At 35.5% G+C, this 72,089-nt stretch overlaps 5 protein-coding genes across 9 annotated transcripts; all 5 read left to right on the top strand.

The window, feature by feature from the left end:
* Positions 1-41,081: 41,081 nt before the first annotated feature.
* LOC141677867 (uncharacterized) lies at positions 41,082-43,944 on the top strand. Of its 4 annotated transcripts, none has more exons than XM_074483961.1 (5): positions 41,082-41,223; positions 41,951-42,204; positions 42,292-42,503; positions 42,851-43,118; positions 43,391-43,944. In XM_074483961.1, exons 1-5 carry the CDS (start codon positions 41,190-41,192, stop codon positions 43,709-43,711), a joined length of 1,089 nt encoding a protein of 362 aa, XP_074340062.1. In that variant the 5' UTR covers positions 41,082-41,189; the 3' UTR covers positions 43,712-43,944. The 4 variants fall into 4 exon arrangements, with proteins under 4 accessions (XP_074340062.1, XP_074340063.1, XP_074340064.1 ...); XM_074483962.1 differs by having other exon boundaries at positions 41,083-41,223; positions 43,394-43,944; XM_074483963.1 differs by lacking the exon at positions 41,082-41,223 and adding an exon at positions 41,230-41,365.
* Positions 43,945-45,039: 1,095 nt separating this feature from the next.
* On the top strand, positions 45,040-47,582 carry LOC141677868 (uncharacterized). 2 transcript variants are annotated; one of them, XM_074483966.1, is made up of 5 exons: positions 45,040-45,139; positions 45,831-46,084; positions 46,180-46,391; positions 46,757-47,024; positions 47,099-47,582. In XM_074483966.1, the coding sequence occupies exons 2-5, from the start codon at positions 45,833-45,835 to the stop codon at positions 47,411-47,413; spliced, it is 1,047 nt and encodes a 348-aa protein (XP_074340067.1). In that variant the 5' UTR covers positions 45,040-45,139; positions 45,831-45,832; the 3' UTR covers positions 47,414-47,582. The 2 variants fall into 2 exon arrangements, with proteins under 2 accessions (XP_074340067.1, XP_074340066.1); XM_074483965.1 differs by having other exon boundaries at positions 47,096-47,582.
* Positions 47,583-49,107: 1,525 nt separating this feature from the next.
* LOC141679426 (protein SOSEKI 5-like) lies at positions 49,108-50,657 on the top strand. The gene is made up of 3 exons (XM_074485927.1): positions 49,108-49,393; positions 49,696-49,765; positions 49,846-50,657. The coding sequence occupies exons 1-3, from the start codon at positions 49,108-49,110 to the stop codon at positions 50,363-50,365; spliced, it is 876 nt and encodes a 291-aa protein (XP_074342028.1). The 3' UTR covers positions 50,366-50,657.
* A 1,054-nt stretch (positions 50,658-51,711) lies between these two features.
* On the top strand, positions 51,712-52,434 carry LOC141678834 (putative ripening-related protein 1). Its single transcript, XM_074485241.1, has one exon. The coding sequence runs from the start codon at positions 51,769-51,771 to the stop codon at positions 52,333-52,335; it is 567 nt and encodes a 188-aa protein (XP_074341342.1). The 5' UTR covers positions 51,712-51,768; the 3' UTR covers positions 52,336-52,434.
* An 11,314-nt stretch (positions 52,435-63,748) lies between these two features.
* Positions 63,749-64,372, top strand: LOC141677977 (uncharacterized). The gene is made up of 2 exons (XM_074484139.1): positions 63,749-63,980; positions 64,061-64,372. The coding sequence occupies exons 1-2, from the start codon at positions 63,888-63,890 to the stop codon at positions 64,142-64,144; spliced, it is 177 nt and encodes a 58-aa protein (XP_074340240.1). The 5' UTR covers positions 63,749-63,887; the 3' UTR covers positions 64,145-64,372.
* The last annotated feature ends 7,717 nt before the right edge of the window (positions 64,373-72,089 follow it).

The raw sequence follows: 72,089 nt of genomic DNA, 5'->3' as shown, positions 1-72,089 counted from the left end.
TCAATTTTGGCAAACTACTTTTACCCATTCTTTTGAGACATCTCACTACTGCTTTACGTGATCATTCTACAAATCGTAGGGTCTCGTGCTACTATGCTCGTTTTCTCATACTCATAGCAGAACATATTCTCTCACCTGAGCATAAAGCCCTTTTTGCTAACTCCTCAGTAACCGAACCCCCTCCGGTAAGCAAAAAGATTTACACCCGCCAAGACACAACTTTCAAATTCATGCAAGTTCCAGTACTTGTATCTGCTTTCATGGCCCCTTACATTCCTTTACCTATCTTCAATCTTCCCGGTCATGAACAGCAAGCTCAACCTCCAGTGGTTCAAACCACCCAGGCTCAAACATCAGATGCTCTTCCTCTACAGGTAATAATTCCTCAAACTCAACCTATTCCTACTTCTGTTGAAAGACCCTCAGTGGTTGATAGGACTGACCATGAAGTTGTAGAACCACAGCTTCAATCCCAGGTCATAGAGCCAAACACAGAGTCACAACCTATCTCAACCTCTCCCCCACTGTCTAAAATGTTGCCTAGAAGGTTAGTAGGAAGTAGTATGTTAGTGGATGTGAATGAACCCTCAGCTCTGCCTCCACCCAAGAAAAGAAGAACATTTACTGAGGCATCTGAAAGCCCATCCTTGTCCTCCCAACAGGACATGGACTTTGAAATGGCCATTGAACAGTTACTAGAAACATTCTCTCAATAGGATGAATCTATTGAAATTCGCCATAGGGCCATGGCATCCTGTACTGAGTCAAGCACAATTCCATTACTCACAATGGAAGCATACATACCTGTAGATGACACTCAGGACACGGAGCGAGGAGTGCACATTGAGTCGGTTACAGTGTCTGCCATAGTTACGGCAGAAGAGCAGTCACATGCTTCTGAGGGAAAATCTGACTCTCAGCCACCTTTAATAGAGTCATTTTCTCCCCTCCCAGATCCAACACCTCTGGCTCCCTCACGGGATTCTCCACTCGTAGATTTATCTGGAGAAAGTGGAGGGCAACTCGGTCAATCTATCCCTGAAACAATTCAGACATCTATTTCACATGAAAAGATAGGTTTGACTGAGGATCGGGACTCGCGAATTCCCATTGCACCACCACTGACCTCTCTTGAAGAGGCTAGGATGATTTTAAATGCAGGTATAGAAGATCTGCATCAGGAAGACTCCTCACGAGCAATTATATTGAGAGATATACAAGCACGTGAGTTGAGTGAATCAAACAGGAGAGATATTCAGGTGAGCGCACACATAGACACAAACACTAAAAATCTGTTAGCTCAAATTGTTGATCTCAAGGAACAACTTGCAAAAAGTCAGGCTGAAGCTCAATCATTCAAAGCACAAGTGGTTGAACGTTCTTCTTCTTCCACCTCTGTCAATAATCAGTTGGCTCTCATTAGAACTGAAATATCAGATTTGAAGACATCTGTTGTACCTAAGCTTAACTCAATCCAGGCATCTCCAACGTTATCAGCTGACGACATTTCAAACTTCTGCTCTCTACATACAAGAATGACTTCTCTTGAAGACTTGGTTGAAATGAATCATTCACTAGATTCTTCCAGATTTCTGAAGATAGAGACGGGCATGGAACATCTGAATGAAGGGATGAAGCACTTGTACTACATGATCAAAAATTCTCACTGCCCTAATGAAGAACAAAGGACTTTCTTTGAAGGGCCGTCTGGTGGAGGCTCAGGCTCTGGAGATGATGGAGGTCATGGAGGATCTAAGGGAAAGTCTGTAGAGGATTCCTCAACTAAGGGGGAGAAGAAAGGGAGAAGTGAAAAGGGAAAAGAAAAAGATTCATCTGCTGGAGGCACAGGGAAGCCTGATGATATCTACTATAGTGGAGAACAGGATGACTTTGATATTTGTGACGTTCCCACTGAACCAGTCTTGGAAGATAAAGATGGTTTCTTTGAAGCTGAGGAGGAAAGTGATTTTGGAGAATGGGAAGAGGAAGCTCCAGTGGATCCTCTGTTTGAGAAAGAGTTTCAGCAACAGCAGTCAGAATTGAAAAGAAAAGAAGCTGAACTCAAAAAGGTATCCCAGATCATTGACATGAGGAAAGACATCCAAAGAACAGAAGCTCTTCAAAAGCAACGTCTTCATGACATTAAAGCTCAAGAAAGGAGAAGAGATGTCAGACTGAAGATTGGTGAAAAATGGGATGAAGCTAGGAGAGTACTTGATATGCCTCAGCTGGGCACAAACAATGATAGGCAGTTTCTACATCTTCTGGACAAGCTGGAGATCTCTAATCCAAACAATGACATGTACATGAATGCTATAAAGACTGAAGTCTCAAGGATCACAGCTTCCTTTGACAGATCCCTAAATGAGATGAGCATATTTGTATACTGTCAGAGCGAAGGATCTTTCAAGGTGTCATTTCATCTGTTTGAGAATCGTTCTTTGTCAGAGATTTGGGTTCTTCTCAACAAAGTCAAAAGAAGCTCAGAATTGAATGAAGTTCTTCGAGAAAGGCTCAAAGAGTTTGCCAGCAGGGCTAGTCCTCAAGTGGTCAACAATCCTCATCAGGTAAGATTTTTTAAGTCTGATTGTCTTCAAATCTGCCAGCTCGATTCACAATCTCTTAAAGACTACTCAGCTAAGCATCTAGTCTGGATGGTACATCACCTAAGAACTGCTGGATATTCATCCATGTTGAAAACTCAAGCAGCTGATTTGATTCAAGCTTATTGTGAAAAGAATATCAAAAGGTACAATCAGTTAAAGAATAAGCTAAAGTTAGTTGGAGTTCAGCCAGTTAGACCAGACAGCTTCACTTCAGAAAAGGATCGTGTCTTTGACAAGGAGTTGCTTCAAGATTTGGAAGAAGGTGAAGTCGGAAGAGAAGACAACTGAATTCAATTAGCTCAAAACTCAATGTAATATGATTAGAGCTTTATGAATCAAGATAGACTAATGTAGTTATATGTTCAGGCTAGAGGAACATCTATCTTGTATTCACTTGTAAATTTCTTTTGGAATCTGGAAAATGTTAAATATAATCCAGAACTTTTCTGCTATTTACTTTGCATTACTGTTTATATCTTTTTCTTATTTGTTAGTTGAGTTATCCTCTAGGTATTTGTTGTTATTGTCTAACAAACAAATAGGGGGAGATTGAAAGGCATATGTCATAGCCTATTTGTTTATTCGAGGATTTAACTCAACTCAAATAAGGATGTAACAAGTAAATAGTGGTCCTATCGTCCGAGAGATCTCTCAGAGTAACATATGTCAAAGGATTAAGTAACATTGTTCTTCTACAGACTTGATGACTTAATTCACTGGAAGAAGCTCAAGAAATTGATCAAGCCTCAGTGATATAAATCAAGATTGTGGATTTAATTAAGTGACAGAGATCTCGTCAGGGTATCAATTAATTACAAGGATTTAGTCTGAAGAAAATCAAGAGTATCAAGGTCAAGGCATGAAGAAACGTCACGAAAGTTAGTCACTCATGAACCAGACAGTACATCGAGTGTCAACATTGAAGTGGTGGAATTGATTCATATTTGACAGTGATTTACAGAAGATTTTCAGAAGAATGGTTGCTGCTCAAGATTAGTATTAATTCTCTATTAATTAATTAAGTCATATAAATTAATTAAGAGAATAAATTAAATCTGCAAAGATTAATTTATTGATTAATTAAATTAATTGATTAATTAATTCAGAATTATCATTTGATTAAAATCTGTTTTAATCCAGCAAGACTATCTTTTGTATTAGCAAGACAATCGGTATGACAATCAATAGTCATACCGAAAGTCATGCTAGTACACTTAGATTGTCTTGCCGAAAGTCTTACCAGTTAAAAGGACGCTGAGCCAAATGGATTGTCTTGCCGAAAGTCTTACTGATTCAATTGAAGTGATTTGTTTACAAAACCAACAAAATCAGATCATTTTAAAAAGGCAAGCATTGAATATCGAATTCAGCAGAACACAGAACAAAAGAAACCTGCAGAGAACTTATTGCAAATTCACAGATCATTTATTTCTAGTATTTATTGTTAAATCCAATCCACTAGAAATACCTTTCTTGTTCTTGTCTAACTATCTAGCGGATCGAAATCCCTAGAACTTAATCTCAAATCGCTTTTAGCATTTGATCTTTTTATTGCAAAAATAGAAAAAGTTCATGTCGAATTTATTCTAGATTTGTAATAATTGATTTGAGATTAATCCCTTGTAAACGATATCGTTGTTGTAACACCTTTCAAGTTTAATAATAGTTTTATTTAACTTGAATTTTGTTTCACTTTTTTATTCCGCATTTTATTCGATTAAACGGTATTGTTTGTATTCAACCCCCCTTCCACAAACATATTGAGACCTAACACACCCCTGATACCCTTTTCTTTTATCTTTTTTTATTTTGTTTTTCATTTTCTTTTTTTGTTTTCTTTTTGTTTTCTTTTTCACTTTTTCTTTTCTTTTTCTTTTTGTTTTCTTTTTATTTTCTTTCTCTTTTTAATTTTCTTTTTCTTTTCTTTTTTTCTTTTCTTTTAGTCTAAATTGTAACTAAATTAATTTATAAAATTAACTTAAATATAACTTATATAAATAAACTAATTTAGATATATAAAATAAACTTATTTAAAGTTTATAAAATAAATCATTTTAAGTTTATTAAATAAATTATATTAAAGTCCACTAAATAAATTTATTTAGTTTACCAATTAAACTTTGAGCTTCGCCAGTCCCCTGAGCTGTTTAGCTGTATAGCTCGCGCACCTCTTCTCGTACTTTAACAGATAAATTTTCAATCCAAGTACGTTCCTCAACTTAACAATTCTTCTAAAAATAATACTGAGATTCCTTTCACGAGTTGTTGACGCCTAGTGCAACTGGTCTGGTTCACAGACGACTATCCCCGATTCAGGTCTTTGTATTATTAAGCTTGGCTCAACTCTATTGCTTCAGACACTGATTGTCAATAAACAACTGTACTTTCACTGGAATCCTTTATGGTGCTTTAGACAACGTCTTCATTAACCTCTGTCTATACCCTGTCTTCAATTCTTCAGATTCCTATGCTTTGAACACTGTCTATCTTCAATCAATGACAATACACCGAAATCTTCCGGTAGCACTTGTATACTGAATCTTCAACATTTCTAAAACCCTGAAAGTCTTTAACCTTTGTTCTTCACTGAGGCATGATCATATTAATGAACTTCTTTCAGTGACCTGTAGACAGACTTCAGGCCTTCTTCTAATCTTTTGATTCTTTGTATTTTCCTTGTCTTCATTCTTCCTGATTTCTTGTTTAGACGTAGTATTATTAACCTGTCCTGTTCTAGTGTTGTTATCGTGTTGAGTTATCATGTAACTATACATACAGCTACGCAGTCTCACCAATAAGATGTCAAGTTCTCTATAGACCAAATGGAGATCTCGAGGTAAAATCTCAAAGCACAAAATTGCAGATCAGTTCAATATCCAAGATTAACAATCAACAAACAATCCAAACAACTGGATTGATAAGTCTACAAAAAGCAGCTTGAATGATGTGCAAGATCAATGGTGAAGATTAACTGACAAAGAAAGATCAAGATAATCACAGGATGTTAAAGATATGCTAAGCCAGAAATAGAAGATATACTTTTCTGTAAATGAAAATGATAAGTGAATGTTTATAAAAGCTAATAGCATGTCTTATTGTATACTGTGTAATTATAAAGGTAACACTGGTCCTTTAGTTAGTTGTAACAATTTTAGATAAAAAAATCTTGTAACACTCTTGAGAAGCTAAGCTCTTTATCATCAAAGAGTCTAGAAATTTTGTAGCAATACATTCTTAATTTTAATATAAAATTAAGTGAGTTTTGAAGATCTGTGTTCTTTATTTCTGCAAGCTTAATTTCTGCATGAACACATTGTTACTACAAGATTTAATTTACTTTGTTCAACCATAAAAGATTCAAGAAAAGCTCAAAAATAGTAAAACACATTCACCCCCCCCCCTCATGTGTGTTATTCATTTCCTAACAGAATCCCAACCCTCATTAAGTTGGACCTAGTGACTAATGTCTTCAGATTCCATCTGTCCGCAGCGATTTTAAGTATTGAGTCGGCACGCTCTTTAGGCGCGCCCTCGAGTTCGCGCATAGAAGGTTTTTCTTTTATAATAAAAAGAAAGAATATGAGAATATGTAAAAAGGACAAAAGGCAGCGAGAGTAAAGGCACGTCCTTACTTGGTTCCATGTTAAAACGGATTCTGATCCTGGGCACATTATACAGATAAAAGAAATTCTCTTTCCACCCCTTTTCATGGATGACTTTTCCTGAGGAGAAGCCCTTCTTATTGTGTTGTTTGTCCGCAACTAAGTAATAACATCCATGATCAGATTTTCTGAGGCTGAATAAATGACTCACCCCAACCATAGTGGGAGCTGGGAAACCCATGTCCATGTACAAGATGTATAGATCCAGAACAAACTTATAGCTATTAGGAGATAGTTGGAGCGGCGCCAAGTCATACATCTCGATCACATCCATCAGGAAAGGATGGAGAGGCACGCCCACTCCCAGGGATACCATATTCGGGCTTGTAACCATCCTAGGAATTCTGAAATTTCTGCCATAATTAAAGAGGTGGGGGTGCATCATGCTTAGAAGGCGCGCCCATATCCCCTCCATATCATAATATTTCATCAACCATTTTAATTGCTCATCTGAACAATTAGAGGACAGCCCCACACAAAATAACATCCTTTGCTCTTTTCTGAAATGTTTCTTCACGGCCTCTGTGCAGGCCTCATACTTGCTCCAGTCGAAGTCCAGCTCGCTATCAGAAACCTTCCAATGTTCAAAAGGAATGGGGGAAGGCTCAGGGGATTAGAGAACTGGTAGGTATCTTCATCAAAGAAGTTTGCTTCCTCCTTAAGCTCAGGAGATATATCATCAAACGTACCCTCTGAAATAGGGGAAATGGGCGCGCCCTGTGATTGTTGTGGAGAAAGGCTTGGAGAAATAGCCCTGTAAGAAACCTTAGATGGTCCTGCCCCAATATTTACTCCAATTTCAATGCCCCTATACCTATCTGTATTTAAACCTTCCAACCAATCGTCATCATCCAATTCAGCACTAACGGGAACTGGAGATCTTTCCTTCTGAACAAGTTTATGTTTACCCTTCCTTTGAGCTAAAGGCATATGGTTAGAGAATCAGTTGGAGAATCTGCCATGATATCGCCTTCTTTGAACTCTTTAATAAGGCGCGCCTCCTGTTCTAGGAAGTGAGGAGTCCTATGAGCGTCTGGGAAGTCTGGCTCAAAAGAAATAGGTGGAGGGGAAAAGACTCATAGCCTTGTCCAAAAGTCTTTAAAAGGATGAAAAGGAGAGGACGCGCCCTCGTATTCCAGCTATACAAAACAAATGAAAGAATTTGCTTAAGGGCGCGTCCAATTCAGAAAAAAGAGACAAAAACCTGAAAAGCAAGTGGTAGAAGGCATACATTGGGAAGATAGCACGCCTCATTTAAAAATTATAAAAGTAGGCTAACAAGTATCTACCTTATCAATTCACAGGGCGTGCCATGCGATAATAAGGCGTGTCCTGAGAGAATTGTGTTTATTACAGCACAAAAAGAGAGTAACTTAAAAGGGATAAGGCTCGTCTTAAGTCATGTTTTATATCTAAGGTCTAACATCTTTTTGAAGGATAAACAAGATGGCGCGCCCTAAGTTGTTGGCGAGCCCTAAAACAGGTACCGTGATATACGCACTCTGAACCCGAATTAAGCATAAAAAATAATAACGGTTGGAATTCTCAAGATCAGGAATTTGAAATTCGAAATCCTATCATTTTGGATCTAAATTAAAAAAATATGAATATGCACAATATATATATACACAGATACATACACTATTTATTGCCTATCAAGAACAACTGAATGTGAGAAAATGAACAGAATATGGCACATCCAGTAACTATTATGCAACCAAACCATGAAAGAAGAAGGAGTTTGTGTACCTTTCTGATTGTTTAAGAACTTGACCGGAAGAGAACCGAAGGATGTTGAGAAACCGAGTAGTTTTGATTGAAAATCGCAGGGGTACAATTTTGCAAGAGGGAGAGGAGGAAAATAAAAGTAAAAAAGAAAAGAAATGAAAGGATGCTTGTATTTATAGCTAAAAAGTGATAGTTGTCAAATCAAATCAAATCAATCATATTAATCACGATCCCCGAGAAATAAGGGGACCCGTTATAAAAACCGCTTGGGATTCCAAGGACGCGCCCTCATAATAGCGCGCCTTCTCCAAAGTTACAGGGATTTATGATGATAAAAAGGTTATAAGTTTCCAAGGGACGCACCCTATCGGTGGCGCGACTTATTGGATAATTGTGAGAATACCAGTATTTATACAAATTTTAAGTGGAGGTGAGAAATTCCAAATCCATTTTCAATAGTATATGGAATTTGGGGGTAGTTGTTATGCCCAAAAATTGGTATAAACTTTATTCAGGATAAGATCGGGCAAAGTAATTAAAATTAAGATACAAATGTCTAAAGATAAGGGAAGGATAAGGTAAATTTCCTTTATGAAAGGGAAGAAGGCGCGCCCGGTTAGAAAGATAGGACGCGCCCAGAATCATGAATGACTGATGAAAAAGCATATCTGTAGATGTGGAAGGCGCGCCCTCATTATGTGAGGAAGGCGCGTCCTGTTATTAAGAAAAGGATGATGAATTCCCTGTTAATTCCCCACTTATGGTAAATCTTAGGGCGCGCCCTAGGTAAGGAAGATGTCTTGGAAGGAATTTTAACATGGATACTTGGATGAGCTCTTTGGAGGGTTCGAGAAAGATGGAGATTATTATTACTAACCTATTTGATGCAGGTACTCTATTGAAGAACTCCTTCCTATAATGCAACCACAGGAAGGCGATGTCCGTAGTCAGAGACCTCCAGGGGTATGCCTGGACGGAAGGCCTCCTCTTGTAGTCAATGAGTGTCCTCATTGGGGATTTGGGGTGAACTTTGGTGTGTACTTCGGGAGCTCTGTCTCTATAGTCAACGGGTGTCCTCGTTGGGAGACTTTGGAGTATCCTGCAGTTTGCACCCAAAAGCTTGGGATTACTTGTCCTGCAATCTGGTAGGGGCTCCTTATCCGGGGGACAAGGATGCGTCTAACATTTGGGGTGAACCACGGCTATACCTACGTCCACGGACAAGAGAAACAGCTGGTAGCGGAGGGTTATCCTTGGCCAGGGAAATGCCTTATCCGTGAAGACTCGAAGCCATGGACGAGCTTTGGGCCTTTGTGGTTGGGCCTTATCGGCGGACATTCCTAAAGCTAGTAGAAGATGGTTTCCAGTAGGTTTCCTACTGGGCCTCGGGACAAGAGATCTAAACCCATTAGGTTTCTTGTTCCTCAAAAACTATGTTAGCTTGATTCCCTATAAATAGGGATACGTAGTTAAATTGCAGGGAGTCAAAAGTGGGAGCGTAAAGGAGCCACCACCAACCCTAAGCAATCTCAGCCACCAATAATCAACACTACCAAACACTGTTCATACTTCATGATGAACACTGTTCATCAAATCCGACGATTACTATTCACATTTTCCGACAAAGAACCACCGTCACAGATCTTGTTTCCGGCTATGAACTTCAAACTTTGTTGTTCCAAAATTTCTCTGTCAACATGAAGGAAGATGCATTTCTCAATATTAAAGAAAGATTTGAAGATCCTAAATATTTGAGGATGACTTAGGAGTGTGTTGTGGACATTTTTTCTTCCAACTTCCTTAAAATTTAGCTAAAGAGCATGTATATAGAGAGTTTCTTGAAGTTGCTTTTAAACTGTATAAGTAGAATGTGCAAGGACGAAGCCATCAAATGTTCATAAGGAGGGCCAAATTTTTTTATAAACACAATAAAGTCTTCAATGAAATTAATAAAAAAATATTAGTAAAAAATTGCAGTAGATATCTACATTGTGTCAAATCACGAAAGCCATCTATATCAAGTTAGTACTTTTTTAGTGATTTCTCTTTTGATATCGATACGTATACAATGATATAGAAATTTATCATAATAATTATTATTCATAGTTTTTAATTAGCGGGTAACACATAAAATCGAGTTTTTGGATAGAAGTGAGCAACATTTCAGCATTCACTCAAAAACTAAATATTTTACTTATTACGGAGAAAAAATAAGTTATATAAGAATAAGTAAACATATTACCTGGATAATAAGTACGTCCGTATTAATTAATAAAACATGAGAAACTATACAAAAATAAAATGTGAAATATGAGTTTCCAGGACGAGAAGACCGGGAAACTCTTAGTTTAAAAAAGAGACACCTTGACGTTTATTTTGTAAATATGCATATTTTTGTTTATTTTTTTGAATTTGGCCGAATAAATTAATAAAAGAAAATTTATAAGTTAAAACTTTATTTTATATGGTCAAATATTATTTAAGGGCGGATCTTTTTTAGGGGGCAAATTTTATATCTATAAATATTTACATAAAATATAATTTTTTTTAAAAATTAAATAATACAAGTTCTAATATTATGGCAATTGTAAGGGGGCCATGAGTCTCCCCTCTGTAGTCTCGTCCCCGAGAATAATACAAGTACCAATATTATGGCCCATGACCACCTGTCTCCCCTCTGTAGTCTCATCCCCGAGAATAATGTGCATGTACTTTCGTCTCTCGACTTCACCGCACAACTTACGTTCTCCCTCCTTTTACTCGCATCTAATAATTTATGTACTAACATTTTATATATTATTAATTTATAAATATAAAAGTAAAATCTCAATTTAGTAAATATTTAATAAACAAATAATTTTGTCAAATAGAAATTTTTGTTATGTCTTAGCATAATAAAGGTAACATAATTTTACCCTTTTTAAATAAATAATATTGATAAACATATAAAATTTTCGGCCTCAATATAATAAAGAAAACTTATTTTTAACCTCAATATATAACTAATATCCTTAAACAAATAAAAATTTTCATTTATAAATTATAATTTATCAAATACATCACTGAATTATAAATAAAATTATGAAACGCCTAAATAATATATAAGAAATAATTTATATATCACTAATACAACATTTTTTAATTTTAAGTTATAAATTATTTTTTTTAAGAATCTCTAACAAAGTTCTAGTACATTTGACTTAAATATAGTACTTACACTATTTAGTAGCACCGGGTTGTCATTCGAGCCGAGTTTAATCGAGTCGAGTCGAGTCGAGTCGAGTCGACTCATTAAACTAATTGTGTGTAAATCTCTTCCAGAACTCAACTCATTTAATTTCACTAGTCCAGTCGAGTTAGATTGTTTAACTAAACGAGCAGGGTTTTAAAGAGTAGGGGGGCGGCTCTTTAATTTTATACTTAATCATATCGGGGGGCGGCTCTTTAATTTTATACTTAATCATATCGAAGCCTCTGTCCGAACCCACGAGTGCAGTCCGTTTAATTAAAAGAAAACCGGGTGAGTCGGTTTATTAATTTTATATTTAATCGAGTCTAAATCTCTATCTGAACTCGACTCATTTATATTCACGAGTGAAGTTGAGCCACCTCGTTTAATTAAACAATTCGAAAAGCCCCTACTTGTTTCGTTTAACTAAACAAGATTAAACGAACCGAGTTCAGTGCACTTAAACGAGTTCGAGCATGGCGATCTTGCAAGCTGCTCGAGTCAAATTACAGCTACAAGTAAAAGTGAGTATAGTACATTTTACAATTTAGTAAAAATAAATTCTTGGTAATTATCCCAAATATTATGTTTTTTAACTTATTTATGAAAATACTATAATTTTTAAAGTTATTGTCAAAAAATAAATTTTTAGGTTTCATTCTCAAATATACGGTTTGCAACCTCTACAATCTATCATGCAATTTAATTTCTAATTCCTAAAAAATTGATTTCAAATTTGCAACCTTTACGACCTTAAAATCAACTTTGAAATAAATAAGACAAAAATTACATAACATGTTGTAGAGGTGGCAAATCATATTTTTGAAAAAAAAATATAAAGGGTAACATTATTTTCGAAATATTTTTAAAAAATAAGGTATATTTGGAAAAATCCTAAATTCTTTGTATTTATTAATCATATATTAATGATATTATGAATATATTATATTTTTAAAATTTATTTTCTTATTTATTTATTAATAGTAGGTTCGTTATGTATTTGTCTCGTAAACTCCTATTTAATTATTATTACTATTTTTACATATATTTTAATTTTTTTATCATTAATATCGATTTTACACCGAGGAATTTAATTTTGGACAACTAACCCGATAAAATTAGACTCTGATCTTAACTTAATTGCATTAATTAGTCATTCTATAGTAATTAATCGATAATTAATTCCAATCTAATGACAACTTTTAAAACACTAATCATATCAATCGGGCAATCAACCAAGTACCTTGTTGGATATTTTTAAGATTATTTTATTCAATTTTAAAGTATTACTTCAAACCTCATTTTTTGCGTTTCTGTCATGTAGGAATAAATTACCAGATGTACACAGAAGTGCATTGTTGAATGTTTCTTGTGCAATGTTCAGAGTTTTTATACCAAATAATCCATATTTTTTTGTCCATATATGTTATAAGCATCTTAAGATTCTTTCCCCAATTATAATACAATCGTATCTCCTCACTAGTGTTTTTAAAGGACCTCATTTTTGGTATTTTAATTTTTAAGTAGCAAATGTATTAATATTTCCCACGTTAAATAAGAAAATATTTAATATTTAAAAATCTTACCTTGCACAAATACGAAATACCTATGTATACTATACTCAATATTCTAAATATTCTAGATTTAGGCCATTGATCTTCTACAAGCTGCCTGACCAATTTGATTTTTGAAATTTAATTAATCGTTATAACTTTTTTTAAGGTATACATAATAATTTATTATAACTAAAATACTACATTCATTTGGATACATAAAGTTATAGAATTTATGATAATATATATATATATGTGTGTGTTAATAATAACTAATACAATTATAATAATATATACAATAATATTTTAATATTAAAATACATTGATTTTTATTTTGATTAATCATTCAGATTTAATCCCCAATTTTCGATTAATCATAATAGGTTTGATTCCTTGATCCTAATAGGTTTGATTCCATATTTTTACTACACTCACCGTATTTATAAGCGAAATTGGACATAATGGTTAATTTGGTTGATTAGTTAACTCTTTCCATAATATTGTTTTCCAAAGATAAGTAAATTTGAAACTAAAATAAAATTTATTACCATTTTTTTGAAAGAACAAATTTTAAATAATATTTTTTTAAAAAAACATAACGTATAAGCAATGTAAAAGTATCATGTAAATATATACGCAGCTCACTTTTACAACAAACTAGCCGGGTGATTTGTAATATACTTATTTCATCTCATATTAAATGTCATATTTTGACTAATATATGATCAAATTGTTTAAATTTTGACCACAAATTATATTTAATATATAATCATATTTTGACTATCTCATGTTAAAAATATAATTGATAAATATTTTTTCTTAAACATATTTTCGTGGATTATAGTAATAATCGCAACTCTCGACCTATTGTTGAGTTGTTATTCTCAGATTATTGAGATAACAGAAATTGCTTATGTTGTGGATAAGAAAACTATTATTTAATTATGCATAGATTTTGAGAGTTTCGAGTTTTAACTCTACCTTTATAAGATGCATACGTATCTCTAGTGTTTAGAGAGTCAATTCAAAAATATAATTATGAGAACGAAGGGTCATGTCATGTCATTTATATAAACTTTGAGAATCTAGGTTTTATGTTATAATTGGAAGATTTTGTAATCAATTGTCGATCTTTAATTAGTCTTTAAAATCCTACAATGTAACAATCTTATATCTTATGAGTTTTGGTTACTTAAAGGCTACTCTTTAATTGATGTAGCTTGGATATGACTTATATATTATCACTTTTATATTTGGTTAGATAAATACTTACAAATTTAATAATTAATACGGGGCTCATGGCCCTTGACTGGGCATATGGTGTGCATGTGAACTACTCATGTTGGATGCTAGACCAATAGTCTTCGATTTATTTGGACTCAAAAATTAGACTTGACCCGATTTTCAAAAAAGATTCGGGATTTGATTAGGTTGTTACATATGGTATTAAAGTAGGCTCTTAAAAGTTTGATTCTCCATGTTGCCCGAGGCAGAGATTCGGAGGTGGGGACACTGCTATTAACCCATGGTGCCTAAAGCGACACGATCCGGACATATGGGCTCTCTATTCAGCCTGAAAAAGATGTTATAAGTTTATGTGGGGAGTTTATAACAGCTCAGTCCCACATCGTATAGATTTTAGATGCATATTAAGATTTAGGAGTTTATTTGGGTCTGTGATGGGTTGTGAACTACGTAAGTTGGGTGCATTGGGGCATGTACGCTCACGCTTTATTTATCGAGTTTTATTTAATGGACCGTCTTTTAAATATTACATTAAATGTGTTTATAGGTTTATTTTTTGCACATGTTAACTTCAACTTTGCTCAACATGTTTACGGTTAATATATATATATATATATATATATATAATTATTTAAAGTTTAAATATATACACTAGGTACTACTTATTTACTATTTTAACCAATAAAATTATTAAACTGTCAAAAATACAAATTGTAAAATAGCAAATATTGAAAGTGAACCGTGTCGTTCTATTTAAAAAAATAATAAGCAATAGCATGATATTTAATAGTATAATTAATTACTTATCATTTTACCCGAAATATTTTACCTTTTATATTTTTTTTAAAATTGAAACTATTTTATATAAATAAATTGTGTTTTCCAGAATTTTTGAGAGGTGCAAAAAGAAAAACTTATTTTTAACGGTTTCTCAACCTTTTTAACGGTTTCTCAACATTTTTAACGTAACTTCATTAAAGTGTGTAAAACACAACGATTTTTAAACTATTAGGTGCAAAGTGTAAACAATTAAAGTATGAGAACAAAACGAAAAAACACACAAACATGAGGGGCAAAGTGCTAAAAGCTCTAAAAATAATACATAAAATTTTCTTACTTATTGATCAAAATTTGGCCAATTTGACCTCATAATAATACACATAAAATGAGATTAGATAGTAATATTCTAACTATGTCCCAAATTATTTGTACACGCTTTAACTTTATTAGTTGTTGTATTATAAATATCAAGGTGTTGATACACATCACTTTCTAAATTATAAGTGATCATACACATCAGTTACAAAGTAAGTAATAAGACCCATCACTTAATAAGCTAAAAGTAAGCTTCATTTACTAAGCTCAAGTGTTGATACAATCACTTTCTAAGTTATAAGTGATGATACCCGTCACTTACTAAGTTAGTAATGAGCCGCGTCACTTACTAAGTTCAAAGTAATAAGGCACGTCATGATTGGGTACACTTTAGTGTAATGTGCTGATCTAGAAGAAGGTAAACACTATAGTATTAGGTACAATATATCTATAAGCATCACTCTGAATGCATATCGGATTAACATGAGTAAACGCAACACAATTATATGAGTTTTGGCGTTGTATAAAACTTACGTATCTTGTTCTACAAATATTCGACTAACAATAGGATAGTGATACATTTGATGACTAAACACTGGTAGAAGACTTGTTCCTTGATAATTGAAAAAAATGTTTCTTTAAAACTCTATCATGAGACGATTCCTAAACCTAAATAACTACGTAGACTTGAACCTTATAAAGAGTGCGTAGGCATCCTAAGAGTGGAGGACGAAAATTTACATTACGTTGCTCTCTCAAAAATAGTCTAACAAATCATAAAAAATCATACACTTTATCCAAATTATTCTTATATCTCTATATAAAAAACCCATCTACAAAATTTAATATTGGCAATACACCCTTAACGAAATCTGGTTCCAATATTTGCATCGTCTATGGGAATTTTTAGAGTAAAAGAAAGATTTTTCTTATAATTTGATCTACCATGTCTCAATTCATTAGTAGAGAAACGTCGCAGCACCTAAAACCAATTATCACTCGTGTTGTGGTAAGAAGAGAAGGAAATCGAGTTCATCTAGATACTACCACTGCTCTTGGTAAGGATCGACGTCGAGCCCTTGATGAAAGTGCCAACCGTGATGATTAGCGTTGCCGATAAAAAGTATCACATGTTAGAGATGCAAGAGATATTTTGTGGAACTAAGAGATAGGTCGAGCAATAGTTCTATTAGAAATCACACGCCTCTCAAAAGAAACTTAGAAGGCGCCTTCAATCGCGCATCAGACAACACAAAACAAAGGAGGTCACCCGCAAGAAGGAACAAATCTCAGAAGTTAAAGGATGTAGAGATTCTAGAACAGATAAGGGTTCTTGGGGAGTAAGAGAGGGAGTTCGCTGATGAACGTCGAGGATTTTGCCAACACTTGGTAGGTAGAAGCAAAAGTGGTTCACCCCAACGAAGAACCTCTTCACATGACCGATCACATCCATGTCGATCACTATCACCTCGTAGGAGAAGATCTAGATCTAAAAAAAGGAATAAACGCGGAGGAACACCTCTTCGATATAGATCTCGATCATTTGGTGTTCGAAGGATAATGATGAATATTCTAAATCCATCTCAAATTATTTGTACACACTTTGACTTTACTAGTTGTTTGGTACTAGAAATATCAAGGTATTGATACGCATCATTTTCTAAGTTATAAGTGATGATACGTATCACTTACTAAGTAAGTAATGAGATACATCACTTAATAAGCTCAAAGTGATCATCATTTACTAAGTTTAAGGTATTGATACACATCACTTTCTTAGTTATAAATGATGATACACATCGTTTATTAAGTAAGTAATGAGACGCATCACTTACTAAGCTCAAAGTGATAAGATGCATCATGGTTGGGTACACTTTAATATAATGTATTGATCTAGAAAAAGGTGATCACTAAAATGTTGCGTACGAAGCATCACTTATTGGGTCTGAGTCTAATCAGGTGAAAACTAAAGTGTTCAGTATGAAACATCACTTATGAATCCTGAGTATAATCAGATGAATACTAAAGTGTTGCGTATGAAACAACACTTATTGGGCCTGAGTCCAAATACCTATAAATATCACTCCGAATATATCACTCCCCCAAATCATGGGCGAGAGGATTTGGTCGTCACAATGAAATTTCAATATAAAACAACATGTTTAATCAATAAACAATGACCAACAACTGAAATATAGCATATGCGACCCCAAACTACACTAATATCTTTTTAGGTTACAGTTCTAGAAACAAAAATACCAAATTTTCATAAATAATTTTTTTCACTTTTCTTATAAAAACTCTTTTGAACAGAATCCAAATCTCAAAACTAAACCCACTAGTATAACTTCGAAAATAAGTATACTAGGCTCAAATAAACGATAAAATAACTAATATACATACAAATAACTTTATACAATAGAAATTATAATAGTTACGCAAATCCTGGACCAACCATCTTCTTAATTGCTTCCTTCTCTGCTCTTCCTGAACTACGCTGCTAAACCTCGCAAGTTATTCCTCACTGAAACGTTAAATTTAAAACATGCAAATATGAGCGAAAGAAATGCTCAGATAGTTCAGTACAACTTATATATGGTCATTTTGATATAAAACCGGCATCTGCAATTAAGCAAAACATTTAAAATCATAATTACTGAACTAGAAAATTTAGTAAAGAAATCCAATAATTGGTTTCTCAACTATATTCAAAATTCTTTTAATATTTTTTAGCGGAAATGCTTCACCAATAATTTTGAATCCCATTAAGGATCAGATTTTGTAAAACAGTGTTTACATGAATAGTGTAAATAACAATATGAAAGAATAATTATGGAATGAATCATAAACTTATATTCAAAACCCCACTCTTGACATTAATATTCAGTTTGATGTCAACGTCAAATTAGATATCAATACTAATCTTAGATGTTCACAACATACCGGTACTATAATATTGAAGTCAACATCAATCATATATATCAATACCAATTTTTGATATTAACAACAATTTAAATATCAATATCAATCATAAATTGAATAAAAACTGTATCTCGCATTTTATCCAAAACAAAAACACTTAAAAAATCTACTATTATATGATTATAAAAAACAATATAGCAATTTAGATTGGAACCAATTATACACTATGTTGTTCCTGTTGATCAGTTCCGAAACAATTTATGAAAGGAGTCTAATTAATCGACATCCTTAATACTTTAATTCCCCCTTTCAACTTGGGCAGGAATCAATCTAAAATGAAATCATTTTTCTTAAAGTCTAGAGCATTTATAAATCCAGTATTTGGATAAGTAAAACACTTAACTATTTTGAACATAGAATATCAGAAGAGTACTTGCATAATCTGAATTGAATAATTTGATATGTAAAACCTTTATCTATTCCGAAATTAGAATAGAGAAGAAATACTTGCATAATCATAATTAAGCAGTTTGATATGTAAAACATTGAACTTTTATGCAATTAAAATAGTATAGAGAAATTAGATTTTAATTTTTAGCAGTTAAGCACACTCACACTAATCTCATTCTGACAGCTCATGACATTACTGCCTTCTATTCAAATAATTCTCTGATCTGCTGCTCATGAGGTGGTTATCCAGATATGCTGTAGACCCAATATTCGATATTATTCTACTTTTACTCTTCAACCATTATGTCTGGTCTTGATCATCTCGAACGACCCGCATCTATAATTCAAAGGTACATCTTTAATTGCATAAACGATAATTACTCGACGAACTGCGCGTCAAAACTCTATCGTCTACCCATACGATAGCCCACACATATAAAAAATTATTAAACACATGAATCTTAACCCACGTACACACATAATTCACATATAATGTAAACATATAATTCAAATATCACATAATTCAAATAAAACATGACGCAGTTCGTCAAAAGGTAGGTCTCGGTATTTTTTTAAAATCGGACTCAGGTCAAAGCATGACTTTTCAGTAAATACGCGACTCAGAATCGTTTACAAAATGGATGACCTTTTGATAAAAAAGAATTTATGTCTGGAGAGTATTTTTAATAGAAGCGGAATATTTTTCAGAGTCTAGACACGCTCATTTTGTTTAAAAATGATGAACGGTCTATTTTCTAGCAATCAAATACAAAAATTCGATAAATAAATATGTTAACTGAGTATTCAAAATATTCAAAATTTAAGGTTAAAAGAAATAATCAATTAAATCAATTACTAAATTATTTAATCAAGACAATAACTTGAGATTGAAATAAATATATTATACAGAATATTTTTCGAAATAACGTATTTGTAAAACGGGATTTTCCCGGGGTCAAAACTACTCAAAATCAATTCCAAACAATAACATCCAACTATAATATGATAAAATAATAAATTTAAAACACAAAATAATTTATATATGTACATATAAACAAGCTAGAAACGAAGAACGGGGCCACCTTAACCAAAATTCGGGCAAACAGTGACTTCTCCAACCACCTCTAAAAATTATGAAATAAATATATATACACTAACATGTTATAATATAACCAAGTATAAAAGCGGAATCTCGAAATTATTATCCCAAAATAAATTCTGATCACCCAGGAGATTTTTTGGTGTCCCAAAAATATTTCCAGAAAAATCTGAAATTATTAGTCATAGACTTACACACGCGGTAGAGTAAACATCACCAAACTCCTTTTGTACGGCCCGAAAATAAATTAAAACGAAAGTATGTCTAAAAAATCTTCTTCTCAAAACTTTGCAATATATATACCTATGCGTAGATATCGAAGAGCTGGTCATTTATATGTTGAGATATTAAAATTTGGATCGACGCTTTATGAGTAATATATTTTTGAAGGTTAAAATTATATAAATATAGACAGGAGGAAGAGAGCAGAGAGAGACAGGGGGTCGCGGTGGAAAAAGAAAGAGGGGGGAAAGTATACAAGATAAGGGAGGTTGGGGAGGTTTTACGTGGGTAGTTTTTTAGGATTTTGTTTATTTTTTTTCTTTTTAAGCTAATATCAATTCAATACAATCAATTAACCCAAAACTAATAATTAACGGGGAATAATTTTAGTTAAATAAATATAAAACTTATGTCAAAATTTCCCAAAAAATTACGAATATTCCAAAAATGCGAAAATATAACATATATGAAAGTCCCACGATTTTATAAAAATGAAATTACGATTTTCATGGGCTTAGACGTCCCGGTAGGGGCCTGATCCGATCATTTTTAATACACCGAAACATTTTCTAAATTAACATTAAACCTCGAAAACACATATAATATATGCGAATGCACGCAGAATGAGATTAAACAGGTAATACGTAATAAACACACTTTGACACGTGTCCAAATTGCGTATAATTTCATATAAATGCATTTTAAACCCATAACAATTATCCGAAAAATACTTTAGTTCTTACGGGACCACACACAAATCTATCGCATGTTAAATCATGGCCAACATCATTATAAATAATAATAATAATAATAATAATAATAAGCACATAATAATTCATTTAACAAGTAATAAAATAGACGTAAAATATTATTTTGAATATTATCATAGCTCACCCGCTATTAGGGTGAATATAGATAAATTACCAAATATAATTTTTGACTTGATTAAAATATGGAGACGAGTAAAGTATTAACTCCATCCCCAAGATAGAAAAAAACTCAATTTATCGATATTGATAAAACGATCGGATTTTAAAATAAGCATTTTGAAAATAATAACTTTAATTAAATATTTTTAAAAAACCAACATGGACCAACACAATTTAACAATTAGCATATTGAGTCATTTAATGACACTAGTTAATCAAATATGAATAAAAGATTCATAATTTTCTTCCCTCCAAATTGTACAATCACATAAAACACTCAAATAATTATAAATCATAATTTCTGAAAATACGGGATATTATAATCTACCCCCTTATAAGGATTCTGTCCTCGGAATCAGTAGAAGAAAACACTAGGGATCTTTTTTCCAACTTTCCATTTCCTACAACATCACTTTTTTTGAAATATCAAATAAAATCTTGGATTCCTTGTATGATTCAATAATCACGGGAGTTTCACTTTACACTATTAATTTGACCAACCTCAATATAATCGTTTTCATTGATCAAGAGAAAGAATAGAGAGAAAGATAAAGAGAAAAAAAAGAGATAGAGAGAGAGAAATGGAGAAACTGACGGACTTCATTATAGGCCACTGATATTTTAATCGTATTTCAATCCACTATTGCTCTTAGTAATTTCATCACATAGCCTTACCTTAACTTGGCAAGGTTAACTCATCTTCACTGGATTGGCATACCTTTAAATATAAATAATAAAATAATGAAATTCTGGAAAGGAAAGAATTTCATATCATAACAAGTATCACACAATTTGAAAATATATGATTATAAGTAATAAAGTAACCTTATTTTAAATATAAAAACAATTGAGAGATCTATATGATCAATAGAACTTATGTTGTGTGTCTTAGTTAAGACACTTAAAAGTGAAGGTAATTAGCCTTTTTGTAATGCACAACACACCAGTGATGGAGTCCCTTCTAACTTACATCACATAGACAGAGAGTCATGATGTCCCTTATAAATAAGGTTGTTTATCTCAGTCAGAGTAAAATGAATATGAAAGGAATTCAAAATCAAATGAAAAAGATTAAGGGTTTAATGACTCTTTAATGCAATCCTTGGATCAAAATTGAAAAGATTTCAAAACTGATATTTTTGGAAAAAATAAAATCCAGAAAATAAAATTCTAGCACAAAATGGCCAAGTGGTGTCACATCACCAATAAAACTATCCATCATAACAGAATATTGGAAGTTCAAATATCACAACCCCTCAGAGCTAACAAAGTATGAAACTATGCTTCATGACAGTCTCTGGCACATTTAAAACATGGATATGATTAAAAACGAGTGTTAGGGAATATGACCTCTAACCGATAACTCTTTTTGAGAGATGTCAAAATAATTTATATATAGGGAAGGTATTGCCAAGGTCTTCATACTTATCTTCTTTCCGACTCTTTTTATGAATCACCATCTGATTCTAAACACTTCTTCTCGTTTTAAGGATATCGATAATCTATGTCGTCGTTGACTCGTAATAACCTTAGAAGATTCCCCCAATAGACATTTGCAGCTGCAAGGAGTTTTATCGAGCTCAGCACAACCATCACAAACAAGCACGCCTATCTTAACTTACTTATTGGTACTATATCCAATAGTCTGACATGAACTCGATATGAGCTCTGGCGTCTTTACCTAACTATACACACTCCTACACACTCTCGTTTCTAGTTTACTATAATCTTAGCTCTGATACCAACTTGCCACGCCCCCAAATTCGGGGTCAAAGGATTTGGTCGTCACAATGAAATCTCAATATAAAACAACTTGTTTAATCAATAAACAATTACCAGTAATTGAAATATAGGATCTGCAACCCCAAACTACACCAAGATTTTTTCCGCTTACAGTTCTAGAAACAAGAATTCCAATTTTTCATAAATAAAATTTTCACTTTTTTTAAAAACACTTTTGAACAGAATCCAAATCTCAAAACTAAACCCACTAGTATAACTTTGAAAAGAAGTATACTAGGCTCAAATATACGATAACATAACTAATATACATACAAGCAACTATAAACAATAAAACTTATACTATTTTCGCAAACCTTGTACCAAATTATCTTCGTAATTACTTTCTTCTCTGTCTTCCTGAACTACGGGGCTAAACCTCGTAAGTTATTCCTCACTGGAAGGTTAAATATAAAATAGGGAAGTACGAGCGAAATAAATGCTTAGCAAGTTCAGTATGACATATATATGATCTTTTTTATATAAAACCGACATCTGCAATGGAGCAAAATATTTAAAATTATAATTGATGAACTAGAAAATTTATTTAAGGAATCCAATAATTGGTTTCTCAACTATATTCGAAATCCTTTTGATATTTTTGAGCAAAAATGCTTCAACAATAATTTTTAATTCCATTAAGGATTAAAAATTATAAAACAATGTTTACAGGAATAGTGTAAACAACAATATGAAACAGTAATTATGGACTGAATCATAAACTTATATACAAAACCCCACTCTTGAAATTAATCCTCAATTTGATGTCAACATCAAATTAGATATCAATACTAATCTTAGATGCTCACAACATACTAGTACTGAAGTGTTGAAGTCAACATCAATCATATATTGATACCATTTTTTGATATTAACAACAAATTAAATATCAACATCAATTATAAATTGAATCAAATCCGTATTTCATATTTTATCCAAAATAGAAACACTTGATAAATTATTTGTTATATGATTATAAAAAACAATGTAGCAATTTAGATATCAACGGTAATTGAGATCGGAACCAATTATACACTATGATGTTCCTGATGATCAGTCCCGAAACAACACCGGTATCCCTCAGCCATACCGTAGCACCGGTATACCGCAGCCATACCGTAAATATAGGACATCCCAAAGGCATATATTCGCCACGCAAGATAGTACATTTTCATGTAATAGCTCGCGCTGGACCGGTGTCTCGACCACTTATAATGTAACCAGTAACCATTCAATCTTAAAACTAATTTATGAAAGGAGTCTAATTAATCGACATCCTTAATAATTTAATTCCCCCATTCAATTTCGGCAAGAATCAATCTAAAACGAAATCATTTTTCTCAAAGTCTATAACATTTATAAATCCAGTATTTGGATAAGTAAAAATATTTAACTATTCTAAATATAGAATAACGGAAGAGTACTTGCATAATCCGAATTGAACATTTTGATATGTAAACCCTTTAACTATTCTGAAATTAGGATAGAGAAGAAATACACGCATAATCATAATTAAGCAGTTTGATATGTAAAATATTGAACTATTCTGGAATTAGAATAGTATAGAGAAACTTGCCTCTGGTTTTTAGCAGTTAAGCACACTCGCACTAACACAAAATATTTCATTCTGACAGCCCATGACATCACCGCGTTCTATTCAAATAATTCTATGATCTGCTGCTCATGCAGTAATTAGCCAGATATGCTACAGACCCAATATTAGATATTATTCCACTTTTACTCTTCATCCATTATGTCTGGTCTCGATCATCTCGAACGACCCACATCTATAATTAAAAGATACATCTTTAATCGCATAAACGATAATTACTCGACGAACTACGCGTCTAAACTCTATCGTCTATCCATACGATAGCCCACACATATAAAAAACAATTAAATACATGAATCTTAACCCACGTACGCACGTAATTCACATAGCATGTAAACAAATAATTCACGTATCACATAATTCATGTAACACATAACTCAGTTCGTCAAAAGGTTGGTCTCAGTATTTTTAAAATCAGAATCGGGTCAAAACATGACTTTTTAGTAAATATGCAACTCAGAAAAGTTTACAAAATGAGCGACCTTTTGATAAAAAATTATTTACGTCTCAAGAGTATTTTTAATAGAAGCGTAATATTTTTCTGAGTATAGACACGCTCGTTTCGTTTAGAACGGATGAACGGTCTATTTTCTAGCAATTAAATATAAATAATTCATAAAATAATTATATTCACTGAGTATTCAAGATATTTAAAATTTAAGATAAAAAAATTAAAAATTAAATTAATTACTAAATTATTTAATCAAGACAATAATTTGAAATTGAAATAAATATTTTATTACAGAAAGTTTTTCGAAATAACGTATTTGTAAAACAGAATTTTCCCAGGGTCAGAACCCCTCAAAATCAATTCCAAACAATACCATCCAACTATTCTATAATAAAAATAATAAATTTAAAACACGCAATAATTTATATATGTACATATAAACACGCTAGAAACGAAGAACAGGGCCACCTGAACCAAAATCCAGGCCAACAAAGACTTCTCCAACCACTTCCAAAAATTATGAAATAAATAAATAAATAAATGTTAGATATATTTTAGATGTCATGTCTAAAATATTTCATGTTTAGTTTTCAGATCTTAACAAACAGGAAATATCAATACTTAATGGAATCAGTACTTACTGGAAGTCAGAACTTAAGGATATCAGGATTTAGATTATCAGAAGATAAATATCAGAAGATGGATATCAGAACTTAAGTACTGGAGGACTAACAGTTAAGGAAAGAAGCTGATTTACAGGAAAGAAGATCGAGACTAATACAAAAAAAAGATATGCATGGAAAGAGTTAGAGGACTTAAAGAATTGTATAAGATATATGATTGATATATTTTAGGAGACAGAATTATATTCCATATCAATTAGAAGTTATCTTGTAACTGTGTACTATATAAACACAGACATAGGTTTACAATATATGTGTTATCATTATCGAGAAGATCATACATTGTAACCTAGCAGCTCTCGTGATATTTGTTCATCACTGAGAGAGAACAGTTCCATTATAACAGAGTTTATTATATCGAATATATCTATTTACTGTTACTTGTGTTCGAAATCGTTTTGATTGTATTCTACACTGTATTCAACCCCCTTCTACAGTGTTGTGTGACCTAACAAGTGGTATCAGAGCCTATCTGTTAACACACTTACAGTAAAGATCCAAAACAATCATGTCTGAAGAAGCAGAAAATCCAACCTAGCCCGCCAAAACTGAAGAAACTCAAAAGACTCAAATCCATAGTCGATATGAGACTATAAGGGTTCCCATACTAAGACCTTTTGAGTATCCCATATGGAAAGTGAAGATGGCTATGTTTCTGGAAGCTACAGATCCAGAATACCTTGACAGAATTAATGAAGGACCGCATAAGCCAACCAAGCTCTCTGTTGTAGTTGCAGATCAGCCAGCAAAGACCATACCAAAGGAGAAAAGTGAGTACACAGCTGAAGATATCTCATCCATTGCCAATGATTCAAAGGTAAGGCATTTGATGCATAGTACCATTGATAATGTCATGTCAAACAGGGTAATTCACTGCAAGACTGCAAAGGAGATATGGGATGCTTTGGAGACAAGATTCCAGGGAACTGATACAATCAAGAAGAACATGAGGACTATACTCACTCAAGAGTATGAGCACTTTGACTCAAAAAGTGATGAGTCATTAACTGACTTATATGACAGGTTTGTCAAACTCTTGAATGATCTGTCATTGGTGGACAAGGAATATGATCTTGAAGATTTAAATCTAAAATTCCTTTTAGCTCTTCCTGAAAGTTGGGATTTGAAGGCTACTATTATAAGAGACAACTATGTTGTTGATGAAACTACTTTTGATGAAATTTATGGTATGCTCAAGACTTATGAACTTGAGATGGATCAAAGGAGAAAGAGACATGGTAGAAAGTCAAGGACAGTTGCTCTTAAGGCTGAGGAGGAATTCCCCAAAGTGGTTATCTCAAAGAAAGACAAAAGAAAAGCTCTCATCACAAAGTCTGATTCAGAATCATCAAGTTCTAATGATGATGATTCAGAAACTGAAAGTTTACCTGAAATAGATGCTGATGAAGAGATGATGAAATTATGTGCTCTTATGGTGAAGGGTATCACAAAGATAGCCTACAGGAAATTCAGAAGGAGAAAGAAGTTTTTCAAGAAAAGTGGAAGTACTGATAAGAAAGGTTTCAGAAAATCTGAAGGCAAAGGTGCAAAGTCTGACAGAGGAAACAACTCAAAAGTCAAATGCTACAATTGTGGTAAAAGAGGCCACATATCTCCTGACTGTAAGAAAGGAAAAAGTGACAAAGGCAAGGCACTTGTCACAAAGAAGAAAAGCTGGACAGACTCCTCAGATTCTGAAGATGAGGTGAACTATGCCATAATGGAAAATGCTGATGGCAGCCCTGAAACTGCTGAATTAAAGGTACCTCAAACAACTTATGCCTTTCATACTGATGATATTACTGAGTTGAGATTATATCTTAAAACCATGTTTATTAGCTACAGAGATCAAACTTTAATATGTGAAAGATTAACTTCTGAAAATCTTGCTTTTAAGAAAGGAATGATTATTTAGAAAATGAGTTAGTTATGTTCCATCAAACTCAGAAAGAGAGAGATGATGCTTTTTATGTTAGAGATAAATTGCTAAAATTGAATAAATCTCTCAAAACTGAGTTAGAAAAAGAAAAAGAGATTATCAGGACTTGGACTAACTCTGGCAGAACAACTCAGAACTTATTAAGTAGTGGAAACTGGAAAGAGGGCTTAGGTTATGGAGATGATAAAAGTGAAAAAGGAACTGAACAAATTGAGCCAATTGTTGTTAAAAAACTGTTAAGCCAAAGGTAAATCCTGTTAAGTTTATAGCTAAAATTGTAAAATCTGATTCTGAAAAGATGAAAGAGTCTGTGACAGAAGTTAAGGAGAAGTCAACTTCTGACAAATTAGAACAGGATAAACCAGCTGAAGTCAATATAGGCTTAATGACAAAGAAGCAGCTTAAACATAAGCTGGAAGAAATAAGGAATGTCAACAAGGTTAAGGCAACTAGGAAAAATAGGAATGGAAAGGAAGGAGTGAATAAAAGCAATAACTATATGCCTGTTCCTAATGCTCCTAGAAAGAAATATTATAACTGTGGAAACTCTAACCATCTTGCTTCTTTTTGCAGGAAGAATAAGAATATAAACTCTTTACCTCCTAAGTCAGGAGTTAAGAGTCAGTCTGTTAGGTTTAAGCCACAAAATCCTTGTTTTTATTGTGGTAGTTTATGGCATTCCATTTATACTTGTAAGGAATATCATAGTTTATACTATGATTATTATCATATAAAACCTTCTTTGAAGAAAGTTGCTTTAATTCCTTCTAGTGTAAAGTCTGATGCAAAGTCTGATATAAGTTCTGATAAATAACATGTTAGCATAAACTCTGATATTAAATCTGCTGTAAATGCTAACAAACTTAAAAAGGCCAAAGGATCCAAATAAGTCTGGGTCCTTAAAACTAACCATTAGTGGTCTTTGTGATTGTAGGGCAACAGGAGAAACATCCTAGTACTGGATAGTGGATGTTCAAGACATATGACTGGAAATAAAGCCCTGCTCTCAGACTTTGTGGAGAAAGATGACCCAGAAGTTTCTTATGGAGATGGCAACATGGGAAAAACTCTGGGATATGGAAATATTAATCTTGGGAATGTCATCATTGAAACAGTAGCTCTTGTCTCAGGACTTAAACACAATCTGCTGAGTGTGAGTCAAAGCTGTGACAGCGGTTATCATGTGGATTTCTTTGAAGAACACTGTGAAGTTGTAAGCAATTCTATAGGCAAAGTGGTTCTGAAAGGTTACAGGCATGGTAACATTTATGAAGCCAGACTTTTAACAAGTTCTGATGGTTCTGCAATCTGTCTGGTGAGTAGAGCATCAATTGAAGAAAGCTGGAATTGGCACAAAAGACTCTCTCATTTAAACTTCAACAACATAAATGAGCTTGTAAAGAAAGATCTTATGAGAGGATTGCCAAAATCAGTATTTGCTCCTGATGGCCTTTGTGATTCATGTCAAAAGGCAAAACAAAAAAAATCTTCTTTCAAGAGCAAAACCGAGTCATCAATTCTTGAGCCTTATCACCTACTGTATGTTGATCTATTTGGTCCATTCAATGTCATGTCTATTGCAAAGAATAAATATTCTATGGTTATAGTGGATGAGTTCACAAGGTACATCTGGGTGTACTTCTTGCACAAGAAGAATGAAACTGCATTTACTCTAACTAGTCATGTCAGACAGCTGGATAAATTGGTCAAAGATTCTGTTAAAATTATAAGAAGTGATAATGGCACTGAGTTCAAGAATTCAATCATGGAAGAGTTCTGCAAAGAGCATGGAATCAAACAGGAATTTTCTGCACCTGGAACTCCACAGCAAAATGGAGTTGTAGCAAGAAAGAACAGGACTCTCATTGAAGCTGCACGAACTATGCTTGATGAAGCATGGAAAAATACCATATGAGATGGTGAAGAAAAAAAAGCCAAATCTGAAATACTTTCATGTATTTGGTTGCAAGTGTTTTGTTCTTAAGACTCATCCTGAACAGCTGTCAAAATTTGATGTAAAAGCTGATGAAGGAATTTTTGTTGGATATCCACTTTTCACAAAAGCCTTCAGAGTCTACAATTTAAGAACAAGAGTTGTCATGGAATCTCTTAATGTATCTTTTGATGACCAGAAGATTACTGGACTTGAAGATTTCAATGATCACGATCAGCTGAGATTTGAAAATGAAGACTTAAATTCTGATTCTGTAAATTCTGATGACTTAAACTCTGAACCTATAAGTACTGATGTCATTGAATCTGTGGTAACAACTCCAAAGGAAAATGCACCTGTCCAGAGGGAGCAAGCTAAAGATCCTACCACATCTCAAGACTCTCAGGAAGCATCAGAACCTGTCACTGGCTCTTCAAGTGCTGATTCATCTAGTTCTGATGAGCCAAATTCTGATAATTCTGGAAGCTCTGATACTTCAAATCCTGAAGGATCAAAGTCAAACTCTGAAGTCTCAGAGAGGATAACTACAGGGGGAGCATCAGAAAATGCTGATGGAGAAAGCATGGATCATGGGGGAAGATCCAGTTCTAGAAGTCAACTTCAATCTGCAAGAAAGTGGACCAAATCACATACACCTGACTGCAACATTAAATGAATGTCTCTATCATTCTTTTCTATCTCAGACTGAACCAAAGAAAGTGGAAGAAGCTCTTCAAGATGTTGATTGGGTGCAAGCAATGCGGGAAGAACTAAATGAATTTGAAAGAAATAAAGTCTGGACCCTAGTGCCAAGACCAAAAAACAGATCAGTTGTTGGCATAAAATAGGTGTTCAGAATCAAAACTGATAGTGATGGTATAATTACAAGGAATAAAGCAAGGCTGGTTGCTAAAGGCTACTCTCAACAGGAGGGTATTGATTATGATGAAACATTTGCACCAGTTGCTAGATTAGAAGCCATAAGGATCGTTTTGGCTTATGTTGCTCACAAAAAGTTTAAAGTCTTTCAAATGGATGTGAAAAGTGCTTTTCTTAATGGAAAATTAGAAGAAGAGGTCTATGTTGAACAACCTCCAGGCTTTGTAGATTCAAAATTTCCAAATCATGTCTACAGGGTTGATAAAGCACTTTATGGCCTTAAGCAAGCTCCTAGAGCATGGTATGAGACTTTAGCTCAATTCCTTCTAAAAAGTGGATTTCACGGAGGTACAATTGATAAAATACTGTTCTACCTCAACCATGGAAAGGACTTACTTTTGCTACAGATATATGTTGATGATATCATATTTGGTTCTATAAATGCCAAACTCTGTGAGAGGTTTGCAAAGCTAATGCAGTCAAGATACCAAATGAGTATGATGGGAGAACTTAGTTATTTTCTGGGACTTCAAGTCAAGCAAAATGAAGAAAGTACTTTTATCTGTCAATCCAAGTACACCAGAAATTTACTGAAGAAGTTTGGAATGCAAGATTGTTCAACAGCATCCACTCTCATGGCCACTGCAACCAAGTTAGATAAAGATAATGGCTCATCAGTAGATATTACTAACTACAGAGGTATGATTGGTTCTTTACTCTATTTAACTGCAAGTAGACCTGATATCATGTATGCCACCTGTCTTTGTGCAAGATTTCAGGCTGATCCAAGAGAACCTCACTTAATAGCTGTGAAAAGAATTTTTAAGTACCTTAAGGGTACAGCTGATCTGGGATTGTGGTATCCTAGAGAATCAGATTTTAAGCTAATAGGTTACTCAGATGCAGATTTTGCAGGATGCAAAATAGACAGGAAAAGCACTAGTGGAAGCTGCCAATTTCTTGGAGGCAGATTGGTTTCTTGGTTTAGCAAGAAACAGAAGTCAATTTCCACATCAACTGCATAAGCAGAATATATTGCTGTAGGAAGCTGTTGTGCACAGATTCTTTGGATGAAGAATCAGTTACTGGATTATGGGCTAGAATTTTCTAAAAACCCTATTTACTGTGATAATCACAGTGCTATTTCTATGACAGGTAATCCAGTTCAACACTCAATGACAAAGCACATCAGCATTAGGTACCACTTCATAAGGGAACATGTGGATGAAGGTACAGTGGAATTGCATTTTGTTCCAACAGATCAACAACTAGCAGATATCTTCACAAAACCACTATGTGAAGCTACTTTTACAAGACTGGTAAATGAACTTGGAATGGTTTCATGTTCTTTTTCTAAATCTGCTTAGTTTTTGTTCTCATGCGTCAGACTTTATGATCAGTGTTTACAGATTGTCTTACCTTCATGAAATCTGTTTTTTAAGTGAAATTCATTAAATACTGATTGTTATCTGATGTGGATCTTTAACCTCTGATAGTGTTTTGAATGTTCTATGACTATTCAATCCAATGAGGATAACTGTGCTAGATGCTGACCTAGTAGTCTTTAACATACTAGAAATCCCATGTTTGAATTAGTTGTTTATGTGGAAACTCATTAACACAAGCAAATTCTGATTTTGAGCTTAGTTAAGTTTACTTTGTGTATCTTATTATTAAGTCACAGACTAGATTATTGCTTCTTATCTGTTAGATTCCGATGTCAGTAAATCTTAAGGATGAACCAAATGCTGATAAGCCTCACTTATCAAAAGAAAAGAAAAGAAAAGTCAGGTACTCCTTTGAGATCTAGAGTAAATATGTGGAAGGGAAGACCTAAGTGCATTGCTGGTGTTAAGTAATATGAATTAGAAAAACAAATAAATTTTCTTGGTGACTTTTCACATTCTCTGATTACTGGAGAAATACTATAACAACAACATAAGTTCTGATAAGCAGTCGTGACTCACTTACACTGAGAAGCCACTGTAAAAAGGAATTTCAAAAGATGCATAAAATGAGCACAAACAGTTGAGGTGGACTCTTGCATAAATTTGTTCTATAGTAGACTTCATGATTGATGACAGATTTTAAGCACTTTTCTGAGTTATACCTTATTTCTAAGATGTACTGAAGTTTATCAGACTTTAATCTTTATCTGATATTCTTCTGAATGCACACACTATCACTCCATATGAATGATGAAAATTACTGTGGTGATTAAGTTGTTTTTGACAAACAGTTAAGTGTCATTTGCATAAATTCTGAGGACAAGTTCTGATGGAAGTTCTGATGATTAAACTCTAAAGAAAACAAGTCAGTATTTGTATGAAGAATCACAGAAAAAGATATTCACTTTTGGAGTTCAGATGCCATATTCTGATGACTGTTAAAATCTGATATTAGTTAACTTCTGATATTAAATCTTGATGGAATCCTTGATGCTTACGTGGCATTATTTTTTACTTAACTTATTTGTGGTAAAAACTGAAACAATCATATTTAAATCAGAATATATTTGGGTAAGATAAAAATAGTCATAATCATTTTGGGTTAGTGATAAACGTGTTTGTCTTGAAAAACTGCATGTGTACAGTAATTATTGTTTATTTTACATGCTCATTAACTCTTGCTTTACCTTTTTACTAACTGTTATTATTACACATCGGTCTAGGGAGACGAGGCGTCATTATTTTTTATTCTTAATTGTTAAACAGTCCTCGCGTCTCTTGGTATTCCATTGGCTACTATTCATCCCAAACAAATCATCTTCCATTTTTTCACAAACTCACCCTCTCTTTTAACTCTCATCATTTTTCTTCTTCATATGAAACTTTCAATATAGAGTTGAGTTGTGATGATTGGCAACAGGAGTGGCATGTCACCGCCATTCCTGAAGAGCTCTGGAACTCTGTTCCACAAGAGGTTCACACATACCTCTTGTTCTTTTCGATGGACTACCACCTCCATCTTGATCGATTGGAAGAAGAAAGGAGAGAGGCTCTCCGTTAGCAAGAACGGATCATCCATCTTGCAGTGCTCTTTGTCAGCAGCAGAAGGAACTAGTCGATAGGTTTTCTTAGACTAGGACTAAGACTGTTGATATTAAGCATCTTAGAATAGGACTATCTTGTAATTTTTGCATGTAATCGATAAATTTCATGAAATGTACTTGTTTGATATATTAATGAAATTTCCTTTAATTGCAAGATTTAGTCTCTGTTTCTCAAATTATGTGATTGTGCATGTTTTAATTGCAATTTGTTAATCTTTACTTCATCTATTTTTAACTTTATCCTTTGATGAATGTTTTGATTACAATTATGGTCAATAATAAATTTTGTTGATTTGAGAAAACAGTTGAAGCACGGGTTCACGCATCAGAACCTGTGATGATTGAAGCTAAGAATGTTACTTCTCATAAAGAAACTACAGCTCAAAGTTCTGATACTTTGAAGAAGAAATCTGTAAGTTCTGAAGCTGCTAAAGCAACTCCTTCATTGGCAAGGAGATTGAAGAAAATGAAGGCTAGGAGGTATTTGGCTAAGGCTCCATCAGAAGATACTGAAGAAGCTGAGGAAGGGGATCAGGAATCTCTGATATCACAAGAACCGATTATCATTGAAGCCCTTCCAGCTCAAGCCAAAGAAACTACTACTGATACAGTTGTAACCCCTCCTGTCTCACCTATTAAAGCTACAGATGATGCTGAAGAACACACTGATATTCATAATTTGAATATACCAAATGTTCTTTATCTGGAAGCTCCATCTATAGATGCTCAGCAATCTCCAACTCATTTTTCAATTTTAAATGCTGAGATACCATCTACATCAACCACACCGGCTCTGGAGATAAATTCCGATGCTTAGAATTTAAATGAAGTTGTTCTTGAATCTCCAGTTGCTTCACACACTGTTGTGCTGTCAGAATATAATGAGTCTTCCTCAAGTTCTGAAGACAGTGTTTCTGTTGAGACTCCAGTTCCCATTTTAGGAAAGGAAGAATTGGTGAAGAAATTTGTTGAACAGGAAGCACCTATTCCTTGGGAGGATACTCACAGAGGTGTGGAGTGGACCAAAAAGTGGAATGACACTGATTTCAGTTTAAGTTCTAACATTCTAATAGAGCATATTGCTAAAGCTGATGAGTTGCTCACAAATGCTGATTTGAAGACACAACTCAAGATCACTGCTCTATCTACCAAACATCTTCAAGGTCTACATTCTTCTACTCATGAAAAGATTGATACACTAAAGGAACATGCTGATAAGCTAGATCTACAGCTTAAGCTTGACAAGAATAGATATATCAGACCTACTCTTGAGAAAATTGAAGCCATTGAGAATATTTAAGAGAAGCAACATGCCCAAATTGCTGAGGTCCTGGCTAACCAAGTTTCTCAGAAAGCTCAATTGGAAGAAATCCAATCTTCAGTTGAACTTCTTCTTTCTCTCTTACTTCCTGATGATGCCAAAAAAGGGGAGAAGGTAGTTAAGTCCAAATGCTCACCTACTGAAATACTGAAGAAAAAGGATGATAAAAGTGATGACCAGGGAAACTCTGATAATAGTAGAGGTCAAGGAAAAGTTCAAGGAAAATCTTCTACACAGAACATGTCAAGTTCTGATGATGTGAATGCTAAAAGACTGAAGTCAAGTTCTGATAAACAAAGTCTGATGTCAAGTTCTGATATTCTGATTCAATCAGGATCTAAAGACTCTCAGAAGTTTTTACAAACTCTGAAGCTAAAGGGGAAGCAGACTATTATTTATTACAAAAATTCTAAAATCCAGACACTTGATGAGGAGATAGCTAGAAGATTATTTCTGAAACAAAATCTAGGAATGGATTTGGAAACTCTCAAGGAGGAAGAAGCTAGATTTGCTGCTGAGAAGACAAATCTTAAGTCTAAAGCTTCTGATACAAAGAAACCTCCAAGACCTAAGGAAAAAGGCATTGTGATTAGGGAAAAGTCAAATTATGAGACTTCAAAGTCCAAGAATAGATCACAAACTGAGATTGATCTTAAATCAAAAGGAAAAGAAAAGGTTGGTGAACCTTTAAAGATTGAGAAAAAGATAAGTTCTTCCATTCCAGTCTATCAAACTATAATGCATGATGATAATTTGATAGAAGATGAAACTGTTCAAATTCTGAAGAGAAGAAAGGTAATTAAAGAATCTAAAACAACCTCTGATACTGCTCAAGTTGTTCAGAATGAAGAAGAACAAGCTACAGAAGAAACAATAAATTCTGATCAAGTTAATTTGGAAAAGATGACAATTGCTGATAAGAAGAAGCTGTTATGGAATAAAGCTACTCCAGTTGAACCAAAATCCAATCTCTTGATGAATCAACTTGCAACATTTGGATTGAGATCCAAGCAACCTAGAGATAAAGCTGGATTAAGTTCTGATGAAGAGAAAATACAAACAGGAGTAGAAGTTACTCTAAGTAATCCTTTCATGTTGATAGACAAACCATATGAACAAATCAAACAAAAGCACCTTGACAAGGTGTTTTCGGCTCAAATCGTGATAGATGCTCATGATAAGGAAAATCTAAAGGAGAAATTGATTTTATTTTTCTATGATGGATTAACTTACAGACTAGATGTGCGAAAGAAGTCTGTCAGAGAACTTCAACATATTCACTATCTTCTGGAAGTAAAATCTGATGTTACAAGAAGATGGTCAGAATATATTTGAAGGCTATAAGAGATCTATTCAGAATCTTTGGTACAAAGACTTCTCAGTATATACCAATGATTACTGAAGATGATGGAAGAGAAATTCCTATGCTGAAGAATTATGCTAAGGTGGAAGTTATTTTGAAAGGAAAATACTTATATTATAATGAAAACTCTTCACATCCTAGAGTTATCAGACTTGGTGATGGACTTGAAAGAACATCAATTCAAGCTCTCAGAAATGCCATTTATCAGATTGGTAATAGTAAAGATGAAGAACTGATGCAGGTCAAAGCACAGTTAGTTGAAATTCTGAGGAAAGCTGAAGACAAGCTGGTAAGAGATTTTGTTAAGAATCATTATGGATTCAGATTGATCCAGTGAAGTTGGTAAAGCTAAAAGGACTGTAAGTTGTAGTTAATAGTCTTATTAAACTCTTATTGCATTTGAACTTAAATGTTTTTGACATCATCAAATCTATTAACTTGTATATTTTGCACAATTTACAAGTTAGGGGAGATTGTTAAATATATTTGAGATGTCATGTCTAATATATTTCATGTTTAGTTTTCAGATCTTAACAAACAGGAAATTTCAGTATTTACTGGAATCAGTACTTACTGGAAGTCAGAACTTAAGGATATCAGGACTTAGATTATCAGAAGATAAATATCAGAAGATGGATATCAGAACTTAAGTACTGGAGGACTAACAGTTAAGGAAGGAAACTGATTTACAGGAAAGAAGATCGAGACTAATACAAAAAAAAGATATGCATGGAAAGAGTTAGAGGACTTAAAGAATTGTATAAGATACCTGATTGATATATTTTAGGAGACAGAATTATATTTCATATCAATTAGAAGTTATCTTGTAACTGTGTACTATGTAAACACAAACATAGATTTACACTATATGTGTTATCATTATCGAGAAGATCATACATTGTAACCTAGCAGCTCTCGTTATATTTGTTCATCACTGAGAGAGAACAGTTCCATTGTAACAGAGTTTATTATATCGAATATATATGTTTACTGTTACTTGTGTTCGAAATCGATTTGATTGTATTCTACACTGTATTCAACCCACTTCTACAGTGTTGTGTGACCTAACAATATACACACACTAACATGTTATAATATACCCAAGTACAAAAGCGGAATTTTGAAATTCTTACCCAAAATAAATTATGATCACCCCAAGAGTTTTTATGATGTCCGGAAAATATTTTCAGAAAAATCCAATATTAATAGCCATATACATACGAACGTTGAAATGCTATGTAGAGTAATCAACATCACCAAACTCCTTTTGTACGCCCCGAAAATAAATTAAAACAAAAATATGTCCGGAAAATTTTCTTCTCAAAACCTTGCAATATATAACTATACGTAGATATCGCAGAGCTGATCATTTATATATATAGATATTAAAATTTGGATGCACAGTTTGTGAGTAATAAATTTTTGAAGGTTAAAATTATATAAATATATATAGGATGAAGAGAGCTGAGAGAGACATGAAAGTGGTGGTGGGAAAAGATAGAGGGGAGGGGGAAAGTATACGAGATAATGGTAGGTGGGGTGTATGTGGGTAGTTTTTTGGGATTTTGTTTGTTTTTTTTCATTTTAAGCTAAAATTAATTCAATAGAATCAGTTAGCCCAAAACTAATAATTAACAGGGATAATATTTAATCAAATAAATATAAAATTTATGGCAAAATTTTCCCCAAAAATTACGAATATTCCAAAATATGAAAATATAAAATATTTGAAAGTCTCACAATTTTATAAAAATGAAAATATGAATTTTGTGGGTTTTGACGTCCCGTTAGGGGCCAGGTCCGATCATTTTTAATACACCGAAACATTTTCTAAATTAACAGTAAACCCGAAAACACATATAATATATGTAAATGCACGCAGAACAGATAAAACAGGTACCACGTAATAAACGCACTTTGACACGCGTCCAAATTGCATATAATTTCATATAAATACATTTTAAACATGTAACAATTATTCAAAAAATACTTTGGTCCTTACGGGACCACACACAAATCTATCGCATGTTAAATCATGGCCAACATCATTTTAAATAATAATAAACATATAATAATTTATTTAACACGTAATAAAATAGTCGTAAAATATTATTTTGAATATTTTCACAGCTCACCCGCTATCAGGGTGAATATGGATAAACCAAATACAATTTTTGACCCGGATAAAAATATGGAGGCGAGTAAAATATCAACTCGATCCCGAAGATAGCAAAACAAACTGAATTTACCAATATTGATAAAACGATCGTATTTAAAACAAATATTTTAAAAATAATACATTTAAGTAAATGTTTTCAGAAAACCAACAGGGACCAACACAATTTAACAATTTAACAATTTGCATATTGAGTTATTTAATGACACAAATTCATCAAATAAGAATAAAACATCCATATGTTCCCTCCAAACTGAACAATCACATAAAATACTCAAATAATTATAAATAATAATTTCTGAAAATACGGGATATTACAGAATACATATTGAATCAACATTAGTAAATACAACATAATTATACGAGTTGTGGCGGTGTATGAAACTTACGTATCTTGCTCTAGAAGCATTCAACTAACAATAGGATAGTGATAAATAGAAGACTCATTACTTAATGATATGAAAAATGTTGTTGAAACACTATTATCACACGATTCCTAAACCACCTGAAAATTTATGTAGACTTGATTTCTATAAAGAGTACGTAGGCATCTAAGAGAGAAGGACAAAAATTGACGTTGCGTTGCTATTTCAAGAACAGTCTAAGGAATCATAAAAATTCACACGTTTTTATCAAATTCTTATTATATCTATGTACAATTGGCTCAGTTGGTTTGGTCACAAGTTCGAATCCCCCGGGAGAAAATTTTATGATTATGTCTCCTGAGTCAAAGTCTGTCGCTTAAATACGGTTTACCTTGATTCACGTGATTTGCAGGCTATTACGTGAGCCCGTAGGGTTTACCCAATGCGCACCGGAAGGGTAGCGGCCGTGGGTTACCTACGATAAAAAAAAACTCATACATATATCTTAATATTGACAGCACATTCTTGACGAAATTTGATTCTAACACTTGTATTTTATAATATAGGGAATACATATTTTGTTGATTATTTTTTAAATCTTTTTTTTGCTAAGTGATTATTTTTTAAATCTTATTTTTGTGAATACAAATTTAAATCTTAAATATTTATTTATATTAAAAAATTCAAAAAAAGATATAAAAATTATGAGCTTCTTTTTAAATTAGGTGAAAATGTCAAACTGAACATCTATACTATATTATAATAGCCGGAATAAAGATAATTTGGTTCAACGGTTTGGTTCAACGATAATTTCCTAATTTTGATTATTACAAAAATAGATAAATAGTGTTATATATCTAATAAACTACTAAATTATTAAACTACTAGTAAATATAGTATACTTATCCTACTAAACTACGAATACAACTTATCATATTATTAAAAGATATAAATAATAGTGTTACTAAATTGTTAAACTATTAGAAATAGTCTATTTATTCTACTAAATTACGACTACATGTGATCTATTATTTTTATAAAAAATTTATAATCATTATATATTTATATAAATTTTTTAAAAATATAATATAACTTGATAAATAAAAATTTAAAATATTAATGAAAACCCGTGTATCGCACGGGATTTATGCTAGTATAAAATAAAACGAGAAAAGAGTACCTAGTTACCCGGAGGGATTTTGATATATTTCATGCATATGCCATTTAAATAACAATTGTAAGCACCGTTGACTCTCTAGCCTCATTGTGAATCTCTAGATCACAAGTGGTTTCATTGTATAGTACTCCTGCTATCAATGTATAACCAAGCCGAATATCGTAGTTAAAGTACAAATTAGCACCCCCAGACTCTTTGGGAATATCATTTTATAATATATTTTCCCCTAAATGACGCCGAAACAGCAGCTTCGGCATGGGGGAGTTGTAAATTGCATTAGTTTCTAGTTAGTTTAAGCATAGATCATATAGACAGTTTTGTATTATGTTGCCCTATGTTAACTAACAACCTGTCAGATTACCAAAATTACTTTCAAGAATCTTATATTTCCAAAAATAAAGTATTGGAAAATTATAATCTTACACTTTTTAGAAAATATATATATACGTATGCTGAAAATATAAAATATCGTATTTCTTGAAAAATCTCTAACCAAAATAGCAATAGCATGCTTCTAGAATCACAATCATTCACAAATTTTATAAAATTAATAAGAAATAAAATAACTGCTGCACTGAATGTGCGGATTAATCATTTGTAATTTTGTACTCATATGACCAACTAAAGTGAGATTCTGAACGTAATGACGGGCGGAGCAACTTCAATAATTTAATCATACAACATTCTAACCTAATACATAATTTTATTATCTTATTTCCTATTTTTTGTTTAAAAGGAACTTAAGAAAATTTAATATATATTTTCATCAATAAAATATTTATTGTTTCTTATATTTACATTTTAAATGGGATAAAGGCTCAAAATACCCTCTATTCAGTAAATAATACCCAAAATACACATATGAGAGAAGTTCTGGCCAAAATATATTACAAATGCATATTAAAAAAAATACATATACTAATTCTTTAAATTTAACAATAAATATACAATATGAATATGCATGTTCTTTTTGGATTCTAGCCTACACGCATTAATATCATGCATATAGCTTTATTAAAAGGATTCAATACACATTATTCAAATGTCCATACTTTGTAAATATTTTAAAAAACAAATACCCACCGTTCAAGGCGGATTCGATATATTTAAGATGAAATTTATTTTCAAATAATATTTTGGGTACTTAATGTCCAAAAATAATGTATTATAAAAATCATTTTGTAAAATATTTTGTGCCAAATTTATCGTATTTAAGATATTTTTGCTAAAAAGTTGATATTTTGAATTTTTCTCCATTTAAAAAGCCAGCTCGTGTTCTTTTTATACTTTTTCAAATCTGACCAAGATAATAATTTATCAAGAAGCCTACTTAAATTAGCAAGCTAGATTTGGAAAAAAATCTGTTCAATATTCCGTATATCAAAATCAGTAAAAATATAAAATCAATTATTCCGTTGAATTTTTGTTAAAATGTGTGAATCGAAAACACGTCGAAAACTATTCTAGAGTTGCTATACTCTTTTCGTATACTCCTTCTTTAGGCCCTGATATTGGCCATTGTTCCGTTACGTCATGGCCTCTATATTTTATCTCCAGACTGACGGCCGACCTGACGCGACCATGATCATAAATAATTTAATGTGGACCCACAACAATGCAACCACATCTGCACACATGTATAAATATTTGTGGTGAGAGCACAAAGAGTGAAACATAAACATTGTTAAGATTGTTGGGCAACTGCTACATTCAGATACCATGGAAAGCAAGAGGACATTCCAGTTTCTATCAGGTTCATTTCTTACCAATCTTCTTAAAACATTTATAATGTTTTTGTTTAGTTCAGTGTGGGTTATATTGTTAATCTCCTGTTAATCTTTTCACTTTGGGCTCAAAGTCTTTAGTACACCAAAATTATTGCCTGTATTATTTAGGTGGCTGAAATTATTATTATTATTATTATTATTATTATTATTATTATTATTATTATTATTGTTGTTGTTGTTGTTGTTGTTGTTGTTGTTTTTTTGCCTAATTAGTCACCATTATTGTTCTTGGAACTGAAAATTAGTTAATTTTCTTGATTGATTGTTGTTGTGTGTGTTGGAGGAGAGTGGGATTCTTCATGGGAAAAAGTGGAATGTTACATACTTTTTTTTTGTTAAAATTTTAAAATAATGGTGATTTAGGCGAATGAATTGACATGTTTTAGTGTATTTTTAAGAGTTGGTAAATCCTTAAACAAAAATATAAATCTTTAGTCACAATTGCTCTGCTATTTAGTTAGTCTAATTTTACCCCTCACTTAATTTATGTTATAGTTTAAATTTGCACTTGATCATCATGTCATTGCCATGCTATAACTCTAAAGCTGTTAGTAGTTGAGGCTTGTTCCTTTGCATTTATTTTGTTTGTAACTAAAAGCAATCGTTATTATTGCAAGATTAAATGTGAGATTGCTTGGACTTTGTCTCGGTTATTGAGTACTGTTTAAAAGAAATTCGAATTTATTATTTCAGTGATGTCTTGGAAAACTATAATCTTCCTCTTGATCGGGCTTCTAGCATGGGTGTATCAAGAAGCATGCCCTCCACCACCCAAGTTGTGTGGGTTGTCTCCCGGAAGTCCACCTGTTATCGGTCCTAGAATAAAGCTTAGGGATGGAAGACATCTGTCCTATTTGGAGCTAGGCGCATCGAAAGATGTGGCCAAGTATAAGATAATCCTTGTCCATGGCTTTGGCTCTTGCAAATTTGACACAATTGTATCAGAGGTTACTATAACAAAATACCTTTTTATTTGTCAATTACATATATTAGATGGTTGTTTACAAAGAAATCCGTTCGTGTTGTCTTAACAGGAGTTACTTGTAGATATGGGGGCATACCTTGTTACTTTTGATAGACCAGGCTATGGAGAAAGTGATCCTCATCCAAAAAAAACATTCAAAAGTAATGCTCTTGACATTGAAGAACTTGCGGATCAATTGGGATTGGGAGCTAAATTCTACCTAGTTGGGTTTTCCATGGGAGGACAGGTGGCTTGGGGCTGCCTCAAGTACATTCCGGAAAGGTAGCTTCTCAATTTTTCTGAGTTAACTATAAATATTTGAAATGCGTGATCAATATTAAAAAGACAGTTAAGCAAGTGTAAAATAAAATTAAAAAGAATAGAAAATAAAAATTTCTGAAACTTAGTTATCCAAATTAGTGCTAGAAGTGCATTTGAAGCTTATCATGGATTAGAGAATTGGGTGATGTGTTTCACCATTCTTGTGTTAACTTAATCCTGTAGTTTTCGGCATCATCTTTCTTAAGTCGAAGATTTTTTGTACTTTGTCATTTCATCAAATACATCATTTTCTTCTTTAAAAGAAATTCATGTTTCATCATAGTTGAGATTTGTTGGTCTGTTGGTAGGTTGGCTGGAGTGGCACTGCTCGCTCCGGTTGTCAACTACTGGTGGCCTGGTTTTCCTGCCAATTTATCAACTGAAGCTTACTATGAGCAGTATCTAGAAGACCAGTGGGCACTTCGGGTTTCTCACTATGCCCCATGGTTAACGTACTGGTGGAACACTCAAAAGTTGTTTCCAAGTTCTAGTGTTGCTTCGGGAAGGCCCAAATTCTCGCGTCAAGATTATGAAATTTTTAGCAAACTTGCTTTAACCGGGAAACAAAACGACAAGGTAATGTATCATCTGATTCTGCTGTTCCATTTCTTTTGCAAAAATTACAGCGTCACTTCACTTTTCACATATATGTAGTTCTGTAACAGTTGATACATAAGAAAGGAATATTTTAGATGTTCATACACAAGTCAACAAGGAAAATCAGTGTTAAATGTTATTACGAAGTACAGCAATTTATGATTTGGACACGGATTATATATGAATAAACTTTACGTTAGGCATTATATATCAGAGCTAAACAGTAATTATCTTTGATTTCATGTTAATAGCAGGGATATCCTACACAACAGGGGAAATTCGAGTCCCACTACCGTGACATGATTGTTGGATTCGGGAAGTCAGAGTTGGACCCAATGGATCTGAAAAATCCTTTTGCTGACAAAGATGTGTCAGTTCATCTTTGGCAGGGAGATGACGATGCCCTTGTTCCTGTTACATTACAGCGATATATTGCCGGGAAACTCCCATGGATTCGTTATCATGAACTCGCTGGTGCTGGTCATGTATTTCCGTTAGATAAGCATACGGGTGAAACTATCTTCAGACAACTTTTATCTGGGGAGGTTGACCAATTGCAGACAAGTAGCTGAAAATCGTTTTTTTTACTACATCTGTATACTCTTCTTCTTAAAGATACTTTATCATTGTTAATCACATTACAGTTGTGTTGATGAGAATGGTATAATATGTAGGTGCTACAGCAGTAACATAAAGTAAACTTGGAGGGGCTTTATTTAGTTCTTTGTATAACTGCAATCTGCGTGATAGACTATCACAGCACTTGGTTTCATTCTATGATCTATAACTCCAAATTTGATTTTCAGTATGAAAGGTACAACATCACCGCGAATAATTTATGAATTTTGTCTTGATCAATTTTCCTTTGTTATAAACCGAAAAGTGTTAAATCAGTTTATCAATTTACGTACTTATTGGGTATTAAGACCAAAAATATATCTTATCTCTGTGTTTCTTTCTACACACAATTCTGAATGTCTTGCTCCAGATGGTTCGCACAGTGCAAGTCTCTTATGGACTTCTATCAAAACTAAAAAATAGTCATTCCCAATGTTTCCTAGTTGTTCTTATTTGAGATTTTTCGTAATGATAATCACTTGCTCGCTTTGGAAGAAGATGCAACAATGGTTCAAACAATGGTTCAATATATAAGACAATGCACTAGTTACTTGGTTATGTTGTGTTTCTTGTTCAAGTAGGGTACTGGGAATAGCGTTCAATCTGTTATCCCAGTTGAGATTTGAATCCCAACTACACCCCAACCATAGAGATTGTATCGGTAATTGAGCTATTGTATCCAATGCACTGGTTCACAGGAAACAGCCGAGAGAACTTCTTCCAGTAGAGAGAACACATCGACAAAGAAACAAAGAGTGGCTGTGCTGGCTGAATCTTACCTATTGCTTTTCTATCTACTAGAGTAAGACCTCCTTGCCTTGGAGTTCGGTTGGAGAATATATTCCAGCTCTTTTTAGAACATCCATGACTGAACTTCCGCAAATTCAAGTGTTGCAATCTTCAAAGGTTATTTAATCTCTCTGATCAAAACGGCCAATATTACAAGATCAAATGTGCTCTTCTTACATTTTCGCTTCTCAGAATACTTAATCTAAACTTCTCACATTTAGTCATTGAGCTGTTTCTTTAAGAATAACAATTCAGAAATGGCGTTACAGAAAGCAAACAGTTTGGCATTGATGCATTGCATCATGGCACCATCATATCTTATTGCCCTTAATAATGCTGCAAGCCTGCAACGTACACTTGGCAGGGACAGGACCTTGATAGAGGATGATAGTATGTCCTTAAAACATATACTGCTATTAAACTTTTGTTAGACAATAAATAATGTGGGTCCCCCTTAGTAGCAACAATGTATCAACATATAAGCGCATGTGTAAATATGGGTAAGCATTTAGAGTGATTAGTTGTCAAGTTTGTTGGGCAACTAGAACATTTAGCTACCAGGGGGAGCAAGAGAAGATTCCAGTTCATATCAGGTCCATTTTTCACTAATCTTCTTAAACATTACTCCATATTTTAATTTCAAGATTATGTTGTTTGTGTTTAGTTTAGTGCGAGTTAAATTATTTATTTCCTGTTACTAGTAGTTTTTTTTCTCACTTCGAGGTAAAGTCTTTAGAATTCTGATAGATGTGTCAAGGTTTTTCTAATTAATTTGACTATATATGCGTGATGGATAATTATATGGAACTGAAGTTGTAAAAGAATGCATTTTTGGAAAGGAATTGAGTTTGTTTTCTGGATTGATTGTTGGGTATTTGGGTGAGTTCTGGGGGAGCGGGGACACTATTACTTGCCATTGACAAAGATTGGGGCCTGTAGTCATCCAGGAGAATGACTCAATTGGGGACTGTCCTCAGGTTTGCGGGGTCTTAGTTAAAATCAACACGTTTTTAGTGTTTGTTTAAGAGTTGGTAAATTCTTCTATGAAGTTTTCAAACCTTAGTAGCAATTCCTTCCTTTGCTTTCTAGTTACTTGGTTAGTGTAGTGCCTTCAAATTTTTTCTTAATAAGCATGTTACTGTATAGACATACTAAATCTCTGCTCCATGTCTGTTGGTGATTGTTCCTTTGTAGTCGCTATAATTTTAATAAATGTAAATGTTTTTTGTTACAAAAATGCTTATCAGTTCTTGTTTTATTATAATTTAAAATTAAATGTTTCAGAGATGTTTCGAAGAACTGTAGTCATTCTCTTGATAGGGATTCTAGCATGGGGGTATCAGGAAATGTGCCCTCCACCTCCAAAATTGTGTGGGTTGTCTCCTGGAGGCCTACCTGTTACCGGTCCTAGAATAAAGCTTAGGGATGGAAGACATCTGGCCTATATGGAGCTCGGAGCCCCCAAAGATAAGGCCAAGTATAAGATAATCCTCGTCCATGGCTTTGGCCATAGTAAATTTAATACATTTGTATCAAAGGTTACAATGATTGCTTACAAAGAACCTTCAACTTTGGTCCATTACATAATTGAGATGGTTGGTTACAAATGAATAAATTTGTGTTGCCTTAACAGGAGTTACTTGAAGAGATGGGGGCATCCCTTGTTACTTTTGATAGACCAGGCTATGGAGAAAGTGATCCTCATCCAAAGCGAACGTTCAAAAGTATAGCTCTTGACATAGAAGAACTTGCCGATCAATTGGGATTAGGAGCTAAATTCTACCTAATTGGGTTTTCCATGGGAGGACAAGTGGTTTGGGGATGCCTTAAGTACATTCCAGAAAGGTAACTTTTCAAAATTTGCTAGTTAACTATTACTACCATGCGAAGTGTGATAAATCTTACAAAGACAGCTTGGCGAATCTAGAATATAATTAGAAAGACGGGACGGGTAATAAGAATTTTGATTCATGGTAATATCCAAACGCCAAACTAGTTCTAGAAATGCATTTGAAGCCTATTATAGATTCGACCAAGTGATAAGTTTTTCACCATCCTTGTGTTAACTTAATCCTGCAGTTTTCTTCATCATCTTTATAGAATCTAAACTTCTTAGAACTTTGTGATTATATCAAGTACAACAATTTCTTCTTTTAAAGAAAATTATGCTTCATCTTTGTTGAGATATAGACATGTCATTGTGCTGGTAGGTTAGCCGGAGTAGCACTTCTCACTCCGGTTGTCAACTACTGGTGGCCCAGTTTTCCTGCCAATTTATCTACAGAAGCTTACTATGAGCAATATCTACAAGACCAGTGGGCTCTTCGGGTTTCTCACTACACCCCGTGGCTAACATACTGGTGGAACACTCGGACGTTATTTCCAGGCAATAGTGTTGCTTCTGGAAGGCCCAAATTCTGTCGTCAAGATTATGAAATTATGACCAAACTTGCTGTAAACGGGAAACAAATAGACAAGGTATTGATTCATCTGATTCTTCAGTTGTACTGGAACAAAATAGTAATTAGCTTTAATATTTCTGTTTATAGCAGGGATATGCTACACAACAGGGAAAATATGAGTCTCAGTATCGCGACTTGATTATTGGATTTGGAAAGTCAGAGTTTGATCCAATGGATCTGAAAAATCCATTTGCTGACAAAGATGGCTCAGTTCATCTTTGGCAGGGAGACGAGGACGGCCTTGTTCCTGTTACATTGCAGCGATACATTGCTGGGAAACTCCCATGGATTCATTACCATGAACTCACTGGTGCCGGACATATGTTTCCATTTGATAAGCATATGGGTGAATCTATCTTCAAAAAACTTCTATTAGGGGAGAATCAACCAATTGTAGACAAGTAGCTGAACATCTTTTTCTCGTCGTATTAAATATGTATACTCTTCTTAAGGCTACTTTCTCATTGCTAATCAGATTACAGTTGTGTAGATGAGAAAGACTATAATATGTAGGTGCTTTGCTATGGCAGTACTATAAAAGAAAACTTGCAAACTAGTTGAGTCTCTGGTTTAATAAATGCAATATGTGTGATAGTATTAGAGCAGTTGGTTTCATTCTATAATCTATAACTCTAAAAATGGTTTGTTTTTGTTTGTGCAGCTAAAATTGGTTTTTAATATGCGTAAAGTACATCATCTTAAATAAAAGGAATTTTATCTTCATCAATTTTCCTTAGTTGTAACTTGAAAATATTGCATAAATTTATCTTACTATCTATCGCAGATTACGTTATACTACAAAAAAAGTTTTTCATCTCTGTGTTTTAACATTAAATTCAGAATGTCTTGCTCAGATGTTTACAACGAGGCTAGTCTCCTTTAGCCTTATATATGATCTGGGAATAGTCAGTCCCAATGACATTCTCTTGCTCGCTTTGAAAGAAGGAGAATGATTGTTCAATACATACTACAACACATTAGGTGCTTAATTATTTCATGCTTTCTGTTCGAGTAGCATACAGGAAATGGCATTCAATCATTTATTATCTCAACCAACCAGACTGTGATCGCTAATTAAGCTCTGGTATTCCATGCATTGGTTCGCCATATTGTCATATTCGAAAAACAATCCAGAATTGTCGTTACAGAAAGCAGGCAGTGAAGTAGAGAAGATGGTGTGACCGACTCATATTTCTAATGTAGTTTAAGGTCTTTCATATATCCAAAGGATAGATATATTACTTTCTGATTGTGATAAAAAAATAATAATTAAAGGATGACTAGAAATCTTAATCTGTCCGCCATTTCAAACACGGTCTCTATTAAATTTCAACTCGAGATTAGGAGACAGGGAGTGATATATTAGAAGGTCATTGATGACAGTAATGTTCTTGCAGGTTTGTAAATTTTTAAATATGTTATGTTCCTCTAGGTTGTCCCTCTGCGGGCAGTTAAACCAAGTTATATAATCAAGATTACGTTTAACACACAAAAATCGCCAACTTTCTCAAGTGGTGTATACACAAGGGCTATATGAGAAATGTGTTATGTGCACAGGAAACTACTCCTGAAGAAACCTGTCTATATTCTATATATAACCCCATCCATGATCCATCAACCCTGTTAATGAAAGTTGTTATTTGTCGGACTGTCTCCCATGTCGATACATGTTTTCACGGGCTAATTAGTTTTTAATTACTCAGAGCAAAGGTTAAAAAGGAGCTTACTCTGCTATGTAAACAACTCACAAGAAAAATGTGTTGATAGCTTTGCTGCACAAGTAACACAACAGCTAAATTTTATATTGTATCTGCATATTATCACATGTCCACTGTATTATTCCCATTATTAGTACCTAATGCCATACACAGAAATCAAAAGATTAAAAGTCCAATAGATTATTGATAGCTACACACTGGGTTTCAGGGGGGAATCAAACTTGAAACTCGAAATGATAATCTAATTAGCTGCTTAAATACCTACCTCCTCCCAAGCTCTTCCATAATTCCCTTCACAAATCACAATCGACGCTAATGCTATCAACACGTGTCCGCTGTTTTGTAGATAGCTTAAATTTTTATAAGTAAAATTATTGATCTATGGCGGCCAAGGCAAGGTCAAGCACAGAGATTTTGATCCCAAACAAGAAGCACTACTATGGCCATACAAATAACAGTACTAGGACTAGCAGTGTAGACCAAGAAAGCAGCAAGAATATATGGGTGAAAGCGGAGCAAGTTAACAAGTCCCAGAGGATTAGCACTAGCGGTGGCAGTAAATTAGCCGAGGTTATCTACTACATTTCTTCTCCAAATGGCAGCCTTCAGCATCCTCATTTCATGGAGGTTACTCTCCCTCATTCCTCCCATGAACTCTACTTTAAAGGTACCTCGCTAATCACTAAAATAGATGCAAATGTACAATATTTACCTATATTGCTAACAAATTCTTTTTAGTCCATGTTTCACTCTGGCTCCAGGTCAAGTACCAAATCTTAGTGAAATTAACTCTTGTGTAGACAGTTGGTTTGAATAATGTTGGATCTGATGATTTTTGCTAAACACTTTTGTTATTTTGATTTTCATATGTTTCCTGATTTTACACTCTGGCTCCGCCACGCCTCACAAATGTTTATTCTGAGTAATCTTACTCAGACATATGTATCATCTACTTTTTTGTTCGGGCAGATGTGTTGAACAGATTAAACGAACTCCGAGGAGAGGGAATGGCCAGCATGTACTCATGGTCTTCCAAACGGTACTCCATTCTATACATAACAATGTAGTACATGTTTTGTCATAAAAAATAATGTAACGTAGCATGTAATAAATCATCAGGAGCTACAAGAACGGATACGTGTGGCAAGACCTATCAGAAAACGATATCATCAATCCAACAAACGGCAAAGACGAATACATAATCAAAGGATCCGAACTCATCCAACACTCTTCATCATCCACCGAAACGGCAGCATCTCAAAACATGCCAGAGAAATGCGCTGAAGGCCGGAAGATAACTGCATCTCCAGCAAAAATAATGAAAAGAAGGAATCAATCATGGAGCTCATTCGACAATCCTCCAACTAATACAGAAAACAAAGTTTACAAATGCGAGTCAAGCAGAGGCTTCTCGGGAGTTGTTAGCGCAAAAGAGAATGTTTTAGAGATTTGCGGGGAAGATGTGTCACCGGTGGCATCACATTGTGAATCAGAGGTGTTGGAAGGTGTGAGTGGATGTAGCGAAGTGGACTACAGAAGTGGAGATCGTACGGTTAAGAATTTAAGAGGGAGGATGAAAGTTACGAAAATGTTGATGCAGTTTATTAGGTGTGGTTCTGTTCCCATGAAAGGGTTGTGATTGGGGCCAAGAGTATCTTAAGCAGCGTTGGAAACATGTAAGAACTGATCATTCAGAGGCGGAACTAGGTTAAAACTGAATCACTGATCGACGGAAATAGGTTGGAACTGATCATGGAATTTCAAATTTGGATATGTTCAGTCATGATAAGGGAGTATAGTGTTAGATGGGAGTATTATGTTATCGTCGATTGTTACAATTTTATTTTTAGTTCATGTTTGCACTTTGCAAATTCAAACAATTTCTACATATATGTGGGATTACTGTAGTGTGAGTGCATCTCTTTTTAATATTTTAAATGACATATCAAAGCTCAAAAGAATGGTTGAAACTTGAAATCTGAACATGTACATGTTTTTACATTCCAGAATTCAAAAAAATTGTTTTGAAATTTAAAATTCCTATGTACTCGTTTTGGTGCACTATGAATTATATAACAAACTTCATTCCAACCATATATTCCCTCCATCCAATTTTAGTTATTACATAAGTTTATTACTCCATCTGTCTTTTTCATTTTTTTACACTTTACTTTTTCGATGTCCCCATCCATTTCTTTATATTTCAAAACTTACCAAAAATAGTCGATGGGTCCCCCAATTTTCCCGCTTTTCTTTTCACACTACTTTTACCCCACTATCTCCCTTTTATACATTAAAAATTAATGAGTCTCACCACTTCACTCACTTTTTCTTCTCTTTTTCACTACTTTATACATATTTCTTAATCTCCGTACTCAATCCTTTTATAACAAATCAAAAGGACGGAGGGAGTAATAATTTATAATTGAACAAAATAAAAAAATTATATTACCGGAAAGTATATTTAATCTACTTTAATATATAATTTTAAGTTTTTAAAAATAATAAAAAAGTAATGTGTAATATTTGGTCAAAAATTGATTAATTTAATTTCTATAAAAGGAATTTTGACAACTAAAATGGGAGGGAGGGATAAGAATTTAAAGTTGTCTCAATTTAATATCCGAAACACATACTACTAGTCTTCTTTTGATAATAACATAATTAACTCTATTTTTATCTATTTTAATATCCTTATCTATTTTAATATCCTAGGAACCGACAAAGGGGCAGAGGAGGGGCAGCGCACTAGTATTATTGCATCCTCGCATTTGGGCGTATTTGCTAGCTTAAAATGACATGTATGAATGTTTGTGTGTTTTTACTTGTGAAAACTACGTACAGGTATATTGTCTAGACCAGAATTTTATCCCATATGGCCATATAATTATTGTACCAGAATACCAGATTAGTAAGATACTGGGTTTTGAGTACAAACTTGGCATTTTGTGTGAGTGCAAAATGTATATATACTACCTAGTTCTGTAATCCTTTATGTACCATACTAGTAACAGATAAAGAACAAAAAAGCATATCGATAAAATGAAGAACTTTAGCCTAGTAGTATTTCTTCCGGCATTGCTTACTGTCATCATTGCCTGTTCCCTACAGATTGATGCTCTTTCTTGTAGCCCAAGCGGCACAATTAAGGGAAGAAAGGCACCACATGGGCAATGCAACCGCGAGAATGACTCTGATTGCTGTGTTCAAGGAAAGTTGTACCCAACTTACACATGCTCACCTCGGGTAACCGGTGACACGAAAGCAACTTTAACCCTGAATAGTTTCCAGAAGGGGGGAGATGGCGGCGGCCCATCAGAATGTGATAACCATTACCATGATGATGACACACCGGTTGTAGCACTATCTACTGGATGGTATAATGGAGGCTCCCGATGCCTTAACAAAATCAGAATCAGTGCTAATGGTCGAAGCGTGGAGGCCATGGTTGTAGATGAGTGTGATTCGACAATGGGATGTGACGATGAACATGATTATCAGCCACCATGTCCGAACAACATTGTTGATGCTTCAAAGGCTGTGTGGAAAGCCTTAGGGGTGCCTAAAGATAACTGGGGTGACTTGGACATTACTTGGTCTGATGCTTAATTAGCCAAGATTAAGTAGTCGATTGTATTTCAAATATTTGTCTCTTTTGTTCAATGTGCAACTCCATTATATATACTATGTGACTTGTTTATGTATGTATGAATTAATTTCTTAGTGTGCGAGAATTATAAAAATTTGTATTTGTTGATATATGAAATGATTGTATCATATTGTTGTTTAGGACGATAACAATAATTAGATTATAATTTATACATCATATAATTTAAAAGGAGATAATTAACTTGATCTAATTTATTATGTACAACAACAATACAAGACCTTGTCATACAACTGACAAGAACCACCTCTTGTCATTTTGAAAAAGGAGGAATCAACCATGGAGCTCATATGACAATCCTCCGAATAATACAGCAATCAGAGTTAAAATGCGAGTCAAGCATAGGGTTCTCGGGAGTTGTTAGCGCAGAAAAGAATGTGTTAGAGGTTTGTGGCACCCTCCACCCCTTTTTGGAACTCTCCATTTGAGTTGCTCTTATGTGCTAGACCATGCAATTTCAAATTTCGACATGTCAGTCATGATAAGGAGTATAATGTTAAATGAGAGTATTATGAAATCGTCCGTGATAACAATTTCATTTTTAAGTTGATGTTTGCACTTTGCAAATTCAAACAATTTTTACAAATAGGTGGGATGGCCGTGAGAGCGGATGCTACCCAATTGATCGTCTGGATACACAAGTGGAAAATGGGTCAACAAAAGTGGTTTTTGCATTGTATTAGCAAAAAAAAAGAGGTACTAGTCACCCGAGTGACCCCGCCCATTTTTACCATTACAATTACTTTTTAATGTTTTGAGCATCTACAAATTGGTGTTAACTAAAATAATCGGTTAAAATAATAAAAAAGTTTACCAAACCCCTAACATATTGTTGGAGCTCGTTATAATGGTTAATTATATTTTACAAATAATATGTGTTATGCCCGCTTTCGGTCATGGGCCCTAAATAGGTCCCTGTGGGTGTACTAAATAGCTGAACTCTTGTGTGTGGGCTAGAACCATGGATTTATATGACTTGGGCCGGCACATGCGGGCTGGGCTCGCAACATGCGAGCTGGGTTCACATGCGGGCTGGGCTCGTAACATGCGAGCTGAGTTTACATGCGAGCCGGGCTCATGACATGAGAGCTGGGCTCAAACATGCGAGCTGGGCTCAAGTGAGGACATGCGAGCTGGGCTCACACATGTAAGGTGAGCTCATATTTGTCATTTGGACTCTCATATGCGAGCTGAGCTCGGTTGTGCCCACGCGAGGTGGGCTCAGGTACCTTCATGCGAGGTGGGCTTAGCTGCCCATACGCGGGCTGAGCTCATGAGCCCACATCTTATAGAAACAGAGGTAACATTATATTTATTGTTTGAAGGCGGTGCGGGCCGAGGTGACCAGGCCGGCCCGCATCGAAAGACTTTGTGTACAACATGGAAAGTGACTCATAGATGACTGAGTTGCTCGTAGATTTCGGGGTCGACACGGGTTGTTCCTACAATCACGGGAAGGATTGCGGAGATGCCGCGAGATTGTAGGAAGCGTGTGGAGCCGATCGAGATTTACGTGACTAATTGGCTGAAGGCCTGACTTTATCGTGGGCTTGGGCTGCACGGGCTGAAGAGTCCTAACCCTAGCCTACGTGACTTGTTCCCCAAGAACTACGTGAGGCTTGATCCCTATAAATAGGGTACGTAGGCACTTGTATGAGACATGAGTCGACACTTGACAGAGAATAACAAACCCTATTCTTTCTTAAGGAGTCCACATACAAGCTCAGCCACCACCAAACAACCTTCCTCCGCCCTCAAACACCGTCCTTGATCTTTGTTCCGCCCATTAACCTCCATAACATTGTTATACGAAATTCTCCCTATAACATTTGGCGCTAGAAGGAGGGGAGCGTTCATCTTAGGGAGAAAGATGACCAAAGAAAGCAAGCAAGCAACGACACCAGGGAGCGGAGGCAAGAAGGACCCTACTTTCGAACACACGCCCCCAGAGAATCAGGCGCCACCTCCACCAATTGCAACCGTGGACGGGCAGGCTGTGATGACGTATCTCGAAGGGCTGGCCGATCAGATGAATCAGATCAACGCCCGAATGTCAAAGGTAGAAAGAAGCTCGGTCCGGAACGCCAAGCGTAAGGCACGCCGCCTCAAGGTCTCACAGCGTAGCTGGAAGGGCAAAGGCCCTCAGAAGAAGCTGATCCACGATTTTGATGATGTGGCAACCGAGACCAAACAGAAGAAAGAAACATCACGCGAAAAGGAAGATATACCCCGAGGCCATGATGAGCGGGGCAGCCAGATCTCTACGAGATCGGGGCCGAAGCCAGCTTCATCTGAGGCAAGGTCAACTAGCGTGCTAGACCGAGTGGGTAGAAAACTAAGCGAACATGACCTCAGGCTCAAATTGGAGAATAGTAAGAAGGAGAGAGAAGAGAAAGAGCCCGTGGATAAAAGAGGCTCGAAAAGGGAACGGGCAACGACCCCTCCGGAAAGACGTCAACACACCTCACCCAGAAGGGAGGAGCGACATAGACGCAGATACAATCGTGAAGAGGAGTCGCAGGACCGAGCTGGAGGAGGGGAACGCCGCGAACGACCTCAGGGCTCACAACATTCGAGTAATGCGGGAGGTGACAGAGAAGGAGAAGTTGTTAGAGTAAGGGACCTGAGAAGGATCTTAGATGAGATGGAGCAAGAGAAGAGAGGGCCCCCTGCTTCGGCTGCCCCCTCTCCGTTTACGGCTGCTATCCGATCATCCCCCCTACCTCGGGTGTTTAGGCACAACCCCGACCTTCTATTCAACGGCGAAGCCGACCCGGCGGAGTACCTTATTCAATTTAACACTGAGATGGAAGTCTATCAGGTGCCGGAGATGACCCGTTGCAGACTCTTCGCGGCATCACTCAGAGGTAGTGCCCAACAATGGTTCTCCAAGTTGGGACCGGCTAGCATAAGAACGTGGAGGCAATTGGAGGACTTGTTCGTCAGACAATTTCAGTCGACCCTCCACTATTCGCCTCCTGTGGCCACGTTAGCCAACATCAAGCAAAGGGAGGGGGAGCCCTTGGCAGAATACTTTCGTCGGTTCAACGCCGAGGTCCCCAAGGTGAGAGGAGCCAGTGAGGAGACCATCAAAAATTTCTTGATAGTAGGGCTGAAAGAAGGATCGAAATTTTGGAAGAGCCTCCAAGCGAGTGAGCCGAGGACCTTGGCCGAGTTCTATGAGCAAGCCGAACCCTTCAAGAGGGTAGAGAAATCGATGAGAGAGCTGAAAATCAGCGAAAGCTATCGAGACAAGAGGGACCGATCCTCAAGCCCTGACGAAAGGAGGAAGACATATCGGCGTAGTTCGAGCCCGAAAAAGTCTGCCCGTGGCAAAGAGACCACAAAAGATTCGGGGAGGCCTTATACAAGCAAATGGCAGACACACACCCCTCTGGTAGCCTCTATCGACCACATATATGCTACATATGTGGGGAAGGGGGTATTCAGGAAGGCAACTCCTCTCACAGACTACAATAAAAGAGACACTTCGAAGTATTGTGCATACCATGAGGCCACCGGACACGATACAGCTGATTGTAGACAACTAAAGGATGAGATCGAGACTTTGATTAGACAAGGGAAGCTTACGGAGTGGGTTGTCAAGGAGGTTCGAAGACACAGGACGGATTATCATACCGTCCCTCCTCCACCCCCAGAAGACAAAGAAAGGGTCCCTCGGGCTGGTAGTATTCATATTATTCTAGGCGGGTCTCACATTGGTGGAGACAGCCGGAAGGCGATGGACAGATATGCCCGGGAAGCAAAGGACAAGCCACTCACCAACGTCAATCATCTAAGCCAAAGGCCCCCGGAGCTCTTTGAAAGGGAGGTCGATGATATCGTATTTAAAGAGAATGATGCAAAATGGGTGCATTACCCTCATACCGATGCCCTAGTCATAAAAATGAAGATTGGGACGGTGAATGTTCACCGAGCAATGGTGGACACCGGGAGCTCGGCTGATGTTTTGACTTATGATGCCTACAAAAAACTGGGATTATTGGATAGAGAATTAACCTCAACAGGTGGGCACCTGTACGGGTTCACGGGAGACTCGATCGGAGTGAAAGGGACAATTCGGCTCCCGGTGACCATAGGAGAGGAGCCTCATGTGGCCACCCAGATCGCTATGTTTACAGTCGTAGACCAGCCTTGTGCCTACAATGTTATAGTGGGCAGACCCCTTATGAGGGCAATGAGGATGGTGACCTCGGTCCATCATATGACGATAAAATTCCCAACCTCCACGGGGGTAGGCATCTTGAAGAGCTGTCAATACGAATCCAGGGTCTGCTACAACCAGGCGCTCAAAGCGGCCGAGTCAAGAAATGCCTCAAGGGAGGTAGCTGAAGCAGGGGAGTGCGACATCCCCATGGAAGAGGCAGAGGGCAGGAAAAGAATACGTCCTGAGGGCCACGAGACTTGTAATTTGATTTCAATTGAGGAGTTGCCCGAGAACTACTTCGAGCACATGGGAATTCATGTGGAACCACGCCCAGGGGCCTTACTAATGGAAGCATCTCAGCCCATCATGTTGATACAAGAGGGGATTGTAGAGGAAGCAAGTGATGAAGAAGAGAGCCCAGAACAAATCACTGCAACACTTAGGAGAGGGAAGTGGACACGCAAAGAAACAACAATCACTATGGACCCATCCGACGGAATCACTCGAACTGTAACTGCGACCTCTGAACGCTTGATAAACCCGACCCAAGCTCACCAAACCGAGCTCAAGGATGCGGAAGGTTTGGCAATCACGGAAATGGAAAAAACTAGCGAGGCTCGAGCAGATCTAGACCCGAGAATGCCCTCAATGGTCGAGAGGGCCGGGGCCGCAGAGGACACAATCCCGATCTTGGTAGACCCAAATGATCCCTCCAAGGTACTCAGAATAGGCTCTAACCTAAGTCCTGACTTGAGAGAGGATCTAGCCCGCTTCCTAAGGGAGAATTTGGATGTCTTTGCATGGTCACACTCCGATATGATAGGGATTGACCCAAATGACATATGCCACCGGCTCAACTTGGACCCGAAAAAGAAGGGGGTTAGGCAAAAGAGACGGCCGATTAGTGGAGAGAGGGCAGAGGCCCTCAGAGAAGAAGTGGATAGATTAATGGAGGCAGGACTTGTGAGAGAAGCCTTCTACCCCGTGTGGCTGGCCAACCCTGTGCTTGTCAAGAAGCCCAATGGCAAGTGGAGGACATGTGTAGACTTCACCGACCTGAACAAAGCTTGCCCGAAGGACAGCTTTCCTCTACCCCGAATCGACCAGCTGGTTGATTCCACGGCTGGGCACGCGCTGCTTAGTTTTATGGATGCTTATTCAGGATATAACCAAATCCCCATGTATGGGCCAGATCAGGAGCACACCTCCTTTATTACTGATCGGGGCCTTTACTGTTACATCGGGATGCCCTTCGGGCTCCTTAATGCGGGGGCAACCTATCAGAGGCTGGTGAATAAGATGTTCAAACATCAATTGGGGAAGACTATGGAGGCCTATGTAGACGACATGCTGGTGAAATCGAAAGAAGCGAGGGATCATGTCCGCCACCTGGCAGAAATGTTCCAGATACTAAGGGAGTACAGAATGAAACTCAACCCCCAGAAATGCGTGTTTGGGGTTGAATCGGGGAAGTTTTTGGGATTTATTGTCAACCATAGAGGCATTGAGGCCAACCCAGCCAAGATACAAGCCTTACTCGAGATGAGATCCCCTCGACGGGTGAAGGATGTTCAAAGCTTAACGGGACGAGTGGCTGCCTTAAACCGCTTCGTCTCAAAATCCTCCGATAAATGCCAAGAGTTCTTCAAAGCAATCAAAGGAGTGGGGAGGAACTTTAAGTGGACCGAAGAATGTGAGGAAGCCTTTCAGAACATAAAGAAGCATCTCAGTAGCCCTCCCATGTTGTCCAACCCAAAAGCAGGAGAAACTTTGATCCTATACTTGGCCGTCTCCGACTTTGCAATAAGTGCAGTATTAGTCCGAGAGGAGGATGGTGTCCAGCTCCCGGTATATTATGTGAGTAAAAGGCTAGCCGATGCCGAGACTCGATACACAAGCCTCGAAAAGCTAGCGTATGCTCTGATTCTGGCCTCCCGAAAACTCAGGCCCTATTTTCAGGCACATAAGATAGAAGTGCGAACCTCCTACCCCCTCAGACAAGTGATGCATAGACCAGAATCTTCTGGTCGAATGTTGAAGTGGACGGTTGAGCTCGGCCAATTCGAGGTGGATTATAAGCCAAGGACTGCGATCAAAGGCCAAGCCCTGGCCGATTTTGTGCTAGAATTTCCCCCTCATCAAGAAGTGGAGCCGGGAGCCCTTATTGTTATACCTAGCACAGAAGAAGTTGGACTGGAAAGACAAAATAGTGCCCCATGGTGGAGCCTATATGTGGATGGTGCCTCTAACGGTGATGGAGCAGGAGCTGGAATCGAGCTAATCAGCCCAGAGGCTCACAAAATCAGACATGCGACCCATCTGGCCTTTCATGCAACCAACAATGATGCTGAGTATGAGGCCCTGATCAACGGTCTCAAGCTAGCTTTGGAAATGAAGGTCGAGAATTTGAATGTATTTAGTGACTCCATGATTGTGGTCTATCAGATAAATGGGGGGTATCAAGCTAAGGGGCCGAGAACAGAGCTTTACCTGAAGTGCGCACAGAGGATAATCGCAAGATTCAACGAGGTGAGGCTGGAACTAATCCCGCGTGGACAGAATGAAGGCGCGGACGAGCTAGCTAAGCTCGGCTCACGCCGCGAGAGCACTTTGCTAGGGACCGTGCCCCTTGATATACAGAGGCAACCTAGTGTGCCCGAGCACGAGGTGAGCAGCCTCAATAATGAGTTCGGCCCCACGTGGATGACATCTATTCTAGCATACATAAGAGAAGGTTCACTTCCGGACGAAAAGAACGAGGCAAGGAGAATAAAATACAAAGCAGCCCGCTATGTGATATACGACGAGATTCTATACAGAAGAGGGTTCAGTGTTCCTCTTCTCAAATGCATACATGGGGAGGAATGCAACTACATCCTAAGGGAAGTACACGAGGGTATTTGTGGCAATCACTCGGGGGGTAGCTCTCTAGCTCAGAAAATCCTCCGTCAAGGCTACTACTGGCCAACGCTGAAAAAAGACGCCTTTGAATTCTCCCGAGCTTGTGATAAGTGTCAGCGATATGCCAATTATTACAACAACCACGTGGCCTCTCTCACATCCCTCATGAGCCCCTGGCCCTTCTCCATGTGGGGAATTGATCTGATTGGGGAACTCCCGAAGGCCAGGGGAGGCGTCAAGTATGCGGTAGTTGCGGTAGACTATTTCACTAAGTGGGCAGAGGCTGAGCCCCTAGCCACTATCACATCGAGAAAGCTCAGGGAGTTTGTATACAGGGCTATTGTATGTCGCTATGGCATCCCTTACAAGCTGATATCTGACAATGGGAAACAATTTGATAGCAAGGAGATGTGAGAGTTTTGTGAGCAGCTGGGGATTCAGAAGAGCTTTAGCGCAGTCTGCCACCCCCAGAGTAACGGGCAGACAGAGGCGGTTAATAAAATCATTAAGCATACCTTAAAGGCAAAGCTTGAAGAGAAGAAAGGAGCATGGCCAGAAGAACTCGCCCAGGTCCTATGGTCTTACAACACTACACCCCGAACCACAACTGGAGAGACCCCTTTCTCTTTGGTGTATGGGTGTGAAGCTATGGTGCCCGTTGAAGTGGGAGCAGGATCTTTTCGAAGGGACAACTATGACTCAGAGGCAAACGAGGTCAATCATCGGCTCTATTTGGATATGATCGAAGAAACTCGAGAAGAGGCTCAGATCAGGATTGCGGCATATCAGCAGAGGACAGCTAGGCATTACAACAGTAAGGTTCGAGCCCGAACTTTCAAGGTGGGAGATTTAGTTCTGCGCCGGGTCATGCCAAATACCAAGGTGGTGAGTCACGGAGTCTTGGGAGCAAATTGGGAAGGCCCTTATAAGATAAAATCGCTGCTCAGGAGGGTATTGGTTTAATGGAGATGGAGTAGCTGAAGAGCAAGCCGGGCTAGCAGAGGTGCGAGCCGGGCTCGAGGAAGAGCGAGATGAATTATAGGAGCGGGCTGAAGACGCACTCGACATCTGTAAAAGATGGTGAAAATTAGTGTGTGGCCCTAAAAAGAAAACAAAAAAAAAAAACAAGTATGGGATCGCACCTAAGTGTCCTCACATCTCACACGGGATCGCACCTAAGTATCTAAACGAGCGAAAGGGCTCGCATCGCGCGTTGTGGTTGTGTGTGAACTCGTATCGAACATGTGGTGTGTGCTCGCATGGTGTGCGTGAATAAAGCATGAATAAAGAACGGGCTCGAATCGAAGAGTACCTGTGGGAGAGGTGTATGAAGATCCTGATGAATCTGGTCCCGGAGAATATCGCCGCCGGTAGACGGTTCTTGTTGAAATGATAATCTTCGCCGTGGTAGATCCTTGAGCAAATTGAGCAGCAATTCAGGAAGTGTTTTTGGAAATGTGAGAAATGAATTGAAATCTCACATATTTATAGGAGATAGGAGAGAGAAAGGAGGAGGCGACACGTGTCGTCATCTCATAAGATGACACAAATCCCCACGCCAGCTGTCCAACGGCTGTCAAAATGAATGCAAAGATGAAAGGCATGCGAGGCGAGACACGCGAGGCGGCTTGGTGCGGCCTGGTGGGCTCACACTTGCGAGGCCATAAAAAGATTAGAAAATACCTAGCCTCAAGATGCGACCAGGAATTTTGGGGGGTAGTTGTTATGCCCGCTTTCGGCCATGGGCCCTAAACAGGTCCCTGTGGGTGTACTAAATAGCTGGACTCTTGTGTGTGGGCTAGAACCATGGATTTATATGACTTGGGCCGGCACATGCGGGCTGGGCTCGCAACATGCGAGCTGGGTTCACATGCGGGCTGGGCTCGTAACATGCGAGCTGAGTTTACATGCGAGCCGGGCTCATGACATGAGAGCTGGGCTCAAACATGCGAGCTGGGCTCAAGTGAGGACATGCGAGCTGGGCTCACACATGTAAGGTGAGCTCATATTTGTCATTTGGACTCTCATATGCGAGCTGAGCTCGGTTGTGCCCACGCGAGGTGGGCTCAGGTACCTTCATGCGAGGTGGGCTTAGCTGCCCATACGCGGGCTGAGCTCATGAGCCCACATCTTATAGAAACAGAGGTAACATTATATTTATTGTTTGAAGGCGGTGCGGGCCGAGGTGACCAGGCCGGCCCGCATCGAAAGACTTTGTGTACAACATGGAAAGTGACTCATAGATGACTGAGTTGCTCGTAGATTTCGGGGTCGACACGGGTTGTTCCTACAATCACGGGAAGGATTGCGGAGATGCCGCGAGATTGTAGGAAGCGTGTGGAGCCGATCGAGATTTACGTGACTAATTGGCTGAAGGCCTGACTTTATCGTGGGCTTGGGCTGCACGGGCTGAAGAGTCCTAACCCTAGCCTACGTGACTTGTTCCCCAAGAACTACGTGAGGCTTGATCCCTATAAATAGGGTACGTAGGCACTTGTATGAGACATGAGTCGACACTTGACAGAGAATAACAAACCCTATTCTTTCTTAAGGAGTCCACATACAAGCTCAGCCACCACCAAACAACCTTCCTCCGCCCTCAAACACCGTCCTTGATCTTTGTTCCGCCCATTAACCTCCATAACATTATTATACGAAATTCTCCCTATAACAATATGTTATCATTGTTTTAAGTTATTACTAATATAATATATTATTTTAATATATTAATAGAAGATGTGGCATATTGATACACGTCTCTACTGGATAAACATATATAATCGAAAAAGAAGGTTGGCTAAATTTTTAGTTAAGGTTTATGTAACATTGGAGAGACCAATTTTTTACAAATTCTCTATAATTTTTATTTAAGACATGTCATGTAAGATTTTAGCTGAGGGTTATTTAATGTTGGAGATGATGCTATTAAAAAAAATTATTTAGGTATCTAAAATACTCTCCCTCGTAATTGAAGATAGTATTTCGTTCGAATAAAAAATACTTATAAATCAAGGTAAAAAATATTTAAAAAAATATTTATTTATAAAAAAAAAAATCCGAATAAAATCGCGGCCAGCACAATATAGCTCGACTCACGGACTTAAAATGGGTCCATATTTTAAAGATAGGCTTACCCGATCTTTAAAAAGGCCCGGAGCCAATAGTGTTGTACACGAAAATAGTGAACGATCAATAAAGGATATGCTCCTTCTAGTGAAAGAATAGAATGTCCTATGTCATTCCACTTATACTAGTTCAGGAATCTCTGACCAGAGTGAATGAAATTAGAAAGAAGTTTCTAATTTGCATTCAACAGAACTAGGCATATTGAAGAGGAAAATATATGATTAAATTAGATAGGCTTGACACGCGAACTATGCCTTATTTTTAATCGGGACATTGTAGGGCATAATAAATTTATCGTACGATAACTATTCACTAAATAGGTTCTTGATATTCTAAGCAGTGAATTCATATTATCCGGATAATCGCGATATATTGAGAAGTATCCCTCATGATGTAGAATAAATATAATTAATTTATTAATTATATTTAATGAATTAAAGAACTCATATAAATAATAATAAAATGGTTTTATTATTATTTATTTCTACTACTGGCTTCAATATTGAACCTACAGGGTCACACCATAAAGAGAATGATTTATTGGTGGAGGAGTTAAATTAATAATATCCTGTCATTATTTACTTATGAAATAAATAATTGATTAGCAGTTTTTTTATAATTAATTAAATGTGATTTAATTTATTATAAAATAATTAATATGCTTTATTAATATTATTAATTAAGAATTTAATTTGTGAAATTAAACTATGGAGAAAATTATTTTCTAAAGAGTTTAGAAAAATAATTAATGAACGCTTTTATAATTATCATATTTTTATAAATTACTCAACAAGTATTGAAAATACACATGTTGAGATTATTTTAATTTTTTATTCATTAACTAATTTATTTTTTGATCATTTCCTTCATAAAATTGTAATGTACCTTGACAAAAATCTATGTCATATGAAAAAAGTGAAATATGCACTGCTTTTATTACGAAAAAAATATAAAATTAGTTAATTATGTCTTAAAAAATAACTTATAACAACATAACATTAAATTTAAAATTATTTAAAAAAAAATTAAATTAGTCAGCGCGGATAGCGCGGGCAAAAATTCCTAATTAAAAAAAATATTTATTATATAAAAAAATTCCAATTAAAATCGCGGCCAACACGATCCAGCTCGACTCACAGACTTAAAACGGGTCCATATTTTAAAGATAGGCTTACCCGATCTTTAAAATGGCCCGATCCAATCGGCTTTTTTTCATGTTGCTGGGATGGGAAAGCTGAATTGGGGTTGGGTGTTTAGGGTTTAGAAAGGAAAGAATAGAGTAGTTCATCAAAAATCGAAATGGTAGCCAAAAATTTTGAATGGAAGAAGCTCCTTCACGAGAAGAAGTTCTGGTTTGCCTCTGCACTCATCGCTTGGGCTGCTGGTCTTCAGGTATTGCTTCTTTGTATTTATATCACTATATCTAATTCAGTTTACATTTCCTTTATTTCTATGCGTTTTGTGAATTTCAGGGGCATATGATGTGGTTGAAAAGGCAAGACTCTTTCAAGGAGAAGTTTGGAAACCTCGATCAGACAGTCGAGGAAAATTCTTAAGTAACTTCAACGATTTGAGGTCAATCGAAAGCTATCTGCCTTAAATACTATACTGTTTCGTTTCTCGTTCCGCTGATGATGCGTGGAATGTGATTTCTGAAATGAGAATGGCTTGATCCTAAATAATGATTTGTATTTGTTACCGTGCTTATAGTTAGATGTTATACAGAAGCTACGGAACTTTTTTTTTATTCTGACTTTTCCTAATTATATTGCTAATTAGTCTTACATCTGCTTAACTAAGTCTAAGGATTTAAGCCTATTAATATATTCCAAGTTTAAAATTTCTTTTAAAAATATGTTTTCTGGATAATTAGAAGATATTGTATTAGCTCTTGAGGAATATTAGAAGATTCTACGTTATCTGTGGAGAATTATTTTCATATGGACTATATGCAAAATTATTAAGCTTCAACTAATCGCAGCATTCTGCTTACTTTAAAAATTGTCACTTTTATGGAATGTTGTCTCATGGATTATGGAAGACACTCTTAGGCCATAGCTTGTCCATAACTTATAAATAGATTGTTAACGGTTAGGTTGTCCACATTTCGTTTACTATGTAACTGGAGTATCCTTTTAATTTCTAATAAACTGCCAAATGCCAATGTACAAGCACAAGGCGTTCGTTTTGCTATAGTAATACAAGAAGAGATAGTGGGATTTCAGATTCAACCCTCATTTCTTAATTTTGTAAACCTTACTGCTGTCTTTTGTACGCATTTGAATAGTTGGACGTCATAAGCATTTTTGGTTAGGCTACTATTACTTGTACTTGATCTACTATTCTGCTCTCAATGTCCTTTCTATAGTGAGCTGTCCCATAACAAAACTTCTTGCCAATACCTTTCCCCCTTGAAAATACCTTGGTGTCAATTAGATCAACTGAACCCAAACGAGAAGAGATCCGGCTAAATGGTCTTCACCTTTGTTCTATGCAGCAAACTCTTTTTTGTAGGTACAATCAATTCCATCCGTAATTCACTTTTAATGTTGGTCTAGCATCGTAATACATTCAGAACTTTGCACTCTGCAGAATTCTATTACCATAATAGCATCCTGGAAATTTTTGGAGGACATCTTGTAAATGTACAATTATGAGTCATTCCATGTTAGTTTTTCTCATTTGATACACAGGGTATCTGTGCAAGAGAATTACAAGTGGATAAGCCAATAAATATTTCAAATTAGAGGCTTAGCTAACTGTAGCTGACAAAAGGTACTCTTTAGACTTCATTATACCGGAAGGTATTACCTGTCTTCTTTTGGTAACAAGAGGGAGGTTTGGAAGTTCTTTGAAGGTAGAGTGTACCATTCTGTAATTGACCATAATAAAAAATATAGCTTCATGATTTTGGCCAGAAAATATAACTTCTTGGTCACTATCTCAGAAATGGTACATCAGGTGGCTTCAGCTTGCGAGTCTGTTGAGCCAAGAAACACGTCAGGTGCCCCATACACCAGAGTTCCAAGCTAGAGAACAAATGATATTAACTACAGTTACTAAACGCATAGTCAAAACTGCACTACTGCTAAAAAAGAACGGATATGCTATCTGTGTTTAGAGTAGATCCTCGGAACTATTGTAATAAACAACATACATATTGATATATCTAGTTTTTCTGTAGAAATGCAATAACACATACAAATATCAACCCCCCAAAAGGAGGGCAGTTTTGCCAGTCAGAGGGCAAGGGAGATTACAATTTAGAATGTGCAAAACCAGCAATGACAAATTTCTATTTCTAGACCAGAATCCAAGAAGTCGCAGAGAATTTCAATTGGTTATCAGCTACTTAGATAGATTATAACGTTTGTCCCCAGTATAGTATTAAGTCTCAACTGCTGTTGTATCAAATATATGAAATGCCAAACGAAAGTTGAAGCAACTTAGTAATATCCGATTCAATTTTATCTGTACTTGGGTTATGTATATTGTCAAATAACAGAGAAATGAGCCTGGCAGTTGCAAATCAGATTTTAATTGCTTATTTTATTTGCTTATACAGTTGCGCTGGGTGCTGACATAGTAATATTACCATTCTCGTTTAACCGGAATTAGTTATTAATGTAATAGTATCATAGATCCTATGAGAGGAGAGTGATTCACTTTTCGTCACAAAAATGAATTTCCGATTGCAAGGACCAATTAACGCATCAGCATGGTGTGTTTCTGTATGGATGAGGCAATATATTTTTATACTGAAAGTGGTGCTAGTTTAACAGGATGCTGTGAAGTCAAATGCCAGCATCAAGCATGCACACAGCTGATGTTGGACTTTGCTTTCTGGACTTCTCAACTGATACATTTGACCGCTTTATTATTTTCCCTACGAACTAGTAAACGAGCGATCAAACTTGCTAGCAACCTCTTTCTTTCGTTTATATTCCAAGTGATGGCTCAGGGCATTTATGATTGATATATTAGTTAACACAAAGTCAATAAATACTTAAACATGAATTGATTAGGGTTGCTAAAATTTAGAAAATGAGTAGCTGCCAGAAGAATAACAAACAGATGCATTTTATAATGACTCCGCGGGAGAGGATCTGTACGGCATCAACAATTGACTTGTAATCCCTCTGTTTTAATTTACTAGTACTCCCTCTATTGCTTGATTTTTTTTTACATATTTAGGTGTATTGAAGACCTAGTTAAAATTAAGGATTTTTTCAAGAATACCTGCTTTATACATAATTATTTTAAAAATATGATTTCTTTAAAAAGAAATTACAAAAATATGATTTTTAAATTTTATTTTTAAAAATACGATTTGCAACTGTGCAACTTAATATGCTACTCCCTCCGTACCAAAATACATTTCCCATTTTGACTTTTGTCACTGTTCACGTTAAGCGATTGACTATTAATTTACCATTAATCTATAAGATCAAATATAGTCATGATCTTATTGTATTCGTGTTTACGAGTACTTTAATACAGTGAAATTTTTATATTTAATACTAATACAAAATTAAAGATATTAACAATAAAAAACATGCATTGACAGAGGGAGTACCTTATTCAGACCATTTGCAGCCTTGTTCATAAAATTTTACAAAAGTTGATATCAGTTGCATGTTTAAAACTAATTTCAATTATTTTAATGCAACTTTAAAAGCAACCAAAAAATGTTATAAAATATTCAAAAGCAATTTTTTGACCAAAATTAAATTTCATATTTCTGTTGAATAATTCATTAAAAATTTGGTATGCACTATAAAATTCCCCTAAATAATCAAAATCAACTATATTTTCAAAACCAACTATCAACAAAACTATATATATAAACAACTAAAATCATCTAAATCCACAAATAACTCGGTAGAACTAGATTTACTATCTACAAATAATTGATTAAGGGCCCGTTTGGGGTATCTTAAAAAATGTAACTTATAACTTAAAGTTGAAAAGTGTCATATAAGTGATATGAAGAACGTAACTTATAAGTTATTTAGGTGTTTGGATAATTTTACGTAAAAGTTACTTATAATTTGTTAATGTATTTGGTAAATCTTAAATTATAAGTTATAATTTTTTCAAAAATTAAAATTTTAATATAATAGTTTAATTTATAAAATAAATAAGATGAAATTTGAAAAAAGAAAATTCAAATATATTTGATAATTAAGTAATTTATTTATAATGTATTATAATAGACGAAATATTAAAAATTTACAAAACTTTAAAATAAATTAAAAGAAAAACATAATTAGAAAGTAGGCAAATGTGGTAATAAGTAATAATGTATAATAACAATTATTTGTTAGAGGGAAGAAAAGATTAACAAAGAAAATATACAAAATATGAGGAAAAAGCTAGAAGGATTAGACGTGTAAATGGAGAGTGAAGAATGAGATTGTACGTTGGACAAGCTTCTAATTTTCATCATATATGAGAAGAAATGGTCATTACACTAAATCTGCCAAACAGACTGCAAATATATAAAATGGGATTTCAGCTCATTTATGATGAAATGAGACGGTGCCAAACAGGCACTAAGTTGCATTTGATTGCATTTACCAAGTCCGTGACCAAATTTTATCCAATCAATACTCTATTGACCGTTTTTTCTTCTCTTTAATTGTAATTGAGCGAGTTAACAATTCGTAAGTATCAAATTATTAAATTGATGCACGACATTTATCAGAGTTGGCGTGTGTATATGTGTATTGTATGTATACATGAGAAAAGAAGATCGAAAAAGAGGAAAAAGAAGAGAGATTCAAAAGAGTATTTGTACAAAACAAGAAAGGAGAAAGGGAAATGAGAACAAGATCGAATACACGGTGTCGTATTTCTTGAAAACAAACTTAAAAAATAAACAAAACTGAAATTAAAATAGTAGGGTCGTACTTTTGTAGATGGTAAAATGTACTATTTTTTGTACTCGGGAAATTACCGCTAGCTATTCTCTTCCCTTCGGAAACTATAGAGAGAAACATAAATTAAACTACCAATTTCTTCATCCTCTTTATTTAATATCTAAAATTCTAGGTAACCATTTTAGACACTAAATATATGATTGTGATCCTTTCTTCGAGTTCTATACCATATCTAAAACTCTTTCCATTTGGTGACAATTTTTTTCGTCCTGATTGTTCACTTTTTGGCACTACATTTACATACTATAATTATTGGGTAATCTGAGATATACATGGGGATGTGCAGTGTTTGAGACAGCATATCATTGCATTTTTTAAGATACATGGATAGGTGTCGCGAGTATTTCATTGATTTTGGGTATTTCAATGACAAGACATATACATCAAATACATCTTGTTTGGGCGGATCTCTGAAGAAAAACGAGTGACTTGCGACAGTCACTTTCAGTACTTTGTGTTATATTTTATTTATTGTTCTTAATTTTATGTGTCATTTATTATGTTTATTTAGTGTTTTTTGTTCATATAAGTGATGTATTTTGATTGATGACAACCTCAAGTAGCGGTGTTTTTGAGAGTAGAGGGAAAAATAGGGAGGCCATTGATTCTATCTTTAGGGTAGGTTCTTTTAACGTAGGCACTCTTACCGGAAAGTTTTTGAAACTTGTCGATGGGTTAAGAAGAGACATGTTGATGCAGTTTGTGTACAACAAAATTAAGTGGAAGGGTGTTAATACAAAGGAAGCCAATGGATTTAAATTGTGGTATTCAGGTTTGTAACCACTAGAAATGGTGTTGGTCTTATGTTGCGTACGCAACTGAAGAATAATGTAGTGGAGTTGAATCGATTTAGTGATAGGGTGATGATGATTAAACTAGTTGTAGATGTTGTCGTTGTTAATATTGTAAGCGCCTACGCTCCACATACTGGTCTGGGAGATAAGGAGGAAAAATACTTCTGGGATTGTTTAGATGATTTAGTCTATACAATACCTAGTGATCAAATTTTATATATCAGGGGTGATTTTAGAGATCATATTGGGGAGCATTCTAATGGTTATGTTGGTACTCATGAGGGTTTTGGATATGGTATAAGGAAGGAAGATGAATGTACTCTTTTGAAATTTGCATTATCCCATGAATTAGTGATAGTTAATTCTTGTTTCAAAAGAGAGATGCTCATTTAATTACTTTTAAGAGTGGAGGTTTTCGCACGCAAATAGATAATTTTCATACGAGAAGAAGCAACTTTAGAGATTATAAAGTGTTTCCGTATGAGTGTGTGCTACAACATTGTTTGTTGGTAATTTATATTTACACGAGAAGAAAGATAACGGTCGGTATTCAGGAGGCGACACCGCGTATTTTATGGAAAAATCTGAAGGGTGAAAGAGTACGGATTTTCAAGGAATGAATTGGTTTGGAATAAAGAAGCTTTGTTGAGGATGATGTAAATCAAATATGGAATCGTTTGGCTTCTTTAGTTAGGGGTGTGGTTAAAGATATGTTAGGCATTACTTCAGGGAAAACCCATGATCAAAAGGAGGCTTGGTGGTGGAATGAGGATGTGCAAGAGCGAGTAAAAGCTAAACAAGCACGCTATAGGGAGTTCATGTGCTTCCATGAACAATAGGAATTTGATACAAATAAAACTCTATACAAGGAAGCAAAACATCTAGCCAAAAGGGTTGTTGTGGAGGCGAATGAGAGGGCGTATGAAGAAATGTATACGGGTCTATCAACGAATGAGGGAGAAAATGGAATTTATAAACTAGCAAAGGCTTGAGAGATGATACAACAAGATTTAAGAGTTGTAAAATTTATTAAGGATGAAGTTGCATGCATGTTAGTTAAGCATGATGATATTAAATGTAGATGGTATCACTATTTTAAATAGTTATTTAATGAGTCTCCTATAAGTGGAGATGAGAGTGAGTGGGAAATATTTCGTCAATCGTATTATGATTCTGATATACAACTTATACACGGTGAAGAAATTGAGTGGGCATCAAGGAAAATGGGTAAAGGTAAAGTCACGAGCCCGGACGAAATACTTATAGAGGTATGGTGGTATTTAGGCAAGGAGGGTGAGCGGTGGTTGGCACAACTATTCAATTTTATTTTTCGGATTGGTAAGATACCACATGAATGGAGGCTTAGTATGGTTATTTCAATTTACAAGAATAAGGGTGATGCTCAGAATTTTAGTAATTATTGTGGTATTAAACTTTTAAGTCATACTATAAAATTATGGGAGGAAGTGATTGAAATTAGGCTTAAAAGATAGGTTACAGGGTCTGAAAACCAATTTGGTTTCATGTCTGGTAGGTCGAGAACGGAGGAGATTCATCTTCTTAGGCGTTGAATAGAGAAATATCGAGAACGTAGATGGGACTTGCATATGGTGTTTATATATTTGGAAAAAGCTTATGATAGTGTTCCACGCAACGTAATCTGGATAAGTTTGGAGAGTATATGCGTGTCCTCGATATATGTGAGGGCAATTCAAGAAATGTATTCTCAAGTGATGACTTGTGTCAAGTCTCCTATTGGTGATACTCAATATTTTCCGGTCAAGTTAGAACTTCATCAAGGATCATCATTAAGTCCATTTTTATTCACAAAATTATAGGTGTACTCACTAGAGAATTATGTACCATGGTGTATACTTTTTGCGGATGACATAGTTATTATTAAAGAGACAAAGTCGATGATTAATGAGAAGTTAGAGTAATGGAGAGTTACATTGAAGACTTCGGGCTTGCGTGTTAGTCGTTCGAAAACTGAATACTTGTGGAGTAGTTTTAATAACGAACCAGATAAAGTGGGGGTTGATGTTAGAATTGAGGAGAATTTATAAGTTTCAAAGGAAAGCTTCAAGTATTTGGGATCTATGATTCATAAAGATGGTAAGATAGATGCTGATGTTACACATCGTATTCATTCCGAATGGTTAAAGTGGAGGGCTACTTCAGGAGTACTGTGTGATAACAAGATTGCTTTAAAATTAAAAAGAAGATTTTATCGAATGACGATTAGACCAGCTTTATTGTATGGGGCTGAGTGTTGGGCGATGAAGAAGGCCCAAGAACAACGACTAGAGGTAGCGGAAATGAGCATGTTACATTGGATTTATGGCCACAACATGTTAGATAGAATGCCGGTTGGCTTTTTCAGAAGGCAATTACAAGTTGCATCTATTATAAAAAAGGTAAGGGAATGTAAACTGCGATGGTTTAGACATGTAAGGAGGAGACGTATATCGTCTCCAATGCGGAGAGTGGAAAGTTTAGTATTGCTGGGTGCGAGAAGGAAAAGAAGACCTAGAAGAACTTGGGATAACCTAATTTAACTATATTTACATTTTCTAAACCTTTGGGTGGATATGGTATTATATAAAAGGTCTTGGAGGCGTCGAATTAGAGTGGTTCATTGACTTATGGGATAGATAGATCTTGTATTTTGAGGTATTAATAACATATAGTGTCAGTTTACTTCTTTGTTTTCATTTTGTTAATGTGCTTAATTCTATTATTATTTTATTATTTATTTCATACAT

Source organism: Apium graveolens, chromosome 8 (assembly GCF_009905375.1).
Source record: "Apium graveolens cultivar Ventura chromosome 8, ASM990537v1, whole genome shotgun sequence".
Lineage (NCBI taxonomy): Eukaryota > Viridiplantae > Streptophyta > Magnoliopsida > Apiales > Apiaceae > Apium > Apium graveolens.
This window is presented reverse-complemented; position numbering and strand designations above follow the sequence as displayed.

Bases quoted from the DNA above. Each gene is read 5' to 3' on its own strand.
- LOC141677867 (XM_074483961.1), top strand. From the start codon at position 41,190: ATGGAAAGCAAGAGGACATTCCAGTTTCTATCAG. The intron at 42,504-42,850 runs GTAGCTTCTCAA...GTCTGTTGGTAG, and splicing joins CTCAAGTACATTCCGGAAAG to GTTGGCTGGAGTGGCACTGC. The intron at 43,119-43,390 runs GTAATGTATCAT...TCATGTTAATAG, and splicing joins CCGGGAAACAAAACGACAAG to CAGGGATATCCTACACAACA.
- LOC141677868 (XM_074483965.1), top strand. From the start codon at position 45,833: ATGTTTCGAAGAACTGTAGTCATTCTCTTGATAGGGATTCTAGCATGG. The intron at 46,085-46,179 runs GTTACAATGATT...TTGCCTTAACAG, and splicing joins TTAATACATTTGTATCAAAG to GAGTTACTTGAAGAGATGGG. The intron at 47,025-47,095 runs GTATTGATTCAT...TTCTGTTTATAG, and splicing joins ACGGGAAACAAATAGACAAG to CAGGGATATGCTACACAACA.
- LOC141679426 (XM_074485927.1), top strand. From the start codon at position 49,108: ATGGCGGCCAAGGCAAGGTCAAGCACAGAGATTTTGATCCCAAACAAG. The intron at 49,394-49,695 runs GTACCTCGCTAA...TTGTTCGGGCAG, and splicing joins CCATGAACTCTACTTTAAAG to ATGTGTTGAACAGATTAAAC. The intron at 49,766-49,845 runs GTACTCCATTCT...ATAAATCATCAG, and splicing joins TACTCATGGTCTTCCAAACG to GAGCTACAAGAACGGATACG.
- LOC141678834 (XM_074485241.1), top strand. From the start codon at position 51,769: ATGAAGAACTTTAGCCTAGTAGTATTTCTTCCGGCATTGCTTACTGTC.
- LOC141677977 (XM_074484139.1), top strand. From the start codon at position 63,888: ATGGTAGCCAAAAATTTTGAATGGAAGAAGCTCCTTCACGAGAAGAAG. The intron at 63,981-64,060 runs GTATTGCTTCTT...TGTGAATTTCAG, and splicing joins CTTGGGCTGCTGGTCTTCAG to GGGCATATGATGTGGTTGAA.